Genomic DNA, 72,089 nt, shown 5'->3' with positions numbered 1-72,089 from the left:
TTACCAATACCAATCCAATCAGCATAACTATTCAAACAGTGAAACTACCAAAGTTTCAGTAATCTGCTTACAATAGAGAGAAACAGGAATATCAGGGTTTTCAGGAACATATGGGACAGGACCTCTGACCTTAGGGACGGTCAGTTTTGGCCAGTTTATTTCAGTACCAGTTTGTGTCTTTAAGTAGAAACTGAACAGCAGTAAGGACCTTATCTGGGTGGGTGCAAGGTACAGCGGGTGAGGAGGAAGAAAAGAGTATAAAGGCTGTCTCATATCTTCCTGTGGGGTGTCACTCTCTTGCACAGCGTAACTTCTGTGTACTAGACTGAACCTATTCTTGCAATAAATACTTCTATTTTTATTAATTTGACTCTGAGTGTCTCTTACGCAGTGTTTAACAGTATTTTTGCCACAACTATATATATATTCCATACAGGTGACTTAAGTAAAATAGCTTGTAGTTTTTCAGCATTCACCTTAAGCCTCAAGCTGGCGTCATCAATCACATATTGGCTCCCATTAAGTTACAGGATAACAGCACATCCAGCAGCTCAAACATGCCCAGCTGACCTGACGACACAAGAGTTGTACATGTACAAGTTGAGCTTAGTGTTATTTAAAAAAAGAAAAATAAATAAAAAAAGTTATTTGCATAGAGGACAATTATATCTCCAGGCATCAGGAATAAGCCAACCCCTGGCTTTACAGTTTTAGGTGTGGGGTCTGAAAGACAAAGTTAGGAAACTGGGTGTGTCCATGTGTCCAGAGGAGCGGAGAGGGGATTCACCTTTAGGACTGCAGAACTGACAGAGAGTTGTAAACACATATGTGGGAGAGGTCCAGAGAAAATTCTAATTAGTTTAACCTGTTCCTCTATTTAATGAGGGGTGTGGAAGTCATTGACCGTGTTGGTGTCCTCTGGTCAAATCCAGGTCAGTCAGTTCCAGATGAGCGGAGCACAGCTACAGCTGGAAGTCAACTTTGGAACTCTGGATTTACCAGTGAGCTGAAAAAGAGCAGTGGGTGATGTGAGGAATGGGAAAAGCCCTGCTTTTAAGTCATTGTGTAGAGATGTTTTACCTGCACAAGGACTGGTAAGGACAAAGTCTTCAACATCCACCAACAAGTCAAGTAGCCTCCCATCAAGAACGGAGAATTGGCACATCCAGCTCCACGTTTTCCAGTTTACCTGGAGAATAATAATGCAGCATTAATAATGCCATTAAGTAGTATTGCACAGAATTTTAGTTTCACATATTACTGAAAATGGAAGTTTAAAAGGTACACAATACATTGTAATGGGATGATTAGTTGGGCATGACATTTGAGATATTTTCACAAGTGATAGACTGTCATTGTCTTGCCAGAACTTCAAGAGACCACATCTAACCCCATTAGATCTCAGACCTATAGAGAAAAATGAAGGATAAATGTTTAACAACTTTTTAAACCATACAATTTCGAAAATCTGTGTGCAAGCAGCAAGAGAAAAGAAAAACTTTTAAAGAATGGTGATACCTTGGCAGAGCCCAGCTGCTAAAATACTGTAAAACACCCTCATTTATACTACTTGTGAAAAAAAAAGATTCAAGGAACTTAAATATATATTTCTAATGATATAATGCAGTAGCATAACGAGTGAAAAAAAAACAAAAAACATTAAAACATTTCTCTCAATTCCTACCTTCAAGAGGCTTTTTCTACAATTCACAGAGTGACAATACTGTGGATGTTAAGCTAGAGGGCATTTATACTCATGGACACAATGGGGACATTTAATTAACAATTTTATCACAACATTATTTTCGTGTTATCTCTGTAAAGCTGCTTTGAAACAATCTGCATTGTAAAAACTGCTATATAAATAAAGGTGACTTGACATCCATTGACAGGCATGCAGACACCATAAATTAAATTCACAAAATAAAAACTTGAATATCATGTGCTTTTTTGTAAGTTCTATAACAAAAAAAAAAGTATATTCTCTCGCTCTCTCTCATATATATATATATATATATATATATATATATATATATATATATATATATATATAACATTTCACCATTATGTAATGGTGAATTATTAGATTTATTAGCTTTTCAATTAAAAAAATTCCCCTTCAACCCCCAGTTTGTTTTCTCTCACCTCCCATGATGCACCACATCATAGATATAAAAGACCACTACAGAAACCGGTCTGGTTTTTCAACTGGCTCCAGCAAGTCAGGTAGGCTCTCAGACTGAGTTTGATTAGTGGTGGGCAGAGCGAGTCGTCGTGAAACACTGGAAGCTAATGTGTCTTAAGTAGAGGCTTCGAAACAATCCAGCACCCATCTCCACGGTGACACTTAGTGATCAGAACAGTAGAAAGCAACAAAAACTCAGGCCAAACATACATACAAACACTTTTTACAAACCCATGGCAAATGTTTTTATTGAAAGTAAAATATATCAAATGCAATTAATCTAATATGTGTTCTTTTATCAATTTTCATGACTTGTTTGGTTTGTTCCATGGATTGCTCAGATTACAGACCAATACGAGACTACTAACTACTACGATTCATTTTAATACTAATGTCTAATTTAAATGTGTACAAATGTTTAAAACTGATCAGAGATCAGGTAAAACTCCTAGAACCGCATGATTCATGGGTTCACACCGATCGCCCACCGGCGGTGAATCATTCAAATTTCAAAACGTTTAGAAACAGTTATGACGTAACGAAGCCTCGTTTATTTGGCGGTTTAATACGCACTCCGATCAACTAAATCAAAACAAAAGATTCATAAAGGTTTGTCAGGATGTACCAACGGCGTAAAAAAAAAAAAATAGCTGCGAGCAGCGATTACGGGCCCAAACCGGTGGCACCGCAACCCCGGGGGTGGCGGTGGCACCGGCTCGGGCCCTTCATCGCTGCTCGCAGCTATATATATATATATATATATATATATATATAACAATGGTTTATCTAAACCCCCTCCCCCCTCTCACACACACACACACACAAAGAGAGAGAAAATGACCACATTCAAACCAAAATATCTGACTTCCTGTTGGTCGGAGCTAATGACTGTAAATTAGAAAGTTGTCTGGCTTGATGAGAACAATATATGTACAGAGTTTTGTTACTGTGGGTAAAACTAACCCCCCACTTTTGTCAAAAGAATTTAGAAAGTGACACACTTCCTGCTGCCAGTTGGTGGCGCTATAACTTTGACTCACAATAGCCGCATCCATGTGATCGGCCTCTTACCACGAACACACTGCTGAAGTTTCATCAAGATCAGTTAATGTATGCAGAAGTTATAAGACTTTGTGTTTCTCTTTTCTCGCCATAAATTGGTTTCCTTGCCACGGCCAAACTGTTCGAGATATCAAAAATCCGTCCGCAATTTAGCATCCTCAATGTCTTGACTTCATGCACACCGAGTTTGCTGACGATCGGATGCAATCTCTAGGAGAAGTGTTTCAAATTCCAAAGCATGCGTTTTCCAAACAACCCATATTAGCCGACTTCCTGTTGGGCTGGCGTAAAATTTAGAGCACGAACATTGTTCGGCTCGATGAGATCTATACGTGTACCGAGTTTCATATTAATTCATGCAAGCGTGTTTGATATATGGACCAAGTTTTCAAAGCCCGTTCCAGGGGGCACTGTTGAGCCCCCCTGCCACGCCCGGGTACCAGCTTCAGCCCGGCCCTGATGGCCGCGGGTTCTGACCTGAGTGCAAAGTTTCAAGAGTTTTCAAGCAGGTTAAGGGCCCCAAAAGCCCCCGAAACCTTGAAAAACAAGAATAAAAGCAAATCTCACGCACACACAGAGATGCAGAGGCAGAGACAGAGAGAGAGAGAAAATGCTTGAAGAATCCACATTCAAACCAAAATATCTGACTTCCTGTTGGTCGGAGCTAATGACTTTAAATTAGAAAGTTGTCCGGCTTGAAGAGTACAATATACATACCGAGTTTTGTTACTGTAGATAAAACTAACCCCCCCACTTTCGTCAAAAGGGGGTGCTACTGAGCCCCTGTACCTCGCCCGTTTCTGAAACTTTGCACATGTCTACTAGGTCATAAATGAGATGTGTCTGTCGAGTTTCATGCAATTTGAAGAATCTTAAGAGTCTCAAAAGCATCCATAAAGAATATTAAAGTTTGATGCGTTGCCATGGCAACAGTATTTAAGATATCAATAATCCTTTCACAGGTCTACATCTGGCGTGCGTTTACATTATACACAAAGTTTGAAGCAAATCGGGTAAAAATAAGAGGGTGACTTAAAAGCATTTTGAAAGTGACACACTTCCTGCTGCCAGTTGGTGGCGCTATAACTTTGACTCACAATACTTACATACATGTGATCGGCTTCTTATAACAAACACACTGCTGAAGTTTCATCAAGATTAGTTAATGTATGCTGAAGTTATAACACACTTCCTGTTTCCATTATTCGCCATAAATTCGTTTCCTCGCCACGGCCAAATAGTTCGAGATATCAAAAATCCCCTGGCAATTTTTCATCCTCAATGTCTTGACTTCATGCACACCGAGTTTGGGGATGATTGGGTGAATTCCCTAGGAGAAATGTTTTAAATACCTGAGCATGCGTTTCCAAACAACCCTAAATAGCCAACTTCCTGTTGGGCTGGCGTAAAACTTAAAACACGAAAGTTGTTAGGTCCGATGAGATCTATATGTGTACCGAGTTTCAGATTATTACCTGCAAGCGTGTTTGATATATGGACAAGTGTTCAAACCCCGTTCCAGGGGGCGCTGTCGAGCCCCCCTGCCACGCCCTGATGGCCGCGGGTTCTGACCCATGTGCAAAGTTTCAAGAGTTTTCAAGCACGTTAAGGGCCCCAAAAGTGCCCAAAAAGTAGTAAAACAATAATAATAATAAAGTTTAAAAAAAAGTCTCCTAACCCTAAGAACAGAGTGGTTTGAATTTCCAAAGATACAAAAATCTCAATATACAAAAGCAAGTCAAATTATAATACAAAAGAAAATAAATGAAAGCCATTTACCATTCACAAATGTAAGTTGGCTATGTTGATGAACAGGCCTCTCAGGCTGCAGGTACTTATTTTAAAAAAAGTACTTCGCAAAAAAAACATGTTCTTTCCCTGCATCATGTTAACTTTGTCCCGTGACTTTTGCATCACAAGTCCAAAATTTAAAGAGGCCAAGCTAGATTCGAACAAACACCATCAATTACATGACAGCCATACCTGCTGATTTGATTCCAGTTTTCATTTTTTCATGCAGATCCAAACATCAGCACAAATGAGGCTGCTGCTTGAAGTGCACAACGTTTGGAGAATTTTGTTTTTGATTTCTAATTAGACACATCTGTCGCGATATAGAAGGAGAACACAGATAATATCCCAATTTAGTTTATTTAGAAACAAGATGCAAGATGGCAGGAGAGTAACTGGTTGGAAGATATATAGGGTGCTACTGGCAGAATGTTAACAGTTCTTATCTTGATTGTGCTTGCAGAGGATGGCTGGCAGGTGAACCGGAAGACAGGAGATGAGTAGCAGACAGGGGACAGAAGAAGACGACTGAAAATGTGGTAGTTCAGGACTGGAACATTCAGGTGAGTATCCAGCGATAGATAGTCAGGTTGGTGTTCAAGTCAGAATGACAAGACCAAACAAGGGTGAAATGAAGTGAGTGTGCTTATATGTTGCAGTGATGATTGGATGCAGGAGGTGCTGATCAGTAATCAGGTGATTGGGAGTGTGTGTAGGAATCTGATGCTGAGGGTGTGGCTGACTCTGTGACAACATCATGGCAAATTATTGTTGAATTGATAATACTTAACAATAGGCAACGTGAGTAAATGAACAAGTTAAATTAAATATTTTCAAGAAAGATGAATAAAAATGACTTTTGTTTTACTAGCAAAAACAGATTAAGAATAAAATGAAAGAAAAAAAAATATTCCAATGAATAAATACAGTTATACATGAATATTAATTGTACACAACATGAATCAAAACTTATACTGCACAAATGTACTGTTCTAACAAAATATGTTCATATCAACAGATGGTGACCCCCACATCATCTTATTGCTATCTGAACAGAGCTGTGCCAATCCTGAAGATTACCTGACCTCCGTACTGACCTCTTCTTTCTCGTCAGTCCATCATGCCACTCACTGCTGCAATTGACCCTTCGCTAAGCCACGCCCGAAAACTGCCACTGGCCAATCGTGTCTTAGCTACCGTAACTAGGTGTGGGAGGTCTGGAAAGCTTTCGAGCGAGGGAAACATGCCATTGTGCAAATCTGATACCCGGTACGGTATCCTAAAAGTTTGGACGGGGGAGTGGAAATTTTTTCCTTCCCAAAAATCTAAAAGCCAAGGGGAGAAATGATGGGTGTGGATCAAGCAGTGTGGGAGACCCCATTCACATCTAAATGTCGACAGGATTAACAAAAACACCTATTGCTTGGAAGTTGGAAATAATGACGGTTCTTTGTTCATAATGCATATATTTTAACGTAAAATAAGACGATTAAAGACAAGATGGAGGCTCACTGACATACTTTAAAATATATTTCAGCATTTTGTTAATCGACGGCCTACTACCCCTGTCTGAGTAACTTTAACCCAATCCGATCGCGGCTCTCTCGGTGTTAGTGTTATTCCACAAAATTTATGGATAAACTGTTTGATTTATAATTATTAGATTATTTTCACATTTCACTTACCCTGCTGTGCACGAACATAGCTGTTGCTGAATTTGTGTGTTTCCCATTTGAATGGTCAGCGTATGAGACGGCTGCTTCAATTTTTATGAAATTATTCGCTAATCGGTTGCATATTATGTCGTGGATATATCCCTCGAATGCAAACTGCAGTCCCTTTTGTCTTGCTCTCTCAGATATTTCACATGTTCGCCAAAAATTACTAATTATCTCATTGGAAATATCTGAAACCGGTGCATATACACTGTAATAGACATGCCAGGCGCGAAAGCTTGACAGGCGTAGCAACAGTAACTAGGGAGGGTGGGGCTTAGCGAAGGGTCAATTAGACTGGATTCTGACCATGAAAGGAACATTGAGGTGCTGCTGTTCCTCTTCTGGCTCGGTCATGTAAGCGTCCTCCAGGCTGGTGTCTCAGTCCTTTGATATCCCCAGGTCCTTTGTGCATGAAATTGTGCACAGAGTGAGCACTGCAATCATCAGGATTTTGTGGAGGGTGATTGCTTTCCCAACCGAAGATGACCTAATGGCCTAGACTAGAAGGTTTTACCATGTGCCTCATCACCCCATACAGAGAGCCTGTACAGAAACCCGGTCTGTTTTCTTAAAGGCCATGAAAGTGAGCCCTGGGTTCATGTTAGAGGTCATTGCAAGGGCGTAGGTTTGAATTTGACATGAGTGGGGACATAAAAGCAGCAAAAATTCCTTTATTCAGGAATTGACATTTAGGATTTTAGTCGATATTGACTTCAATTAATCAATTCTTTAATATTATAAGTTGAAGGTAATGATGACAAGGAGGCAGTTTGACAGTGATTTAACTTTGGGGTGGTGGTGGCGCAGTGGATAAGACACATGCCTTTGGTGTGAAAGACCCGGGTTCGAATCCACTGTGAGACACCAATGTGTCCCTGAGCAAGACACTTAACCCCTAGTTGCTCCAGAGGCGTGCGACCTCTGACATACATAGCAATTGTAAGTTGCTTTGGATAAAAGCGTCAGCTAAATGTATAAATGAAATGAAATAAATTAAACTTTAACTTTACTCTGTCCAGAGTGCAATAGTGAACATCTCATCTCAATAACATTAGAGTACATAGGCCTATACATAATGTCAGCACAGGCTCATTGGAAAAACATACCTGTGGTAAAATTTCTGCAAAATTATATTACGTTGCGTAGTGCATGTTTCGTGACAGTTTCAAAGTTTAATGTCCACCGAGTGGTGCTAAAAGCGAGTTCAGTTTTATCTGAAACAAATTAATGTGATTATGGCAACGTTTAATTATGTACGTATCACCCATTTTTGAATTGAAATGTCCGGTGAGTGGCGCCAAAAAGTTAATACTCCATTGTTTTAAAATAATTTACACCTACACTAAACCCTAAACCTATCCGTTAGTGTTAACAAAGGCAAATTTGACATACAAATGCCCTTAACAATGGCTTGGAGTATGGATGCTTGTTGCTTACAGAAATGTAAATATGTGATTGATTTGAGGATGGTTTCCATCAAAATAAATTTCATTAAATAATTATTATTTTTTGCAATAAACTCAAGGCAAATAAATCATTCATCCCTTTCCTTGGTCTCCCTGTCTCTGCTTTCCTCTCTCTAAACTGCTTCTTTATGTCTTCTTTCGTTTATTTGTCTGGCTTTTCGTTCCCGTCTGTACTCTTTCTCTACGTTCTTCCTTCTCCTCCATTTCCCGCCATCGTCTCTCCACCCTTTCTGTCGCTTTTTGCTCTCTCGAGCCTCCCTCTCCTGGATTTGGTTCTCAAACATTTTTCTTTTTTTCCCTGCTGGCTCTGGGCTCACTGAGGATGAAGAGACCACAGTAAGGGCAGGTGGAGTGATGGAGGGTCTCATCCATATCAGGATCCAGGATCCATGTCTGAGGACACTTCAGATCCTACAGAAATGTTACAGGATACAAAGTCACACATTTTAATTACACAATTTAAATAGTCATCAACTGTTGCATTAGTAGTAACAAAATCATTATATTTTATATTTCCGTTTAGGTTTATAAATGCTACTTTGCCTTGCAGGCCCTGCTCAACCACAAAAGCTCTGCAACAAGTGATCAGAAATCAAGAATCAAAAACTGCTGTAATAACTCTGGTTAAAATAACAACAAATATATGTTTTTTTTATAATTATTTTCTATAGTATAGTTTGATCGCAGCATTCCTCTTTCCAGCGAAGAGCGTTTCATTAGCCACTGGATCAGGCTGTGTGTGTGTTCAGCGGTCCCTGTAACCAGCTCTACTGCCGCCCCCACGCCCCACCTCACACTCACAAGGTCCATCTTTTTATTAATCTTTTTACAGTCTAATTACGTCCTCAATTTAAATATTTTCAGCAAGTTAGTGCTCAATTCATAGACTGATGATTGATGCCGCTCTAAGAGCCATGGGGTCAGGGCAGGGAGTTTTTATTCTAAATCAACGAACGATAACGGCCTGTTTATTCTAAGCTCGCAACTGCGGTTTCAAAATGTGTATAACGTCATTGAACATGTTTTTGCTGTTCTAGTTGCATTTACACGGCTTTAACCAGCAGATGTCCTCAGCATGTTGTGTTTTGAATGAAGCTAGTATAAACGTTCTAATAATCTAACAGTGAATTTAGATGATGTAGTCAATTTAGTGGAATAAAAACAACACCTAGTCTTTTACAACCTCAAAGGAAGCAAGACAATGTTGTCGAAGCGAGCGCTGGATACCTGAGGTAATACTTCTCACCATTTATTCAGAGGGTATGAGCGATTGTATTCCATATCCATTTCAAACAGTGGTGAATTGTTCTGCACCTCGGCAGTTAACTTATCCACAATGCCGTCTGCCATTTTAAATGCGCAAGCCCTTTAAATTCGAGTGGATTCTGATTGGCCGTCAGTGTTTTATTGTTCGACAGCTGGGAAAAAAAATCGGTCAAAGTGATCCCAATGATATTGTTCCTCATATCTTTATCATTATAGTTGTGGTGTGAACTCTGCTATACTTTTAAAATGGAGAACGATTTTTAGAGCTATCTTTATCATATCTTTATAGTTATAGTCCTTGGTGTGAAAGACCCTTAACGCTCCTCCAGCATCTGCACTGATTCTGTTCAAGCATCAGAGTTACTAATCTACTTATACAAATTAAGTTTACTTGATGTTGTGAGTTCCATTTTCAAGCTCCTGTCCGTCTTGTTTGTTTGAAACTTGTTCATCCTACCCTGTGAATTCCACAATTAAAGTAATAAAGAATATTTTGATTGTATTGAACTGTGTCGCTCCCCATATTTTGCAGACATGTTTGACTGCAAATTGTGTTTTTGATTGCCTTTGAAGTTGGTTTGTAAATCTTCTGCCCGTCTTTGCATTGAAGTATCTCTGGTTGACCTCAAAAACACTAACTTACAATCTATAAGCTCTTTATCAGTCGCACTTACCTTAATTACATGAAAGCTGTAAGTCAGTGTAATTGAAATGAGTGTTCCTTAAATGCTTCGCATCTTAATTCCGAGCAGGATTAGAGCGCAGATCTCTTTCTGCTTTCTTTAATCTAAGATAAGCTAAAGTGTATATAACAGCCAGCCATCGCTTCTGCTTTCAGAGCTCATGACAAACACACATCGCTCTTCTGTGGTCTTCATGTTCTCGTCATGACGCAGACTTGCATATATTTCACTGCCCAGTCATTCTCAGTTCTCAGTGTCGTTGTTTTCTCCCTCCAGCCGGTTTCCCTCTGAGGTGTGTGTCCCGCAGTGTAAGCGACCGCTTCTCATCATGAGCGAGAAACACACGTCCTCCGGGCCGCCGCTGTGTGTGCAGCTCTTCTCCGCGCTGGCGCTGGTGTGTTTCGGCATCTACTGCATCGGTAAAGGAGTTTCTTTCGGCCTCTTCAACTGGTGGTACATCTTGGGCGCCGCGTGTCTGCTGGCCACCGCCTTCGCTGCCTTCCGAGTGTACGAGGTGTGTGTGATCCTGGCGCGGAGAGAGACGGCGGGAGACGCATGTGTTACGCTGCCGTGAGGCCTGAAGCTGACGACTGGACACATCTGGGAGGAGAACTGATAACTGAAAACATCTGGGAGGAGAAATGACGACCTTTGTGTATTTTACAATAAAGCAAGTGACAGTTCTGTGTCATATTGAACAGCGCTCATAATCGTTATTAAATCACAAAAAATCTAGGAAATATCAGGGACCAAAAAGTGTAAGAAAAAATGTTTTGTACAAAACTATGACATGAAAAAATAAATTAAGTTGTTTGTTGATGTACCTTGGAACCTATTTCATGGTTTGTGTTCTCGTGCACCAGTCACTGTTGTGTGAATGAGCGGCCAGATCGCATTAAGGGTTTTCTGTTAGAACGGTGTCGTGTTAGTGGCCGCTAAGTTAATAACTAATGATTGTTGCAACGGAAGTGAATCAATCAAAACTAACTTTATCTGGACAATAACTTTATTCTAGAGCTGCTGTAAAGCCTAAACAATCTCTGTTACTGTAATATCCTATTATCACTGTAAAGCTGCTTTGAGGCAATCTGTATTGTTATGGGCGCTGTATAAATGAAGGTAACTTGACTTGTTCGCCTATTTTAGGTGTTGAAATGGAAAAAAAAGACAAATGTTCCATTTTAGACGATTTACCAAAACTAGTGCAAAAACGTAGTGTTGTTTTTATCATTAATTCAGGAAAAAGCAAACCTTACATGTGAATGATATTTGTTCTAGCTGGCAGATTTATTGGATGGTAGTTGTCAGATTGAAACACTTCACTGGGATTAAAGAGACAGTTGAAAAGAAACTTGAAAAGAGAAGTTTCATGATTTAATGTAACATTCTCTGTTCATTAGGCCCAGATGACATTGTATCATTAAATCAAGTGAAGTCACCTTCATTTATATAGTGCTTTTAACAATATAGTCAAGTCAAGTCAAGTCACCTTCATTTATATAGCGCTTTTAACAATATAGATTATTTCAAAACAGCTTTACAGTGATAATAGGAAATTAAAGTAACAGAGATTGTTTGGCTTTACAGCAGCTCTAGAATAAAGTTATTGTCCAGCTAAAGTTAGTTTTGAATGATTTACTTTCGTTGCAACGATCATTAGTTATTAACTTAGCAGCCGCTAACACGACACTGTTCTAACAGAAAACCCTTAATGCACTCCGGCCATTCATTCGCACAACAACAGTGCCTGGTGGCTCGAGAAAGCAAACTTTGAAATAGGTTCCAAGGTGCACGTCTTGAAAGATTTTGGAAAAAAAGGTTATCTCTGTGCAAACTTCAAAAATTCCAACCTGTGAGAACGCTGACGGCTTGCACAAGCGTATTACGGGTTTAGTCTATAGGTATGAGCGTTTGAATATACAGGTGCTGGTCATATAATTAGAATATCTTCAAAAAGTTGATTTATTTCAGTAATTCCATTTAAAAAGTGAAATTTGGATATAATATTCATTCATTACACACAGACTGATATATTTAAAATGTTTATTTCATAATTGTGATGATTAAAACTGACAACTAATGAAAATCCCAAATTCAGTATCTCCGAAAATTAGAATATTACTTATAGAATATTACTATAAAGAGAAACCCTAACCCTACTGAAAAGAATGAACATGAAAAGTATGAGCATGTACAGCACTCAATACTTAGCTGGGGCTCCTTTTGCCTGAATTACTGCAACAATGCGGCGTGGCATGAAGTCGATCAGTCTGTGGCACTGCTCAGGTGTTATGAGAGCCCAGGTTGCTCTGATAGTGGCCTTCAGCTCTTCTGCATTGTTGGGTCTGGCGTATCGCATCTTCCTCTTCACAATACCCCATAGATTTTCTATAGGGTTGAGGTCAGGCGAGTTTGCTGGCCAATTAAGAACAGGGATACCATGGTCCTTAAACCAGGTACTGGTAGCTTTGCCACTGTCTGCAGGTGCCAAGTCCTGTTGGAAAATGAAATCTGCATCTCCATAAAGTTGGTCAGCAGCAGGAAGCATGAAGTTCTCTAAAACTTCCTGGTAGACGGCTGCGTTGACCTTGGACCTCAGAAAACACAGTGGATCAACACCAGCAGATGACATGGCACCCCAAACCATCACTGACTGTGGAAACTTTACACTGGACTTCAAGCAACATGGATTCTGTGCCTCTCCTCTCTTCCTCCAGACTCTGGGACCTTGATTTCCAAAGGAAATGCAAAATTTACTTTCATCAGAGAACATAACTTTGGACCACTCAGCAGCAGTCCAGTCCTTTTTGTCTTTAGCCCAGGCGAGATGCTTCTGACGCTGTCTTGTTCAAGAGTGGCTTCACACAAGGAATGCGACAGCTGAAACCCATGTCTTGCATACATCTGTGCGTGGTGGTTCTTGAAGCACTGACTCCAGCTGCAGTCCACTCTTTGTGAATATCCCCCACATTTTTGAATGAGTTTTGTTTTACAATCCTCTCCGGGGTGCGTTTATCCCTATTGCATGTACACTTTTTTTCTACCACATATTTTCCTTCCCTTCGCCTCTCTATTAATGTGCTTGGACACAGAGCTCTGTGAACAGCCAGCCTCTTTAGCAATGACCTTCTGTGTCTTGCCCTTCTTGTGCAAGATGTCAATGGTCATCTTTTGGACAGCTGTCAAGTCAGCAGTCTTCCCCATGAGTGTATAGCCTGCAGAACTAAACTTAGAGACCATTTAAAGGCCTTTGCAGGTGTTTTGAGTTAATTAGCTGATTTAGAGTGTGGCATCAGGTGTCTTCAATATTGAACCTTTTCACAATATTCTAATTTTCAGAGAAAACGATTTTGGCGTTTTCATTAGTTGTTAGTTATAATCATCAAAATTAAAAGGAATGAACACTTGAAATATATCAGTCTGTGTGTAATGAATGAATGTAATATTCAAATTTCACTTTTTGAATGGAATTACTGAAATAAATCAACTTTTTGATGATATTCTAATTATATGACCAGCACCATATGTGCGCAGACGTGTAGTCTTTCTTTACAAATTGACCTCAACAAATTACTTTGCATACATTGCGAAGACACTAACTAACACCATCCCTGTGTGTGTTGAGGGTCTGAATGCTTTTGTCTGGAAAACATTAGTGAAGTGCCACGTATTCTGAAAACATGGGTGTGTGCTTAATTTCCGTGCTGTAGACCAGTCTGTCCTTAAAAATGTATAATACAGAATTATTTATTGTTTCCGCTTAGCCATGTGAATTGGAATTATGTTGACATTTTATCTGTGCAGAGGTCAAGTCAAGTCAAGTCACCTTCATTTATACAGCGCTTTTTACAATATGGATTGTTTCAAAGCAGCTTTACAGTGATAATAGAAATGACCATAACGGATTGTTTAGGCTTTACCACAGCTCTAGGACAAAGTTATTGTCCAGCTAAAGATAGTCTTGATTGATTCACTTCCGTTGCGAAGATCATTGGTTATTAACTTAGGGGCCGCTAACACGAAAAACCCCTAACGCGCTCCAGTTGCCCATCCGCACAAAAGAGTGCCTGGTGTTTTGAGAACGCACTCCCTGAAATAGGTTCGAAGGTGAAAACGATTATCCGGTTTCTCTGCGCAAACCTCAAAAATGCAAACCCGCGAAAACGCAGTCCGCACATGCGTATCACGTTTTCACTCGATAGGTGTGCACGTTTGAATATATATGTGCGCAGGTGTGTAGTCCGTCTTCACAAATCAACCCTCAATAAACTACTTGTCTGGCCTTAAAAATGTATAATACATACATTTTTGTCATGTCTGCATAGCCACGCGAACCGGAATTATCCCGACACAGTTTTATCAGTACAGAGGTAAAGGGAAGGAGGCCTTCACAGGAGAGACACTAGTGACACTTCAGGACTGCGTTGTCGTCGTGTCCTTCATGAGATCCAGATACGGCCTGCGGTAAACCTCGGGATAAACAGAGAGACTAATATTAGCGTAGACGCCATCCTTCTTATGATGTACCAAGTACATCAGGATTTATGGGAAGTTTTCCTGGTTCCGGCTGATCTAAATTATGCAGCCTAACATTGTATTATACAAGTCTATAATGTGTTATGTGTATGCTAGGTCAAAGAGATGTGTTTTTAGTCTAGATTTGAACTGACAGAGTGTGTCTGCTTCCCAGACAATGTTAGGAAGACTGTTCCAAAGTTTTGGTGCTAAATAGGAAAAGGATCTACCGCCAGCAGTCGATTTAGATATTCTAGGTATTATCAACTGGCCAGAATTTTGAGAGCGCAATAGACGTGAAGGACTATAATGCGTTAAGAGCTCGCTCAAGTACTGGAGAGCTAAACCATTTAGTGCTTTGTAAGTAATCAGCAATATTTTAAAAAGTATACGATGTTTAATAGGGATTAAATACAGTGTTGATAGCTGTAGTTTATTTATTAAGCGTGCAGGGCAACCACCAATAGAGCATTAAAATAATCTAGCCTTGAGCTTATGAATGCATGAACTAATTGTTCCGCATTTGTCATTGAGAGCATATGAAGTAATTTATTAAGTGATTTATTATCATTAAGACGTCTTTTCTCCAGAGCTGGTTCGACTACAGAAACTATCTGTATTGTGTAACGCACTTTACAAATAAATGTGAGCTGACACTGATTTGTACTCTATGTATGGTATGTCTTCAGTCAGAAAATGCACACAAAGTGGCTTTGGTAAAAAAAAAAAAAAAAAAAAAAAAAATATATATATATATATATATATATATATATATATATATATTCAATATAAATATATATTATTATTGTGATGTGGGATGTAAATAAAATCAAATAGATGAATTAAAGAGATTTGTGACCATGAAATTTTACCATGACAACTTTAGCCAGACAAAAGTTACTCCGTCATGGAGACTAACGATGATGGACGTTTAAAACAGTGGCGTGGCCAATTAATTTCCTCATTTATACACACAGCTAATGTTTGTCTGCCCTTTAAAATGATATCCAACCACTTTCTGCAGCCGTACACATAATTACACACTGAAATTCTTTTTGATTGTTCTGAAACTGTAATCCTGGATTGTATTTTGTGTGCTAAAAAGTGGTTAAATATAACTTATTTTGGTCACAAAAAATAAGCTTTTCTAGAGGTTTATAGGGCTTAAAGCTGCCGGATTGAAGTCTTTAGAATGTATGTTCAAAAACAGAAGGGCTCGCAGTATCAAACAACAGGGGTTTTATTAAAAACAATGAAATATACAAAAGTTACACATCTGTCAGCATCTGCACTCAACATCTCACACACCAATAAACACTTCACAACAAACAGAAATATGATACACACAGTGTGTGTAAACCTCTAGTCTGTGGATCAGAGGATGATATTAAGGGTAATGAAGCCCTGAGATCAGCCAGCTTCCTCCGCAGAACAGTCAATGCCGGCGTAGGTAAACTTCTCATACAGCGTTGTGTTGACGTACGTCTGGACAGAATGAGAGGAGAAGGTCAGCAGCAAAACCACAGAACAGCTTTTCATCAGAACTGGAAGATTATTAATGCCCATGATACCTTCCTCTCCTCCAGCATACGATTGAGTGACATCAGGATCTGAGCGAATGACGGTCTCTCGTATGGCTTCTCCTTCCAGCACTGTTTCATCAGCTCATACCTGTAGAGCGAGACAGAGAAAGTGTTCATTCCTTTTGCTCTCGCACATGTGTTGCTGACCGGTGCTTCACACTTACACCTCGTCAACACAGTTGAGGGGCTTCTCCAGCCGGAAGCCCAGCGGAAGTTTCTCGTAGAGCTCAGCGCACGTCAGACCGCAGTACGGTGTTCCTCCTGCCAACCAAGAGCCAACCAATCACATGTCAGCAGGAACACCTCAGACACGCAACCGCCCTCCAATACTGTAGGTGTGGCCCAAATGATGCACTAAATGTTCTCTATACCATCTAGTGTACAAGTTTTATAGGGTTATTTAGTCATTCAGTATCAGAGTCTGATAGCATGTCTTCATACACTAGGTTTAATTAAGTAAACCTGCGATCAGTGAGTGCATGAAGTGTTCAATTAACTTGATGATTCATCATCCAGGTTTTTGAAGTGCTTTTTAGAATTTTCTCATTACTCGCACTATTTATGCTAACCAGTGCATAAGTACATGAATTGGGACGCACCTACAGTAATATTGAGAATATTGAGTAATATGCAGTGAACACAGACCTAAGCTGACCACCTCCCAGAGCAGCACACCGTACGACCACCTGCGCAGACACAACACTCGTTACTCTCACGCAGACACACACAGCGCAGACACAACACACGTTACTCTCAGCACAGACACAACACACGTTACTCTCAGCACAGACACAACACACGTTACTCTCAGCGTAGACACACACACATTACTCTCAGCGCAGACACACGCCGCACAACACTACAGACTGGAAGACTCTTACACGTCACTGTTGGTGGTGTAAACACTGTAGTTGAGAGATTCGATGGCCATCCACCTCACCGGCAGACGGCCCTGTGGAGAAACACACGTTAAATCACACGTTCATTTATGCATGACAAGAGCAGCGGCTTTCAGATCTTTACCATCGTCTTCTTGACGTAAACCTCCTGACCTCTGGACAGGCCGAAATCAGCGATCTTTGCCATAAAGTTTTCTCCTACCAGGATGTTTCTGGCTGCTAGATCTCTGTGAATAAACTGCAAAAGAAAAATATTCAGAAATGTTAATTAAATGTGCAGAGGTGCCAAATTGAAACCAGCAAGGTAATGTAACTAACCACATAAATGCACATAGTCAAGTCTCCTACATAAATATAGCGCTTTTTACAATACAGATTGTTTCAAAGCAGCTTTACAGTGATAATAGAAAATCGATCCAACAATGATCGTTTTGGCTGTACAGCAGATCTACAAGAAAGTCATTGTCCAGTTTAAGTAAGTTTTAATATATTTATTTCCATTGTAAAAGTCATTATATATTAACTTAGGGGCCACTTACACGACACCATCTTACACGACCAATGTTGAAGATTTTATTATTTAGAAAACAAGTAATTTTGCTATATATTTGGACACAATTATTTCTTCTGTCTGTGACTTTGGATTTCCTCTGTGTATGTGAAAGACCTTGAATGGAATGTTGTTTGCTGCAAGAATTCTATTCTGAGAAGTCACATGGTAAAAGACCTTTACCCAAAACTATCTATAGGGTGTGTTACCTTCTTTGGAAGAAGATGTATGTATATAACTCTGAACCAAAATATACTCGGGAGTGCGCTGGAAGGCCAGAGGGCCAGTGGGCCGGAGGGCCAGAGCGTTACAGCGCCGTTCTATGGAACGGGACGGCGTTCGAAAATAAAGTCTAATTATTTCTGGCATCAAAGATCTCTGAGAAGTTATTTTTGGAAAAGATTGAAAACCACAACACCAACAGAAATAAGAAAACTTTTAATGCATTCTGGCTGTTCATTTAATGACAACAGTGTTGTGATGGCTCGAGAACGCAAACTTTGAAGTAGGTTTCAAAGTAAAAAAAAAAACATTCCAGGATTTTTGTAATCCCAGGACTTTAGTAATTTGTCATTTTGATTATTGTAATGCTCTCATGGGTGGTTGCCCTGCATGCATAATAAAAAAAACTTACAGCTGGTCCAAAACGCAGCCGCTAGAGGAGTTCTTACCAGAACCAGGAAGTATGACCATATTATCCCGGTTCTGTCAACACTGCATTGGCTCCTATTAAACATTGTATACATTTTAAAATATTGATAATTACTTACAAAGCACTAAATGGTTTAGCTCCTCAGCACTTGAGCGAGCTCTTAACGCATTATAGTCCTTCATGTCTATTGTGATCTCAAAACTCTGGTCAGTTGATAATACCAATATCAAAATCGACTGCTGGCGGTAGATCCTTTTCCTATTATTAGGCTGCATAAATTAGGTCAACCAGAACTGGGATCACTTCCTATAAAACCCGATGTACTCGTTACATCATAAGAAGAATGGCATCTACACTAATGTTAGTCTTTCTACTTATTCCGAGGTTTACTGTAATCAGCCGGATCCAGGCTGTATCCAGACCAGATCGAGGACCAGCACCTAGACACGACCACAACGCATGATGTAGTCAGCTGGATCCGGGCCGTATCCAGACCAGATGGAGGACCTGCACCTAGACACGACCACAACGCATCCCTGAAGTGTCAGCAGAGATTGTGTAAACTAGACTCTCATTGAAGGCCTCATCGACATAACAGCCATCAGCACTGATCCTCAACAAACCCACCTCAATCCTGGTGTGAACACTCTGATCTTAAACCAAATGGAACTGGATAATATTTTGATTGTTCCAAACCAATCTGAATTATTACCTGTAATGCTGTCTGAATCATATTTATACACTGTTCATTCATTGACCAGAAGAAAACTGCCCCCACCCCGCTGAGCCTGGGTTCTCCCAAGTTTTTTTTTCTACATTCTGTCGCTGATGGAGTTTTGGTTCTTGCCACTTTCGCCTTTTTCCACCTTTGTTGCTCCTGGCTTGGCTTGCTTAGTTGGGAAATTAAATATAACAATTAATTTAATATTCAACAATAATATTGATCTGCCTGCATTGACACTATTGAACTGAGCTGGACGATGAGCGGCTAAATATATAAATTAGCTTTTTTTTAAACAAAAATTAAACATCACTGAACTTACTTAAAGGGTTAGTTCACCCAAAAATGAAAATTATGTCATTAATGACTCACCCTCATGTCGTTCCAAGCCCGTAAGACCTCCGTTCATCTTCGGATCACAGTTTAAGATATTTTAAATTTAGTCCGAGAGTTTTCTGTCCCTCCATTGAAAATATATGTAAGGTATACTATCCTTGTCCAGAAAGGCAATAAAGACATCATCAAAGTAGTCCACGTGACCTCAGGGGGTTAGTTAGAATTTTTTGAAGCATTGAAAATACATTTTGTTCCAAAAATAACAAAAACGATGACTTTATTCAGCATTGTATTCTTTTCCGGTTCTGTTGTCAATCCGCGTTCACAAGGCCAGTGACGCTGCTGACGTAAGACGCTGCTGAAGTGTTATCTGGTGCGTCCGTGTATTCGGGTTCAAATAAATATGTCTGGTTAAAAAAAAATGCAAGTCTTCCCCTGTGTCGAAAATCCTTAGGCATGTTTGCAAAAATTGTTTTGTTTACAGCGTGCGTCTCCCTCAGACTGTAAACGAAGGTCAGGCGCACCAGATAACGCGTCAGCTCGTCTTACGTCAGCGGACTCATGAACGCGGATTGACAACAGAACCGGAAGAGAATACAATGCTGAATAAAGTCGTCGTTTTTGTTATTTTTGGAACAAAATGTATTTTCGATGCTTCAAAAAATTCTAAGTAACCCACTGAGGTCACATGGACTACTTTGATGATGTCTTTATTGCCTTTCTGGACAAGGACAGTATACCGTACATAGATTTTCAATGGAGGGACAAAAAGCTCTCGGACTGAATCTAAAATATCTTAAACTGTGTTCCGAAGATGAACGGAGGTCTTACGGGCTTGGAACGACACGAGGGTGAGTCATTAATGACATAATTTTCATTTTTGGGTGAACTAACCCTTTAAGCTGGACAGTGATGCTATTTTCTTCTGGAAACAAACTTTTTTGCATTATTTTCCTGTTATTTCTGTAAAGCTGCTTTAAAACAAATTGTATTGTAAAAACCGCTATATAAATAAATGTGACTTGACTTGACTTGAGGAATAAGGCAGTTGCACTAGCTCTGTGAGGAGCCACATAACCAAGTTGGAAAGGTCAAGAGTGACATAGGCGGAAAATACAGGGTACGGTGAAAAACTCCTCCAACTCATTTTCTCCTCCAACTTCAAAATCTTCCTAAGTCGTTCTTTTACCTTTTATTTATTTATTTATTTATAAAAGAAATTGTAAAAGGCGTTTGATTTAGTCTTTGCACATTCGCTTTGTAAACACTAGGTCTGTACTTCCGCCTATGTCACGCGCAACCTTTCAAGGTGATTACGTAATGGGTGAAGTTGTGGGGGTGCAAGATGAGCATTTGTGGTTAAAAAGTATATACATGTTTATTTTGTAATAAAATGGCTGATGGTTTGTCTAGATAAGACTCTTATTCCTCGGCTGGGATCGTGTCGAGCTTTTGAAGCTGCACAGAAACTGCAATTTGGACCTTCAACCCATTGGACCCCATTGAAGTCCACTAAATGGAAAAAAATCCTGGAATGTTTCTAGGGAACTAATCCTGGAAATAATCCTATTGCAAAGAAACTATTAGGACAGCGTGTTTCCTGCACTCACCTGTTTCTGGCTCAGGTAGTCCATGCCTCGCGCCACGTCTGCAGCGAAGTGCAGGAGCTGCTGTGAGGAGAGCGTAGACGCGGTGCTGTTAGCGATGGCGAAGGCCGGGTCCGTTTCTAACACGCGGCTCTTACGCAGGAAGTCCAACAGGTTTCCGTGAGGAGCGTATTCAATGGCCAGATACAGGTAACCTGCAGCAAAAGCAAACAGTGCAAATGAGCTCTGCTATGCAGTAGTGCTCTAACGAGAAGATCATGCGTTAGAGCCGCACACCTCTGTGTTCACACGCTCCCAGGAGGTTGATGATGTTCGGATGGTGACCCAGCTTACACAAGACCTCCAGTTCGCCCGCAAAGTCTCTGTGGTCATCCTTAGATGCATATTCTATTGAGCAGACAGAGAATAAGACATCATGAGAAAAACTGTGCAATTGCTAGCACACATAATGACTCTAATGACAAATTCCTCTCGCCTTTCATTCTCTTGATGGCCGCATCCATCCTCAGCCCATCTTTCTTGATGCGAGCTTTCAACACCTGTCCAAAGTTTCCCTCTCCGATCACGTCCTGGAACTTTATGTCGCTCCAATCCAGGGCCGGATAGGCCACAGACTGGCTGGAGTTGGGAACTTTCTTCTGCATTTTTAGAGGCACGGGGCTAAACTGGACCACGGGCTCCTCTCTCTGTGTGCACGGGAAAGACAGATGTTTACAGACTCTGTAAACAGACTCTGGTCCAGCAGACCTGAAGCAGCTAATGAAGGTCTTCACTGGAAACCCGGCTGTAAGGAGCAGGATTGAACAGCCCTGCTATACAGAGTAAGCTGTGACTGAATTCAGATGAATTCAGTTGTTTTCTATTGTGATCTCACCACTATGTTGTGAAAGGCCTGCACCATGCGTCTCTGGAAGGTGGCTCTCTTCAGCTGCAATACAATGCAGAAGGCTAGCAGGATGGTAATGCACGTCATGCCAGCGGAGCCCAGTATGGCGTAGAAGAGCATGTTTCCATGAGCTGTGAGTCCATGGAACTCTGAAACACAACAGACAGGATTACAGTCTAGAATACGGTTGTAAATCACATTCGATATTGTAGAACGTTACCTGTCAAGTGTTAAATAATGTAACGTTAAATAAATGTTAATAATTTAACATTAAGTAACATAATGTGAATTAAACAGTATTAGCATATTTTATTATTTTTCCTGACATTTGTACCCATTTTGCTCAATAATATACATTTACTTTCATTATATTTTGTTTTTTGTTTGAATTTATTTATTGTTAAAGGCCGTGTTGCAGGGTTAATTTTTCAACGAATTTGTGCAATTTGCTTGTTGGTAATAAACATTTAAACTGTTATCCATTGTATTTTATGTTGTTGGGTATCACAAAACGGAAAATAATACAATAAAGTAGGTACTATCTTACAGCGGTTTGCAACGATTCTCCTTTACCCCCCAATGCACAATAGTAGACGAGATTATTCAGATAGCAGATTATAGATAAATAGATAAATACATGGATATAGATAGATAGATATATAGATAGACAGACAGATATATATATAGGTATAGATAGATAGGCCGGTATATGCGGCAACTGCACATCCAATGGCGCGGGCGCCTGTGACGTGCGACCAACTCTACGTTGTCAATCTACCTACTATATATTTGTATCTATTTATCTATCTAGCTGCTAGCTATCTATGCTAACGTTATGCTATCTGGCTGTCTGCCTATCTCTCTCTATACCGCCCACACAAGCACCTGCCAAACACAGCGACACACACGCTGCGGCTACGTTTGCAACAACATTTTCACCGGAGGAAGAGATAATCGGTTATGGTGTGTTCACCATTCGCTTATCGCTTATAGAGTGTCAAATACGCGTCTATTGCGTCTAGTTAGACACTTGAACATTCGCTCGAGTTCAAATTTTTCATCTTGCGCGGAAGACGTTCGCGGCAAACGCGTCGCCCAATTCGCGTCATTCGCGATGCCCGGCGCGAATGATGCGTCTATTCGCGTCTTTGCATTGACTTTGTATGTAATCTACTCGCGCAAATAATTAAATTCGCTTTCGGTTTGAACACACCACGCCCATATAGCTAGCATGATGCCTTCTATTTCTAGATGACAAAGACAAAGTTTACCAGTACTACGACACTATGACAAAGGTTACCGGTACTTATCTGAACTAACGTCATGATCACTGCCACTAGATAAAAAGACAGATTTTTCACTCGGTGCTATTCAATGACAGTAAAAAAAAAATATGTGTCGTTATTGTGCACTGCTGCTCGTAGACTAGCTCCATTGCTCATTGCTGCGTTGCTAAATGATAGCAACTTACCAGGACACTTCACCAACTCTCCACTCATTCTCCTCGGACCATGCATTTAATTGGCTTTGACAGCCATCAGTTCTTGGCAATTCCTCATTTGCCCTCTCACGTCTGGCAGGTTCGAAAGTATACGGCTGCGGGCCATCATACATGTTGGCTCTTGCCACCTCTTCCTAATCACAGTCAGTCGCCATAGTTCTAATACTAGGCTGAGGCAACCTTTCCTCCACTTCTCCCCAATGTGACGTCATCACCGAATTGCATAAAAAAACCTGTTGCTACCAAAAACGTAAAAAACTGGTCTTTAAGACCATTTTTGAGACATTTTAAAAATTATATACATATCTTGAGTGATTTACGTACCCATTAATCGACAGTGGTGGTTAACCTGCAACATGGCTTTTAAAATGGTCAAAATGTATAATTTGTGCCTGGATCACATGGCATTAAAGTATTTGTCTGGTACAACAAACGCTGTATTTCATAGTTTTTTTTGTGTCATGCAGAAGAGAAATGACCACAGTTTTGAGGCTTATGCTTCATCATAGCTTTATGGCTGCATCATGTGGAGCTCCCCAGTTCTTTTGCTGTTTTTTTTTTGTTTGTTCTGTGTTAAGTCATTATTTTCCTATCAATTTCACAAGAGACAAACTACTGGACATAGGGCAACACACACCAGACAACATTTTTCCAGTCTTTGATTATTCAGTTGTTTTGTTGATCGTTTTAATCTGAGGGGCAGTGGTTCTGTTCAAACACGCGGTCAGACGGAAACGGCGCACTTATTAAGGTTTGTGTCACGGGGTGGCCGGAGCCGGAACCTTGTGCACGGAAGTTGTTGTTACGGGGGAGCACTTCCGGTGCAACACCAGGCCGGTTCCGGTTTTCCCCGTGTGTTATGGCCGATCGGTGCAATTGATGAGTGGAATTGCTGACGGGTGTGAGAGGAGGAGAGATTGGGGTGGCCATTGAGACGCGGTTTCCATAATGGATTATAAAAGGGAGACGCGGCAGCCATGAAGGAGAGAGGGTGCACGCAGAAGGTGAGAGGCTGAGGGGCCGAGGCCGAGGCCGAAGCAGCGGAGGGAGGCGGCGAGGAAGAGAGGGCGAGAGAGAGAGCGAGAGAGAACGAGAGAGAGGAGATTTCGGCTGGATTGCGGGTGTAAGCCTTGATTTCACAGTGAGTCTGTTGAATTGCATTTCTATTGTGGGAATGAGCACGAGTGAAATCTTGCAGTGTATTGGTGAATATGCGAGTGTGGGAATGGTGTTGCTGCTGATCACTCACAGTCCCAGCTGTTCATATCTCTCTCTGTCTGAGCCCCGAAGAAGAGAATGCTGAAGAAGAGAATGCGGAAGCTGTGAATTATGTTCATTCCTCTCTCTGTCTGAAACTGCTGAGTTACATTCATTTATGTTCATATCTCTCTCTGTCTGAGCCCCGAAGAAGAGAACGCCGAAGAAGAGAACGCGGAAGCTGTGAATTAAGTTCATCCTTCTCTCTGTCTGAAACTGCTGAGTTATGTTCAGATCTCTTTCTGTCTGAGCCCCGAAGAAGAGTGTCTCGAAAGAGAGAATGTTCAAGAGACTATTGATATTGTTTTTATTATTTAATAAAGAACATATATTTATTTTAAATTCCGTGTCTGCCTCCCTCGTGTCCACGGTCAGCTCCTTAGGGGCGGTACTCAAGTTAGGGGTGGGCGGCCCGCTGGCGCACGCCCCGGCCTGTGACATTTGTGAACGTAGCTTTCTAACTATAAGTATCCATCCAGCAAATCTCTGATGCCTTCCTAACAAAACGGGTGAACTTCTCTTAACCCGCACAAACAAAGACTTTTCAAACTCTGAAGCCATACCTGTCAATGCGCGCCAAATCTGTCGGGCTTTCAGCTGTTCCACAAAAGACTGTAATTTCCTGGATCGAAAAATGCGTATTACTCTGTCCCACGTTCAGATTTGGGGCTCTCTGATCACTGTCTAGTTCATCTTATATCGACTTACAGTCAGAAAATGAAATCAGCTAACCTAACCAGGCCAGAAACAGACCAACAAAGAAGATCAGAGTGGCTAAAAGAAGCTACTCTGAGAAGCTGAAAATCCAGTTCTCAGCTTATGACCCAGCATCAGTCTAGAAGAGTATGATGAACATCACCAATTACAAGACAGGAGAATCAACTACTGGTTGAGGATCTGAATGTGTTTTACAGCAGGTTTGAGAATCCTAGACTCACACCCGCTCTGATCTTCACTTCACACTCTCATCAGCACCTCCTGCAAGCCTCCTCCTCCTCCTGCCAACCTGCGCTTCAGGTGTGTGTGGAGGATGTTAGCTGGGTCTTCAGAAAAAAGAAGACTAGGAAAGCTTCAGGCCCAGATGGCGTCTCAGCTGCGTGTTTAAAAGCATGTGCTGACCAACTCACCCCAATCTTCACACAGATCTTCAACAGATCACTGGAGCTGTGTGAAGTTCCCTGCTGCATCAAACGCTTCACTATCATCCCAAATCACTTGACTTTATAACAGACCTGTCGCTCTCATGTCTGTGTTCCTTAAGTCGTTTGAATGACTGGTGTTGGGCCACCAGAAGAACATCTCTGGACCTTTGCTGGATCCTCTTCAGTTGTCTACAGAGTAAGCAGGTCTCTATATAATGCAGTCAACATTATATCTTGCAACATCTAGACAGACCTGAGACTTACGCAAGGATCCTATTTATGGACTTCAGTTTGTCTTTCAACCAGCATCTTCTATCATCAAATTGATCCAGTTTTTCCTGCACACCCCAGTCTGTCAGTGGCTCACCAGCTTCCTGACAGAGAGGCAGCAGCTACTGGGGAATCTCACACACAGGGCCCTCGATATCGGCACTGGTGCTCCTCAGGTGTGTGTTCTCTCTCCAATGCTCTTCTCACTCTACACACATAACTGCACCAGTCTGCATATAGACAAGAGTTTGAACAACTGGCTGTCTGGTGCAGTCACAACAACCTGGATCTGAACAAGCTCAGAACAGTGGAGATGATAGTGGAGCCCCTGCTCTCCTCCTCTCAGCATCATGAACAGCACTGTGGAGCAGTGGAGCCTTTCAGGTTCCTGCGCACCACCATCTCTCCGGACATGAAGTGGAACATTCACATGGACTTGGCCCAGCAGAGGTTGTACTTCCTTCGCCAGCGGACACCGCTCTATTCAGCCGTCACTGACTCTGTCCTGTGCACTTCTATAACTGGTGTGGTTCAGCCACCAAATCAGACATCAGGAGACTACAAAGCCGTAAAGTGGCTTTGAAACAACCTGTATTGTAAAAAGTACTATATAAATAAAGGTGACTTGACAAAGGACAGGACTGCGGAGAGGATTATTGGTATCTGCTCACCCTCCAGGACCTGTGCTCTTCCTGAGTGAGGAAGAGAGCAGGTAAAATCTTCACAGACTCGTTCATCCTGACCACAGCCTGTGTGAACCTCAGATCACTGCGCACTAGAACATCTCGGCACAGAAACAGCTTCTTACCACAGGCTATTTCCCTCTTGAACAGTTAAATGCCTTCCAAATGCAATACTCCACTGTTTAGTGCAATATCTTTCTAAATTAATTTAGTCCTATCTATTAATATTATTATTTAAAATTGTCACCTTTATTTATATAGCACTTTTTACAATACAGATTGTTTCAAAGCAGCTTTACAGAGATAACAGGAAAATAATGCAAAGCAAATAGCGTCACAGTCCTACTGTAATAAATATTAATAACAAATACTGTAAATATGTTCATTATCTGTAAATGTTTATCCTGACTAAACCTATATATGTCTTATTCGTAAATGTTATTATGTGTCTTGTTATATTTGTATGTGTAGACTGGAAGCTACAATACCAAGGTAAATTCGTTGTGGGCGCAATAAAGCTCTTTCTGATTCTGATTTATAAACAGTAAGTGATCCGTGCCTGTAGAGGGCAGTGTTACTCTCTCAGTGTGTTCAGCCAGTCACATCTGCCATTCTGTGGTTCAGAAGGCTGCTCACTTTAGTCAACCTACAGACTTAAAGGAACAGACTTAAATTTTTCACAGTCAAATAAAAGTAAGGTTTAAAAGACATGAGGACGAGTGAATCCAGTCAGAGTGATCGATCACTTATCGACCTAAGTTCAGAACGTAGTGCTGTTAACCACGATGCAAACCACGCTAATGCAGACTTGGATGACCCCTGCTGGCCAAAAGCAGTTAACTCAATCCATGACTCCTTTTGACATGATTTATTACCGAGCGGCCCTGATTAGTAGAAAGAAACAATAATTAAGCACATATATCCACGCAGTACTCAAAAAAGAAAGGAAACAAAAGACAAGAATTCCAGTACTCAAAGTTTGCCCAAGCTTACAATTTCTTTTGCTGACAAATCGAAAATGACACATCTGATGAGGTGGAAGATCCGGCATGATCGCACACTGAATAAGCTGCGCTGGACAACTGGTTTGTGAATCAGAAATTGATTACAACTCTGGAATCAGATACTTAAGGTCAGGAATCAGATACTTGTTCAGAAATATGGTTAGGGTTAGGGTTATGCCTATATTGATTCATATAGGCCTAGTGCGCAAATATGAATTCAATTAAGTTGAATGGACAAATAAACAAAATTATGTTAAAATATCCTCGTATAGATATTGATCTTGACTGAATAACTTTTGTAAAATTAATTAGGATTAATCTAGGCTATATTTTATTTATAAAAAGAAAACTGGTATTATTTTACATTTGATTTCTTTAACTGTTCAGTTGTATTTATTTGTGGTTTTTCTAATTTCTTTATTGGTTCTTATTTTATTTCTGTCTGTTTACTTGTCTTTATCAATGTTTAAAATGTATATTAAGTCATTTTTGCTGATATTTTTGTCAAAAACATGGGCAAGTTCCTTGTGTAACTGGTCTTTAGGCTGCTGATTTTTGTTCATTTAGCTGAAATGTTTTGTAGACAGTATGTTTGATATCTAAATGTTTGACTTTTTTAAGAAGACTTTTGCTCAAGCTAAAAACAATAGTGTTAATTGATTATTGCTAAAATTATGATTTCTGATAAATCCAAAACTGTTCCTTTGAGCAGAACATAACTTCCTAACTTTGCTTAGGGTCCCCAAAATGGTAAACCCGCCCCTGTGTACAGCGTAACATCAGAGACGGTTGGGGGTTCCCAGAATATTTTCACGCATAAATACACTGCTTCACTTGAATACCAGATTCTGACTCCAGTAGTGGAAGCTTTTTAAGATGCACTGGATGAAGACACATAGGAAGGTTGGATCTGAGACTCACGTTTGCTCTCCTGCGGAGTCAGCGTCTGGAGGATGACCTTTGGCCGCTCCACACTCTCTCCCATGTTGTTGAGGGTCCAGAGCTCCAGCTGGTAGGTGCTGTCGGCCCTCAGGCCCCGGAGCTGGAAGCTCATGCTGGTCTGGTCCGGCTGCACGCCGAGCTCCACCTGCTGGCTGTAGTCCTTCTGCTCCGTCCGCTGGTAGCGGATTATGGCTCTGGAGACAGAGTGACCCTCGGACACACACCAGGTGATGAAGGCTGAGCTGTCACTGATGTTACAGGTGGAGATGTTGGCAGGAGGAGGAGGAAGCTCTGAAGGATCAATGCATAACCAATTAATTACTCCCACCAACTCGCCACTAGTACAAGTGCTACTTATGCACATACATACAGTGCTATATATGCTTCATTGTCTGATCGCCTGTAAGTGTAAACTATCCTGTCGCACAACTCTAAACTGCTCATTGTGCACAATGAGGCATCAACTTCATGAGTTTCTGTGAATTCTCTATCAAACCTTCGAGATGGATGAGGGAGCTTTCAGAGGAGATATAGATATGCAAGTTTAGGAAATATCCAGGTAATCTTCTGTAACAGTAACAACAGGAATCCATATACATGAGGAGATATAACATCACGCTTACGGTCGCTGAGCGTCCAGGCGCTGGCGGTGGGACAGGGCAGATCTGTGGCGCTGCTGGTAGTCGTCACCCTGCACTGGTATTTGTGTCTGGGTTTCAGCTTGCTCAAATGGAGACTGGAGGATTTTGACGCGAACTGGTATCTCCTGAGGGTTCCTGAAGCTCCGACCTGCTGACACGTGACCTCGTAACCCCAGGTGTCATCGGCAGGAGCCGCGTCCCATGACAGGACTAGCGAGGTCTGACTGACAGGTGTCAGTTTCACACCCACGAGTGGCTCTGAGGACAGAACACACACACTTTAGTATCTCATCATTTGGTGAATGTTAGATGTGGTTGAGCGTTAGTAGGTTTAGGGTTAGTTCTTAGGGTTAGAGTTAAGGAAGAGTTCTTACCGAGCATCTGTGTGGAGAAAGTGGCTTCGGGCCCGGGCTGGCCGTCTCCTCCTGGTCCGCGGCGACTGAGCTGCACCAGTGTAGTGTAGTCCATCATGGGAGAAAGATTATCCAGCTTTACCAGAGAGCCATTCGCTGTTCAACAAACAGCCAAATATGTCTCTTTTTAATGCATATCTGGTATCGACTCAAATATCCAGCAACAGATTCACAGACTTTCCACATATTGGGTATCAATTTCACGCAGAAAGATTAATGAGCCAAAGACAAAAATGTGTTCATGACAGCGACATTTAGATTGTTTTCTTATTCAGAACTAAACAACACTCTTTCCAATGATCTTTGGTGTGTTTTGTTTTTTTCTTTTGGAAGTATCACTCTCACACACACACACTCTATCTCATACACACTCTCAGTCTCTCTGTCTGTCTCTGTCTCTCTCTCTCTCTCACTCTCTCTCTCTCTCACTCTCTCTCACTCTCTCTCACACACACACACACACACACACACACACACACACACACACACACACACACACACACACACACACACACACACACACACACACACACTTTGTATACTGTATTTATATTATCAATACATATCTGCAAAGATTATTTTCGAGTCCCATCTATTTGCATTCTTTTCACCTTTGGAAATGACAAACTTATGAAACAGTAGTTGCACTGTCCTTCTGTTTGTGCCAGCACCAAGAAACACATTTAGCTAATAAGGGAAAATCCTCCTATATGTAGTGAAACACAAACATCAGATGCGGTCAGTGATTCTGCCCTTTTCCTCCAGTCTGAAATGAAAGGGTCTTTCCGGAGCAATGACTTCACCCTCATTCTTCTGAGTAGTCATAATAAGTTCTGTATATGACAACCATCAGAAATATGTTCAGCTCATCAGATAGTGTAATGGAAATATTTATTACACTAGACAGTTTGCCAAGAGCAACACAGTGACCTATAACCTCAGATATGAAATGTTCCAACTGTTTTACGCAGAAACAGACCACACAAAACCACACACATTGAGAAACTCTGAGCACATTAAGCTCCGTTACCCTCAACGCTTCTCCATGTGGATGTGCTGGCCCGTCGGTAGACAACCTTGACCGAGGTGACCGGTCCATCTCCCGTGAAGGGATCTTTATCGACCAGCAGAATCAGGTGATGTGGACCGCTGCCATTCAGGACGGGCCGATTCTGAGCTTGCGGTGGAACTGGCACAAGACAAGACTTATGATTTACATATGAAACAGCCTGTTAGTTGGCTTGTACAGGAAATTAATGCATGAACTATTGCAAAAGTAAAATAAATATATTTTCCTCTCTCTTGATATTGCTTGTTTTATGTCAGTGATCTCCTGCTTTTAGTTCTGCAAACACGTTCTACATTAGAGGTCACTAATTATCAGACCACAGATCCAGTCCCAAGATCCGGGCTGTAATTAATTTATTTATAAATTCACAGAATTACAAACATAGGGCACTGATAGCTAAGGCATCTTAACATAATGAAAGACTCAGAAGTCAAATTTACCATAACAAAGTGTGTTTACAAAGACTTTATATTGTGGGACAGAGACGGCAAACATTATTTTAATCACAATCAGTCTAAATGCCATGAAAATATTGTATTTGCACAACTAGAGTTTTTTTCGCATGGCATGGAAGGAGAGCACGATTGCCTACAGAGACGCTTAAAAACTGCTGGATCTGCTTATTTTTCAACCCTATTAGAAGAAAATAAACAAAACCGTTGGTATTTATTTCAAACAGTGGCTAAATTAACGAAAAATAAAGCTTCAACCCCAGAAGTTTCCAAGCAGCACAGCAATAATGACTTTATGAACTTCTTTACTTACAAGATTGATAATATCAGGGAGAAAATTATAACTGTGCAACCGTCTACTACAGTATCGCATCAGGGAGTGCAGTGTAGTCTCACTGACGGAAAATTTGATTCATCATTGCTATAGGAGAGGAAGAATTTTATAAACTTGTTAAATCCTCTTAATTGACAACATGTATGTTAGACCCTATACCGACTAAGCTACTGAAAGAGATGCTTCCAGAGGTTATAGATCCTCTTCTCAATATCATCAATTCATCTTTGTCATTAGGATACGTACCAAAAACTTTTAAGCTGGCTATGAATAAACCGCTTGTTAAAAAAACGCAACTTGATCCTACAGAATTAGTCAATTACAGGCTGGTCTCGAATCTACCTTTTCTGTTGTAGGGTATGGACCAATCAGACACATACTAATTATTCATTATATACTAAGGTTTATGAAACTCCTCACACAGCCCAAATGAACAAACACAAGGGCAGAAACAGTGTCATGTTACAGGGCATGATAAGGAGATTTTACGAGGATCTTTTCCAGGCCTTATTAGAGACAGTCCACATGTGACCTCCCTCTCTTAGTTCTTTCATCCAGCCGCAACACTGTTCTGGTGTTTCTGGGGAACCTGCCCCCCCCCCCCCCCCTCCACGGGGGCCCCAGGGCCCAGCAGGCCTCGATTCCAACCAGATATGGGCTCAGGCAGGAGAGAGATGACTCTCTCACAAAGAACCAAGGACAATCTCAAGAGTTTTGGAACAAAGACTCCAACCAACAACGACTCCAATCACCCATCCTTCCGACTTCCTCACTTCTCCTGGGTGCTCGGAGTGGCCTCAACAGAGTCCCAGGCCTTGACCAAACCAGCGATGCGTTCCTGGAGAAAGAGAACGCTCAACCAACTTCCACTTGACACTGCCGGAACCATCAACGACTTCAATTTTCAACAACTTCAAGAATTGTTCCCATTACAAATGCAAGTATTCAATTCAATGAAATGTGAAAATGAAATTCTGATGGTTCTTCTCATAGACCCTCTTCCGGTTTCCAATTTCATCCTATCACTAACCTATTTATGTATTCATTTGTGTATGTTGTTTAGTTTATTTATATTCATATAAATATCTATATTTAGTTAATAAAACTTGTACATAATATGTATTTGGTTCTGTTTTGTTTGCAATACAAGTCACTTTACGATCACGGTTTTTGCTACTGGCTCAAAGTATTTTTTTTTTACCACCTTTATTTGATACCATTGACAACAACATTCTTTTAAATAGACTTGAAAATTATGTTGGCATTAGTGGAATTGCATTAGCATGGTTTAAATCATACTTATCTGACCATTATCAGTTTGTAGCAGTAAATTAAGACATGTCTTATTGGTCAAAAGTTCAGTATGGTGTACCACAAGGCTCAGTACTAGGACAGTTGCTGTTCACTCTGTACATGCTACCTTTAGGAGATATCATTAGGAAACATGGCATTAGTTTTCACTGTTATGCTGATGATACTCAGCTCTGTATTTCTTCAAGCCCTGACGAAACTTACCAATCCACAAAATTAACAGAATGCATAGCCGATATAAAAGATTGGATGACTAGTAATTTCCTACTACTTAATTCTGAAAAAACAGAGATTCTAATTATTGGACAAAAAGCTTCCTCACGTAATAACCTAGAATATTGTCTAACACTTGATGGCTGCTCTGGTTAGGAACCTGAGTGTGCTCATTGATACCAATATTTAATTTGAAAGTTATGTGTCTAGTATCTGTCGCCTTTTTCGCCTTTCTTCTCCTTTGTTGCCATTGGCTTTTGGCTTGCTTAGTTGGGGACATTTCATTTCATGAACGTAAGAGCATTTGTGTTTTACAGTATTAGCATGAAGAGAAGCCTTAGGAAAACACTGATTTCTGTCCATCCAATCGCTCAGGTTCTAAGCCAGTCAGAGCCATTTTTAACACCAGTGTTAAAGCGCACATACTCATTATCATAACCTAATTCCTTCTGTTTTAGTATTTTTTTATGTTCTACATGTAAAAGAAAACCCAGCAATCTTGGGGAGACTGTTTGACTACTTATAATTATTTACTTTTATAAGGTATTAAGGCTGCCTGCCACATTAAATAGTAACTATTAATATTTCCACAATGGATATTGCTAATTTCAAATCCATGCAAAATTTTGGTTTTTGGAACACTCTTATGATTGTTTGGAGCTTTGCTGGGAAAGAAATGGAGAAGGTTAAAGAATCTCACCTTTGACATTAACCATAAATTCCTTCTCCTCCTGAAAGTTTTTGGTTTTCACCTGACACAACCAGCGGCCTGCAGCAGATAAACTGGTTTTCTCCACCCTGAATGTGGACGTTGTTTGATCATTTTCTGTCTGTGTGTCCACTGCCTGAGAAAAACAAAAGAGACTATCAGATTTCTCAGAGATTAGAGGAGATAAAATTGTGCTGAAACAGTGTAAAGATGATGTCACTGCGATCCAACTCACATAGAGCATGGATTTGTCGGGTTTTACCAGGGTTATTTCCCCGTGTAAAGGAGTTGGCTGGCCTGACGCAGAGCAGTTGATCGTGAGTGTGGCGCCTGAGTTGAGCTCGATTTCTCTCAGACTGCTCACGATCACAAGTCTCGTGTCTTTCGAAGAAACCATATGCAGACAAGGATTGAGCCCGGAAATCTCCCAGAAATACAAGACAGTTTCACTCGCTTTGAATTAAAATGATTTTCACCTTGTCTCTCACAACGAGCTCCGTGCCTGCCTGGACACACACATCCTCTGAAGCGATTGCATTCGCCCCGTTCACACACACATTTCTGTTTACAGTCGGCGCCGTAATAACCAGACGGACAGGCTGAAATCAGAAGACGTGTCCTCAAAATATCTGACATATATTTCAAGTCATCATAATAATAAGGAAATATCACTTCTTAACAGATTAGGGTTGTAATAAAATACAATTAACATTTTATTTCATTAAAATGAAAAAAGAAAAAATATATATTTGAACTGTTTATTTTCATTTCACATAGCATTTCACTTCAGAACATCTTCAACAAAAGCAGTTCACAGTACTACCATTATTAACACATTTACTAACACATTTTATTAACACATTTAGCCAGTAAAATGCGGGATATTAAACCAAACCTACATAATGAATGTAGAACACACCTAGTGTGTGTTAAACTCACCCTCGCTGCAGTTCAGGCCCTTCCATCCAGATGCACAGGAGCAGCCGTACGGGTCCCTGAGACAGAAGACCAGCGATCGGCAGAGACCGTCTACACAACGCTCCTTACAGCTGGGGCCAAAGCGGCCCTCGCCACACACTGACACGAGAGAACACACACACACACACACACATGAGATAACACACACACATGAGAGAACACACAACGCTCCTTACAGCTGGGCCCAAAGCGGCCCTCGCCACACACTGACACGAGAGAACACACACACACACACACACATGAGATAACACACACACATGAGAGAACACACAACGCTCCTTACAGCTGGGGCCAAAGCGGCCCTCGCCACACACTGACACGAGAGAACACACACACACACACACACATGAGATAACACACACACATGAGAGAACACACAACGCTCCTTACAGCTGGGCCCAAAGCGGCCCTCGCCACACACTGACACGAGAGAACACACACACACACACACACATGAGATAACACACACACATGAGAGAACACACAACGCTCCTTACAGCTGGGCCCAAAGCAGCCCTCGCCACACACTGACACGAGAGAACACACACACACACACACATGAGATAACACGCACACATGAGAGAACACACACACACACACACACACACACATGAGAAAACACACACACATGAGAGAACACACAACGCTCCTTACAGCTGGGGCCAAAGCAGCCCTCACCACACACTGACACGAGAGAACACCCCCACACACACACACACACATGAGATAACACACACACATGAGAGAACACACACACATGAGAGAACACACAACGCTCCTTACAGCTGGGGCCAAAGCGGCCCTCACCACACACTGACACGAGAGAACACACACACACACACACACACACACACACACACACACATGAGATAACACACACACATGAGAGAACACACACACATGAGAGAACACACAACGCTCCTTCCAGCTGGGGCCAAAGCGGCCCTCACCACACACTGACACGAGAGAACACACACACACACACACACACACACACACATGAAATAACACACACACATGAGAAAACACACACACATAAGAGAACACACAACGTTCCTTACAGCTGGGGCCAAAGCAGCCCTCACCACACACTGACACGAGAGAACACACACACACACACACACACACACACACACACACACACACACATGAGAGAACACACAACGCTCCTTCCAGCTGGGGCCAAAGCGGCCCTCACCACACACTGATACGAGAGAACACACACACACACACACACATGAGAGAACACACACACATGAGAGAACACACAACGCTCCTTACAGCTGGGGCCAAAGCGGCCCTCACCACACACTGACACGAGAGAACACACACACACACATGAGATAACACACACTAATACGAGAGAACACACACACACACATACACACATGAGAGAACACACACACATGGGAGAACACACGACGCTCCTTACAGCTGGGGCCAAAGCGGCCCTCGCCACACACTGACACGAGAGAACACACACACACACACACACACACACACATGAGAGAACACACACACACACACATGAGATAACACACACTAATACGAGAGAACACACACACACACACACACACATACACACATGAGAGAACACACACACATGAGAGAACACACAACGCTCCTTACAGCTGGGGCCAAAGCAGCCCTCACCACACACTGACACGAGAGAACACACACACACACACACACACACACATGAGATAACACACACACATGAGAGAACACACACACATGAGAGAACACACAACGCTCCTTACAGCTGGGGCCAAAGCGGCCCTCACCACACACTGACACGAGAGAACACACACACACACACACACACACACACACACACACACACACACACACACATGAGAGAACACACAACGCTCCTTCCAGCTGGGGCCAAAGCGGCCCTCACCACACACTGATACGAGAGAACACACACACACACACACACATGAGAGAACACACACACATGAGAGAACACACAACGCTCCTTACAGCTGGGGCCAAAGCGGCCCTCACCACACACTGACACGAGAGAACACACACACACACATGAGATAACACACACTAATACGAGAGAACACACACACACACATACACACATGAGAGAACACACACACATGGGAGAACACACGACGCTCCTTACAGCTGGGGCCAAAGCGGCCCTCGCCACACACTGACACGAGAGAACACACACACACACACACACACACACACATGAGAGAACACACACACACACACATGAGATAACACACACTAATACGAGAGAACACACACACACACACACACACATACACACATGAGAGAACACACACACATGAGAGAACACACGACGCTCCTTACAGCTGGGGCCAAAGCAGCCCTCACCACACACTGACACGAGAGAACACACACACACACGAGAGAACAGACACACACACACACACATGAGAGAACACACACCGCTCCTTACAGCTGGGGCCAAAGCAGCCCTCACCACACACTGACACGAGAGAACACACACACACACGAGAGAACAGACACACACACACACACACACATGAGAGAACACACAACGCTCCTTACAGCTGGGGCCAAAGCAGCCCTCACCACACACTGACACGAGAGAACACACACACACACGAGAGAACAGACACACACACATGAGAGAACACACACACACACACACACATGAGAGAACACACAACGCTCCTTACAGCTGGGGCCAAAGCAGCCCTCACCACACACTGACACGAGAGAACACACACACACACGAGAGAACAGACACACACACACATGAGAGAACACACAACGCTCCTTGCAGCTGGGGCCAAAGCGGCCCTCGCCACACACTGACACGAGAGAACACACACACACACGAGAGAACAGACACACACACACATGAGAGAACACACAACGCTCCTTGCAGCTGGGGCCAAAGCGGCCATCATCACACACTGACACGAGCGGCCCTCGCCACACACAATGCACATGAGAGAACACACAACCACATGCTTCATCCTCATGCTCTCGACACACACTCCACAGAAGAGAACACAACACCTGTCAAAATAGGGTCTGATTCATTGACCAATCATGTAAACATTAGAGCTAAATATGTCCCTTGTAATAAACGGGCCCTCTCTGAGTATATTGGCAAAGAATATGAGTGTTACCGGTTTGACAGGCGGGTCCTTTAAAGCCTGGAGGGCAGATGCATTCTCCCGTCCCGTCGTGACACACGCCTCCGTTAGCGCAGGGCACACATGGTTTCGTACAATTCACGCCCCATAAACCAGCCTTACAACCTGTTAGCATAACAACTGACCATTACACAACATAAGCTTACATTCAGCTGGGATGTACAGGAACTTCAATGGACAGGGGAAGATAATATGAACATATACTTTTCTGCACATTCAGCAAACGGTTTATACTTTAAAGCAACCTAATTGTGCTGGAGTGTAAAGAATAATGTATTAGGGCTCCTCCCACAAACTCCTAAAGAAATACTTAACCAAATTGTATGGCCAATAAAGACATTTTATTGCGCAACTTACAGTGAGGAGCAGTATTATGAATCTTTATGATCATGACATATTCAATCTCAAATATTTCACAGTCATCGCTTGTAATTTAAATGTCAAGTAGGCCTATGTACTTTTTGTACCATTACTAGAGAGTGCATTCAATTATTGTGGCGTTTAGTAAGAAAGCATGAACTGAAAGACTTACTCCTGACAATCAGTCGGGTTATTGCTGCGCTGAACGGAGCTTTAGAAATGTAACGGATGGAATATAATCCAGCATGACTTTCAGCTTTTGCATTGGTTATTGGGAAATTAATTATGTCCATAATGTCTTCTTTGGGTGACGAGTGTTCAAAATGTCCTGAAAAACAAACAAAAAAACAACAGCTAGAACCACAAAAACATGCTTTTCAAAACCTTCTCTCATCCTTATCCTCCTCCTCCATCAACAATAACAGCTGACGACTGCTGCCACATACTTCATAAAACAACCATCATCTGCAAATGTTTCAGACCACAACCTGACACACACATCCGAACAGCTAACACACACACTCTCCCCTACTTCTCTCCTCTCTCAGAGGCAGAAGTCTTCAAACTCATCCTTTCCAATCACCTGCAACCGTCTGCTTGATGCTCTCCCCTCTCGTCTCATTCAAACTCTTTCTTCTTCAGTTGTTCCTGCACTCACTCACTCAAATCAACACCTCTCATCACACTGGTATCTTTCCCACAGCATTTAAGAGGCTCTGATAACCCACTGCTTAAGAAACCCACTCTAAATCCAGCACTTAGAAAACTACAGACCGGTGTCCCTTCTTCCATTCATTGCTAAAACACAAGAACAAGTCGTTTTCAACCAAATCTCTGCCTTTCTTACTCCTAGAAAACAACCAGTCTGGTTTCAGAAGCGTCACTCAGCTGAGACGACCCTGCTCTCGGTTACTGAAGCGTGTGTGTGTGTGTGTGTGTGTGTGTGTGTGTGTGTGTGTGTGAGTGTGAGTGTGAGTGTGAGTGTGAGTGCGTGTGCGTGTGCGTGTGCGTGTGCGTGTGCGAGTGCGTGTGCGTGTGCGTGTGCGTGTGCGTGTGCGTGTGTGTGAGTGTGAGTGTGTGTGTGTGTGTGTGTGTGTGTGTGAGTGTGAGTGTGAGTGTGAGTGCGTGTGCGTGTGCGTGTGCGTGTGCGAGTGCGAGTGCGTGTGCGTGTGCGTGTGCGTGTGCGTGTGTGTGTGTGTGTGTGTGTGTGTGAGTGTGAGTGCGTGTGTGTGTGTGTGTGTGTGTGTGTGTGTGTGTGTGTGTGTGTGTGTGACCAGCCCTGCTCTGGGTACTGAAGCTCTAAGACTCAACCCTTCCTAATACTCATCCTGCTGGATCTGCAGCGTTTGACACAGCCAGGAACCTTGTAAATCTCAAAGAGGCACAAAATCACTCTAATGGACCTTCACCTGGACTGTTCCCTGCTGGAGGAATGACCAGCTCAACCAGAGCTTCTGAAGATTTAGCATTTTCAAGAAACGACTAAAGACGCATCTTCTTGTCAACATTTGACCTATTAAGAATAACACTTACTATTCAATATATCTACTAAAACATTTTTTAAAACTTGCTACGTGTCCTGTGCTGTCCTGTTTCCTATTATCACTGTAAAGCTGCTTTGAAACAATCTGTAGTGTAAAAAGCGCTATAGAAATAAAGGTTACTGGACTAACTGGGACTCGTCACAAAACTTGCATATTGATGCCCTATTGTTGGTTTGATTGCTTTTATTGCTCTCCTCATTTGTAAGTAACTTTGGATAAAAACATCTGCTAAATGATTAAATGTAAATGTATTTTCTCAAGGCACGTCACAATAAAACAATGCACAGATGTTTGTTCATGCGTTTTTTGAGTGTTCAGAGCTCCTACCGTTTTTATGGATGACTATGTCCTCTTGTAAATATTTCTTTGTCGTGAAAGAGAGTTTAACGTCTTCACCTTTGTTAACAGTGATTGTCAGAGATTCAGGGTAAAAGTCAGCTGAAGAAAAAGGAAACAGTTAAAAACGACATATGATCAGTTTACAAGTGTAGTGTAAGTCTTTATTCTGGCCTGTGCCATTACAAACAAGTATTTCCTCTCAAAGAAGATTTACTACCTTCATGGAGCATCTTGTAGGTGTAGATTTTACTCCCGTTAGAGTTTTTGACTTGGCAGTAAAAAGCTCCAAAGGTGTGATTGCGGGAAATCCACGTGACTTTTGCGGCGGAGTGGCGGCTTCGGTCCGGTTCAGTGCTCAACACATGAGCGTCCACATCAGGATACTCGTGGCCCAAACTCAGCGAACTGCTGCCAGAACCGGTCCAGTCACTGCTCACACACAGGAGTGATGGCAGGTTCGCCGAAGACACAACCGGGTCTGGATTTATCAGAGACACGTCTGAGATGTCAAGAGCGGTGCCTGCAGAAACAGGACAGGAATGATTATTATTTGATCTGAAAGGAATTAGGTCTGCTGACTGCTATAGTTTATGTACATTCAAATATATGTGACATCTACAAACTCCTTGATGTTACGTTTCAGTTTGTTTTATGTTTTTATTGTCTGCATATCTCTGCATATTAACTAATCTCTGTAATAATAATAATAATAATAATAAGTTTTATTTATATAGCACCTTTCCAGGGCTCAAGGACGCTTTACAATAAACAAGCAACAATAGAGGCAATGGACAAAGACAGCAGACCAAACAACAGTAGATGAACGTATTAGTAAGAGAATCCAATCAGAGAAAAAAATAAAATAAAAAAATAAAAACAACTTAAGAATTATGACACACACACACACATGAGATAACACACACATGAGAGAACATACAACGCTGTGTGTGTGTGTGTGTTTCAGAATGTGTGTGTGTGTGTTTCAGAAAATAAGTGAGTTTTGAGCATGGATTTGAATTCAGAAATAGTGTTAACAGAACAGAGTGATCGGGGAGAGAGTTCCACATTTTAGGTGCAACAACACTGAATGATCTGCCCCTCAGTGAAGCAAGGCGATGCCGAGGGACGACGAGAGTCAGAGGATCGTAGAGAGCGAGTCGGGGTGTAGGCGTGGAGCAGGTTACAGAGATAGGGGGAGCCAAGCCGTGCAGAGATTTAAAAGTGAGAAGGAGAATTTTGAATTTAATACGGTAAGCCACAGGAAGCCAGTGAAAATCATGCAAAATTGGGGTGATATGCGCAGAACGCTTGTTATAGGTGAGTATTCTAGCAGCAGAGTTTTGAATGTATTGCAATTTGGAAATGGAGCTAGCAGAAAGGTCAATGAAAACTGCATTACAGTAATCAAGACGTGATGTGACCAATGCATGGATGACAGTTTCAGCGTCTGAGGTACTGATGAGGGACGGAGCTGAGCGATGCGACGTTGATGAAAGAATGCTGATTTAGTGATAGAATTAATGTGAGAGTGAAAAGACAGAGAGGAGTCAAAGATTACACCAAGATTTTTAACAGTACTATATGGTTTGATATGAGAGCCAGCGAACTCACAGGTGAAGTTGGAAGGGATTTTGGTAGTGAGCGACGGAGGTCCGGTAAAAATAATCTTGGTTTTGTCCATGTTAAGTTTTAGAAAATTTGAATGAAGCCAATCTTTTATTTCATGTACACAGGCAGAGATTTTGTCAGTTGTGATAGATAAATTCGATGTACCGTTAGTATATAATTGAATGTGGTCAGCTTAGAAATGATAATTGAAACCATGATGGTGGAGGATCTGACCAAGAGGTATTACATAAATTATGAATAGTAATGTACATTTACTCCTCATATTGTATTGGTTTTATTCTGTAAATGTGATCTTTGCTGTAATTCTTTGTCTAGATAGATTGATAAATAAGGCCAATAAAACTATTTTTTATTTATAATTATGTTTATTTAATTTTTCATTATAATAAAAATATAACAAGACATCGCAAAAAAACAACAACATTTTTTTTACAATAAAATAAAGGAACACCAATAGATTCATATATAAAACAGGACTACACCATAATAAAACAGGTTAGAGAATAGAAACAAAACAATAAAATATTTCAAAAAGATGTAGAAGAGAACAAATGTTCAATGTCCAGAGAGTTATGCAATTACAAAATTCCTTGTAATATAATAGGGCGAAAATGAGTTTCCAAATAGTCCAGATATGGGGTCCAGACTTTATAAAACTGGCATTTTTTTAATGTAATGCATCAATAAGACACTCCAAGGGAATCAATTAAAAAATAACCTTCTGCCAACCTTTAAAGGATGGAAATTTATCACTAATCCAATTAAGTTAAATATTTTTTCTGGCAGCAAAGGATAGAATATTGTACAATTTCTTATTAGCAGATGAAACAATGCGTCCATTAGGTAAACCCAACACCAGTGACACTAGGTCAAAATCACACTGAATATTAAAGATCTTTTCCATTTCCCCCAGAACCAAACACCAATACCATTGCAGTGTGTTACATGACCACAGACAATGTGTTAAAATATCTATTTCAGTTTTACATTTTAAACACATAGTCGATAAAGAGGAGTTGAAAAAAGGTCTGCGGTTAAGGGAAATATGGAGTCTATGTTTGATTTTAAATTGTATTTCTCTTATTCGTGTACAAACAGATATTTTCTTAGCATAAGACCAAATGTCATACCATGTTTCATCATCAATGTCAGTAGCTAAATCTTGTTCCCATTTAGTTTTAATACTCTGTGTATCAGCAGAAGAGATTGAACACAAAGAACCATAAAACTTTCCCATAGACATTTTTCCTGATGATGAAAAATAACCTCTAAATTGAAGATATTTCACAATTCCTAACAAGTGTTGTGTTATTAGTAATATAATGTCTCAATTGGAGGAAACTAGAAAAATCTTGTTTGAACAACTGATACTAATGAGTATTGGGGTAAAGAAAGAAGTCAATTTAGATTTACGATTAAGCCTACAGACCGATCTCCATGCTTTCAGTGCGTTAGTTATAATTGGATTATCATAAATTCCTTTTAGTTTTTGAAAACTCTTAACAAAAAGAAGAGCTCTTAAAGGAAATTGTGAAAAGGAGGATTCAATATCTAAACAAGTAGAGGAAAAATCATTACTAACCCACTTTGCAATGTATCTGTCACGGATACACCAGCATCAGCGCCAGACCTCTACACTCCGCCCACTCGTTCAGCCTCACCAGAATACTAATCACCAGCACCTGTCATCTTCACCTGTCAGCAATCAGCACTCACTTCACTCACACCTTAAAAACCACACCAGTTCACTCACTCAGTTGTCTGGTCTCGTCGACACTCCATCGACTTCCTGACTCTCTCAACCTGAACCTGCTACTTACCTGACGAATCCTACCTGCTTGCTGCTATCCCGTTCAGCGATCCCAGTCTTCCATTCTCCAACCTGTCTGCTCTCTTCGGCCTTCCCGTCATCTTCATTCTACATCAGATAAGAGACACTTCAATTACCAAACCATCCACGTTCACTGTTTCTACCCTCCACCATCATCCACTACTGCCGCAACTGTCCCTGAGTGCTTTCAATAAAGACCACTGCTACTTTACCTGTTTGTGTCCTTCCGTTTCATGACAGAAGACCAGACAACCATGCACGAACCGACAGCTCACGGCGAAGAGGATCCTTCACCCCCGGTCACAGTTTCCGATGTTTTGCGGGACATCCAACGCGCCATGCCACCAGTCCTTCTCCATCTGCCTCTGTATGTCCCATGGCCCGACCAGCGCCCTTCTCAGGCGAGGAGGGGGAGTGCAGCGGCTTTCTTCTGCAGTGTGAGCTGTTCATGGAGATAAATCCTTCCCAGTTCCCCTCGGAAAAGGCAAAAGTTGCATTCACAATCTCACTCCTCACCGGTCGAGCCCTTCGCTGGGCGCAAGCGCTGTGGAACGATCATGGCCCGGTCACTCAATCATTCTCCGCTTTCACCGGACATTTCCATGATGTATTTTCTCAAGCCACCAACTTCCCTGTGCAGGATCAATTATTTCGCTTAAGACAAGGTAATTCATCTGTATCATCTTATGCATTGCAGTTTCGTACCCTGGCGGCCTCCAGCAGATGGAACGAGGCGGCGCTCATTACGGCTTACCGTCATGGTTTAAATCCAGACATTAGTTTACAGCTGGCCATTTATGACGACGTCATTGGGCTAGAAAGCCTCATACAGCGTTCCATTCGTGTGGATCAACGCCGCACTGCTTGTCAGCTCGACAGCCCTGCGCTGCCTCCTCCTCGTCCGGCATCCTCGGCCAACCCTTCAGCACCAGAACCCATGGATGTCAGTTCCACACATCTGCCGGCCGCAAAACGTCAACGTCGCATCTTCAACAAACTGTGTTTATACTGCGGATCCTCAGGTCATCACCTCATCACCTGTCCTGTTCGTCCCCCACGACCGGCGGTGAGTGCAGTCAGTCTCCATTTTCCATCTCACGAATGAAGTATACTCCTGTTCAACTCACTTACCAACACCAATCTCTTCAGCGCAAGCGTTAATCGACTCCGGCTCTGCTGGTAATTTTGTCTCACTATCTACTCTACAAAAACTTCAGATCCGTCAAAGACCCATACCTCAGACTCTGCAATCTATCTTGGGTAAACCGCTCGATCGTGGGCGGATCGGCCACAGTAGTCCCAACATCTCCCTGAAGATAGGCTGCCTACATGAAGAGGAGCTCCCGTTTCTGGTGCTGGAGGGTTCCACCGCAGACATCATCCTGGGACGCCCGTGGCTGGAACTCCATTCTCCCAACATCGACTGGTCCTCAGATGAGATACTTCAATGGGGAGATGCCTGCTTCAGCCATTGCCTGTATTCCATCAAGAAGATTCCTCACTCATCACCCACTCCGGTTTCTGAGGTATCCATTGCTTCCACTTCCATCGAAAGTCCTCCTACCGACCAACTCCCTGAGATACCAGTCCCTTATCGGGCGTTCCAGGATGTTTTCGACAAAAAACTGGCGACCAAACTCCCACCTCACCGGCCATGGGACTGTGGGATCGACCTGCTGCCTGGGGCTGTGTTGCCGCGTGGCAAAATCTACCCTTTGTTCATCCCGGAGCAGAAGGCCATGGAGGAGTACATCGAGGAGGCCCTTCATCAAGGTTACATCCGCCCTTCTACGTCCCCTGCCGCATCCAGCTTCTTTTTTGTTGGCAAGAAGGACGGAGGCTTGCGCCCCTGTATCGATTACCGGACACTCAACAACTCCACTATCAAATTCCGGTATCCCCTTCCTCTGGTCCTTGGAACAACTCCGCGATGCACGCATCTTCACTAAACTCGACCTACGCAGTGCTTACAATCTGGTTCGGATCAGAAAAGGAGATGAGTGGAAGACAGCGTTCATCACACCTGCTGGCCACTATGAATATAGGGTCATGCCCTTCGGACTGTCCAACGCTCCCGCTGTCTTCCAAGGATTTATGAATGAGATATTCAGAGACTTCCTTCATCAGTTTGTCATCATCTACATCGACGATATCCTCATATACTCATCCAACCTGTCTGAACGTCACTTACCGCCCTGGAAATAAGAACATCAAAGCCGACTCACTTTCCCGTCTATACCAACCTGACACCATCACATCCAACCCGGAATCCATACTCCCTCCAGCCGTGATTGTCAGTCCCATCCAGTGGAGTATAGATGATCTCATCGCCGACGCCACCCGGTCAGAACCTGCTCCGCCGGGGGTTCCTGAGGGATGGACCTATGTTCCAACTCGTTTGCGTCTGTCCCTCATGGACTCAGCCCATACATCTCCGGGCTCTGGACACCCAGGCAGCCAACAAACCCTCTCGCTCATACAACAACGCTACTGGTGGCCAGATATGTCCCAGGATGTCTCCCGATACGTGAAGGGATGCTCAATCTGTGCCATGGCCAAAGTTCCTCGTCGCCTTCCGGAGGGAAAACTAGTGCCACTCCCAGTTCCCACCAGACCCTGGTCTCATCTCGGTGTAGACTTCATTACAGATTTACCATCCTCTGACTCTCATACATGCATCCTGGTTGTCGTAGATCGTTTCTCAAAAGCCTGTAAGCTCATCCCTCTGCCTGGTTTACCCACTGCCTTCGAGACCGCTCGACCCCATGTTAAGTTATGTTATGGTATTTGTTAGACCCTATACCGACTAAACTACTGAAAGAGATGCTTCCAGAAGTCATAGATCCTCTTCTTAACATCATTAATTCATCTTTGTCTCTAGGATACGTACCAAAAACCTTTAAGCTGGCTATGATTAAACCGCTTGTTAAAAAAACGCAACTTGATCCTACAGAATTAGACAATTACAGGCCGATCTCGAATCTACCTTTTCTGTCAAAGATACTAGAAAAGGCAGTATCCTCACAACTGTGTTCCTTTCTTAAAAGAAATGGTATCTGCGAGGATTTCCAGTCAGGATTTAGACCGCACCATAGCACTGAGACAGCTCTCATTAGAGTCACAAATGATTTGCTCTTATCATCCGATCGTGGTTGTATCTCTCTATTAGTGTTACTTGATCTTAGTGCTGCATTTGACACCATTGACCACAACATTCTCTTAAATAGAATAGAAAACTATTTTGGCATTACTGGAATTGCATTAGCATGGTTTAAATCATAATTATCTGACCGCTATCAGTTTGTAGCAGTAAATGAAGAGATGTCTTATCGATCACAAGTTCAGTATGGCGTACCACAAGGCTCAGTACTAGGACCGCTGCTGTTCACTCTGTACATGCTACCTTTAGGAGATATCATTAGGAAACATGGAATTAGCTTTCACTGTTATGCTGATGATACTCAGCTCTATATTTCTTCCAAAACTAACGAAACTCACCAATTCACAAAATTATCGGAATGCATAGTTGATATCAAAAATTGGATGACTAGTAATTTCCTACTACTAAATTCTGAAAAAACAGATATTCTAATTATTGGACAAAAAACTTCCACACGTAATAACCTAGAATACCGTCTAACACTTGATGGCTGCTCTGTTAAGTCTTCGTCGTCAGTTAGGAACCTGGGTGTGCTCTTTGATACCAATCTTTCATTTGAAAGTCACGTGTCTAGTGTCTGTAAAACCGCATTTTTCCATCTTAAAAATATATATAAATTACGTCATATGCTCTCATTGACAAATGCGGAACAACTAGTTCATGTGTTCATGACATCAAGGCTAGATTATTGTAATGCTCTACTGGGTGGTTGCCCTGCACGCTTAATAAACAAACTACAGCTAGTTCAAAACGCAGCCGCTAGAGTTCAGACCAGAACCAGGAAGTACGACCATATTAGCCCGGTTCTGTCAACACTGCATTGGCTCCCTATTAAACATTGTATAAATTTTAAAATATTGCTGATTACTTACAAAGCACTAAATGGTTTAGCTCCCCAGTACTTGAGCGAGCTCTTAACGCATTATAGTCCTTCACGTCTATTGCGATCTCAAAACTCCGGCCAGTTGATAATACCCAGAATATATAAATAGACTGCTGGCGGTAGATCCTTTTCCTATTTAGCACCAAAACCCAAAGTGATAAGATAAAATAAAAATTCTGCATCAAAATTTATAGACAAGTAGTTTGTTTAGGCATGGTTTGTAAGGAATTACAAACCTGCGCACATATATTCAAACGCACATAACTATAGAATCAATTCTTAATGCGCATGTGAACGCCATCAGCGTCTAACACAGGTTCACGTTTAAAGTCTGTTTAGAGAGAACGGTGTCGTCTTAGCGGCCCCTAATTTAATAACAATTGATCATTTAGACGGAAGTGAATCAATCAAAACTAACTTTAGCTGGAAAAAACATTTTTCAAGAGCCACTATAAAACCAAACCAATCTCTGTTACCTTAAATTATATGTTTATCTCTGTAAAGCTGCTTTGAAACAATCTACATTGTTAAAAGCGCTATATAAATGAGGATGACTTGACTTGACTTGACCGCTGAAACCTTGTTCACCCACATCTTCCGTCATTTCGGCATACCTGAAGACATCGTCTCCGATCGAGGACCACAATTCATATCCCGGGTCTGGAAAGCTTTCTTCAACCTCTTGGGTGTTACAGTCAGTTTAACCTCCAGATACCACCCACAGTCCAATGGCCAGACTGAGCGAAAGATACAGGAGATCGGGAGATACCTGCGGTCATACTGCCACAACCATCAGGATTGCTGGAACCGTTACCTTCCCTGGGCCGAGTATGCACAGAACTCCCTTCGCCAAGCCACCACAGGTCTCACGCCCTTCCAGTGCATACTCGGCTTCCAGCCGCCCCTGTTTCCCTGGTCAGGTGAACCTTCCGACGTTCCAGCAGTCCATCACTGGTTCCAGGAGAGCGAGAGGATCTGGGACTCAGCACACGTCCATCTGCAAAGGGCTGTCCGGAGACACAAGAGACAGGCCGACGCAAGAAGATCCGCTACCCCACTATACCAACCTGGGCAAATGGTCTGGCTCTCCACCAGGAACATCCGTTTCAGATAGCCCTGTCGCAAGCTGAGTCCCAGGTACATCGGTCCGTTCGCCATAAAGAGGCAGATCAACGAGGTCACCTACCGGTTGTCACTCCCTGCTCACTACCGCATCTCACCTTCATTTCATGTCTCTCTACTCAAACCCTACACTAACCCTCTCACTCCTTCCCCAGGGTTTGGTGCTGCAGACGTACCTCCTCCTCCTCCCGTGGATCCTACGGACGAGAATATCTACCAGGTCCACGACATTCTCGACTCCCGACGACGGGGCGACCACCTGGAATACCTCGTGGATTGGGAGGGATTCGGCCCGGAAGAAAGGTGTTGGGTTCACCGGGATGACATCCTAGATCCCACTCTTCTACAGGAGTTCCACTCTGCTCATCCCAATCGCTCAGCGCCAGGAGGTCGTGGTCGTCCCCGTCGTTGGTCTCTTCGGCCATCAGGAGCTGGCCGCGGGGGGGGGGGGGGTACTGTCACGGATACACCAGCATCAGCGCCAGACCTCTACACTCCGCCCACTCGTTCAGCCTCACCAGAATACTAATCACCAGCACCTGTCATCTTCACCTGTCAGCAATCAGCACTCACTTCACTCACACCTTAAAAACCACACCAGTTCACTCACTCAGTTGTCTGGTCTCGTCGACACTCCATCGACTTCCTGACTCTCTCAACCTGAACCTGCTACTTACCTGACGAATCCTACCTGCTTGCTGCTATCCCGTCCCAGTCTTCCAGTCTCCAACCTGTCTGCTCTCTTCGGCCTTCCCGTCATCTTCATTCTACATCAGATAAGAGACACTTCAATTACCAAACCATCCACGTTCACTGTTTCTACTCTCCAACATCATCCACTACTGCCGCAACTGTCCCTGAGTGCTTTCAATAAAGACCACTGCTACTTTACCTGTTTGTATCCTTCCGTTTCATGACAGTATCTTAGGTGAAAATCTAATTGTTAGATATTAATATTTGGAAAATCCAATCCCCCCCCCCCCCTTTTTTTTTTGATTGCTTCAGCCCGATGCTCTATAGCCATACCAAATAAAAGCGCTGACGGGGCGCTCCTGCCTGATGCCTCTATTCAACATAATCAGATCTAAAGCCATTCAACACTATTCAACATAATCAGATCTAAAGCCATTCAACAATACAGAAGAGCACGGGTCTGCATACAGCACTCTGATCCATTGCACAACATTTTCACCTAAACCAAATTTTTCCAAAACAAAGAAAAGACAGGACCATTACACACGGTCAGGCGCCTTCTCCGCATCCAAAGACAGCACTAGCCCATTCATGGATTTCCCTTTAAAGGCGTACATAACATTCAAAAGGCGTCTAATATTATAAGAGGAATTCTTACCTTGTATAAATGTTTGATCAATCCCACTTATCGTAGGCAGAATTTTCTCAAGGTGCATTGCTAAAAGTTTAGAAAGCAATTTCCGGTCTACATTCAGTAATGCAATTGGCCTGTAAGAAGAACATTAATAAGGGCTTTTATCTTTCTTTCAAATAAGAGAGATATTAGCTTCTCTAAGGGTCTTAACCACAAATGAATAGTTAAACATATTAAGTTGCACAAGTAGACACAAGCAACTTTTGAAACTCCTTAAAGAACTCTCTGCAAACCCATCTGATGATTTATTGTTCTTTAGAGCATTAATAGCATTAATATCCTGTCTATTAAAAGGGCCATTGAGATTCTTTTTGTGTAACTGAATTTTTTTAAAGATTAATCCCAGAAAAAAAGTCAACCATTTGTTTGAGATGGACAATTGTTTTTTCAGAAGAATATACACTTACATAAAAATCTCTAAAACAGTTATTAATATTCTTATTATCATAGAAAATATTATCATCTGAGTCAACAATAGTTGCAATAAACTGAGAGGCTGGACGTTGTTTTGCAATATATGTTAGAAATTTCCCAGGTTTATCTCCATGCTCATAAAATGTTAGTTTGAGTATCTTATTTTCTTCTCTGCATCCACAGTAAGGAGACAGTCTACAGCCGATCGAATTGCTTGTAACTCTTTTAATAAATCTGCAGAAGGAGATCTATTATACAGTTTTCCCTAACCAATAACTGAGCCTCCAAGGCTCTTTGATTCAACAGATGAAGTAAATTGGATAATTAGCCCCTTGCATTCGCTTTACAGGTTTCCCATAATAAAGATGGATTATCTTTGGATAAAGAGTTAATAGATAGAAAGGATTTAAATTCCAAAGAAAAGTAAACTGAAAATGCACTTTAAAGGGTAACTAAACCCTAAAACAACTTTTTTAAATTAATGATCTGTAAGACTGGGGCTTTATTATTGCAGTTCATTGATTCAAGTAAATGTTTTGACATTTGGGTATAAAGTGTTTTAATTCTACAATACATGGTGTAAAAACGTCTGAGGGCTGCCCTCTTCAGGTTGAAAAAAGAGGTGGCTACTGCAGTTGAATTTTCCTATTGATGTTGTGGTACTGCGTGACGTAAGCAGACTTCAGTTCACCACGCCCTTGCCTACAAAGAGATGCCCCCCCCCCTCCCCGGGCTCTCAGGTACACGCCCCCCCCCCTCCCTACGCTGGGCTCTCAGGTACACGCCCCCCTCCCTCCCTCCGCTGGGCTCTCAGGTACACGCCCCCAACCCCCCCCCCCCCCCTCCGCTGGGCTCTCAGGTACACGCCCCCCCCCCCCCCCCCCTCCGCTGGGCTCTCAGGTACACGCCCCCCCTCCATCCGCTGGGCTCTCAGGTACACGACCCCCTCCCTCCCTCCGCTGGGCTCTCAGGTATACGCCCCCCCCCCCACACCCTCCGCTGGGCTCTCAGGTACACGCCCCCCCCTCCATCCGCTGGGCTCTCAGGTACACGCCCCCCTCCCTCCCTCCGCCGGGCTCTCAGGTACACGCCCCCCCCCCTCCATCCGCTGGCCTCTCAGGTACACGCCCCCCCCTCCATCCGCTGGGCTCTCAGGTACACGCCCCCCCCACACCCTCCGCTGGGCTCTCAGGTACACGCCCCCCCCTCCATCCGCTGGGCTCTCAGGTACACGCCCCCCTCCCTCCCTCCGCTGGGCTCTCAGGTACACGCCCCCCTCCCTCCCTCCGCTGGGCTCTCAGGTACACGCCCCCCCCCTCCATCCGCTGGGCTCGCAGGTACACGCCCCCCCCCCTCCATCCGCTGGGCTCTCAGGTACACGCCCCCCCCCCCCTCCCTCCGCTGGGCTCTCAGGTACACGCCCCCCCCTCTCTCCGCTGGGCTCTCAGGTACACGCCCCCCCCCCTCCCTCCGTTGGGCTCTCATGTACACGCCCCCCCCTCCCCTCCCTCCGCTGGGCTCTCAGGTACACGCCCCCCCAGTGCATTGTGACAATTCCCTTTCTCAACTATTACCTTTGTAATGTTATCAGTTAGGTTGTCTAAAGCTTGAGCAAAGTTGGAATTGGATCTTTCCTCCTCGCGACTCTTCACAATCATGTCGTCCGTAACATCGCGCGCGTTGCCTCTGACTGTAGAACTTTTCGGCACAATCTTCTTTGCTTTGGGAATTCTGCCAGATCCTTTTAAAAATATTGATCTAAAGACATGGCAGAATAACCTTCTAACCAAGTAGAATGATTTCACTGAGTGAAAATATAAATTGACCGAATATTCAATGTTACGGGAGCTTGTCAAAAGACCTGTATACTCCACGACGCCATCTTCCTTCGTCAATAAAACTCTTTCTAATTTAGTAACACAGCTGTTGCGATTCTGAATCAAACAAATCAACGTCAACAACAGTTCTCAATATTTTTTTTAGGTAATGTGCAAACATTCATTATACCATTAAAACGAGAAGATCATGTTTTATGTGGCATGAACATTATGAGACTCAAACCGACTCAAACTTCCTGTTGCATAAACCCTCTGTGTGTTATAATGCCCTATGAAACACTCCAGGACTCAAACACTCTGACCGCATAAAACACTTTATGTTACAACACTCTGAAATACAGACATAAAACTACTGGTCCATGACAGAGACACAAATACAGCCTACTTAAGGCTCAGAAACAGAAACACACAGAAGGTGTGTTTTAATCACTAGCTGCGATTCCACTTTCTCGTCCGGGCCTCACTGGAGCTTCTTCCGGGCTCTCATCAGTTTCCCGAGAAACCTTTTCACTTCTCTCACACTCATCTTCACAGTTGAAAACATTACAGACATACAGAAGATAAGGTCAGCTAATCTCACTGGTGACGGTGTTACTCATGGTGTTGGAAATCGATTTCTGTTTGAGCAGGGTTTTAAAACTTCACCCTGTGATTGTTACTGTACACATAAAATCACTGTGTGTGCAGTTGAGATATTGTATCTGGATTGATGAGCTATAAATAAGACTGAAACTAATTAGGGCGGGAAAAGAATCTGTGTGTGTGTGTGTGAGTGTAAAGGGTGTCGGGCTTTTAAACCAACTCTTTAAACAGAGAGCCAAACAAGGCTGTCAAGATGAATAATGACTTCTTTCTTATCTTTGAGTGTAGTAGTACAACACTAGCTCGATATTATTGTTCTGCTTTACTGATTAGTGAGGGAACATGAACATGAGTCTCTCTTCACGTCTGATAACACAGACCCGGTGGCCAGCTTCGACTCCCCCACCACACGCTTGCGTACTGTATCCCAATCTTCACGCAGAAAGAACTGGATAAAATATTCTGAATGACATCAATCGACAATTTGACTAGTGATACAGCCAGGGATTAAACCACATCATGTTGTATCATCAGGCCAGAGGAGAACTGAGACTGAGTCTGGTTTCTCACGAGGGTTTCCTCCATTCTATCTCTGATGTTTGTGTTCGCGCCGCTGTCGCCTCTGGCTTCATTAGTTCTGGACATTTAATACTCAACAGTGTTATGGATCTGCCTGCACTGACGCTGTTGTACGAGAACTGAACTGAGCTGATGATGACATCACTGTTTCTCCAGAACTTTAATTTAACTCTAATTTAATAACTGATGATCTTTACAACGGAACTGAATCAACACTAAACCGACTTCAGCTGAACAACAGATGAAATCCATAATTTCCCTGTTTATCACTGTAAAGCTGCTTTGAAACAATCTGTATTGTATAAAGAGCTAAATAAATAAAGATGACGACTTTATTCTACATATATATGCCTTGCACTGTGTAATATTTAAGGATTGAGCATCGATGGCGTGTAGCTCAAATTCTATTAGATCATTTTCGTATTACTTCTTTCTCTGCCACAATCAGCTGAAACAATCTGCATTGATCTGGCAATTTTCAGCTCTTTTCATGTTCATTTTCAAAGCATGTTCATCATAAATGTCTCATGTGTCTGTCAGGCAATATTTCTGACCAAAGGGCAGTGAAGATTTGTTAGTGTAAAAGTGGGTTGTGGAGAAAGGAAGTAGATCTGGTGTCTGAGTCTCAGAATGAACCGGTCAACGGCTAAGGGGATTACTGAATTAAACTTACATTATCCTTATTTATTTATTTAAGCTGGAGCCAGCAGAGTATTAATCATTGTACTGTCCCCTTTCCACCTCTGTAGTATCATGATACAGAAACTCAACACAAAAGACTTTATTATAATTGGACATGGGTCATGTGTAGTGCAAGAAACAGCCAAAGAGTTATTGTAGGTGTTTAACACACACACACACACACACACACACACACACACACACACACACACACACACACACACACACACACACACACACACACACACACACACACACACACACACACACACACACACACACACACACACACACACACACACACACACACACACACACACAATGAAATTAAAATGTTAACCATTGTTTAGTTAACCCTAAACAATGAAATGAAATTCAACAATGAAATATTAATAGACTAAATTTTTCAATCTACTATTTTGGCAAAATCTGCAAAATAAAAATGTCAGTGTTTCAACTATCTCACTAACCAAATCAATACATCAATAATCTAAATGTAAACATAATATTACCTCTCTGACTTTCTGCTATTTACACGTTTCATTACGACAAAGTGTACTGTAATATTTTTGCAAAATTATTTTTCATATATGGAAAACATGATATTAGAAGTTTGGGCTATAGTTACATGGGATCTATGTTTCATGTTAATGATCAGAGCCACCAATACAACAAATACAACAAACCACAAACCCCTGGCGTCCCATAGAGCAGAAACCAGAGAGACAGAGTGAATGAAGCCCAGCGTTACCTGTGAGCAAGCAGCCAATCAGACACAGCGTGACGGAGGACATGTGACTCATGGTTCCCGCGAGACACAGCTGACCAGTTCGTGCACATCCACAGAGAAGAGCGTTCAGTCCCAGAGACAGAGTGTCTGTCAGAAACTCGCGTCCGCACACATCCCTCGATCCTGACTCAAATGAACTCTCCCTTTCTTTTCCTCCAGCGTCTCCACCCCTCTCTCTGTTCAGGCACAGGGAGTTGGAGTTCCTTTTCCTGTTTCCTCTCTGTGTGCTGAGGATGGGAAAGGCCACAGCTTAAACAATCACATGTCATTAATTGCGGCTCCTGAAGGGAGGCTCCCACTTTGAGACAAGAGAGATATTCCGCCAGCAGCCCTTCCTGAGAGAATAAATCAAACCTCCTAATCTGGCATTTCATGCACTTTTCATTGTGCTGATTTTGTTCACAACCAACTAAAAGTCCAAGTTTCGCTGTTGAGCACATGTGTGTTTTACTTTGTGATTTATTTAAATGTTTGATGAAATTTACTTCCATTGAAAGAGCTTCTATTCTCCTCCACGATCGGCATCTCGATGGCTGACATCAAAATAGCAGCAATGCCTTATTTTTAGATTATATATGAACTGCATGAATTGTTTCGATGTTGTTCTTGGGTTTCCACTCGTATGCTGTAGAAGAAAATAAGAAAAACTAATGGACTGTATGCAACCAAATCTCACTTCATATATACATTTTGCTGGTGAGAAGTAGTTATCACGAGTGCACTAGTCCTCACTCACATTAAGCAAAGATAATCATGTGCATTTGATCTGATATAACTGAGTATAAATTAATAAGATTAATTATATGAATGCTTGAGATGCGTCTGTAATCTAGATTTAAACTGGGAGCGAGTCTGAGCCCCGGACATTATCAGGAAGGCTATTCCAGAGTTTAGGAGCCAAATGTGAAAACACTCTCCCTCTTTTAGAGGACTTAGATATTCTAGGTACTATCAAATGCCCAGAGTTTTGTGAGCTTAAAAAGTTTGATGGATTGTAAGGCGATAGAATATCAGTTAAATACACATGAGTTAAACCATTTAGGGCATTATAGGTCAGTAGCAATACTTTTGTAACTGATACGGAACTTAATAGGTATCCAGTGTAGAGATGATAAAATTGGTGTTATTTGATCTTATTACACAGCTCTGTGGAATACTTGATTCTGATTGGTCAATTGCGCCCTCCAGCATTATGTTTTTCCCAGATAACAACCACTCAAAGCAGATAACGCAGGCTCATCCGAGTCACACTATATACATTGCTAGGAACGTTTACTCTTAGTGGAAGTTTTGCATTTGGTGAGCTAATAAATTAAATTAAATTAAATTAAATTAAATTAAATTAAATTAAATTAAATTAAATTAAATTAAATTAAATTAAATTAAATTAAATTAAATTAAATTAAATTAAATTAAAATTAAAACTCAGTCAAATATATATTTTTTGTACAATTATTGAATTATGCCATCCAGTATCGTGGACTCGTTCTCTCTCTTGTTTCATACAATCGCAGATGCTGCCATTTTGTGACTTGTTTGGTTTACTGTTGGATTATAGGATACAAACAGGAACGATTTTAAAACAGTTTAATCGGAAATCAACATCTCTTATCTCCATAATTATTTATTTGGCAAAATGCTGTGTAATAAGTGGTATGATTATATATTCTTTTTTAAGCCAAGTCATCTTCATTTATATAGTGCTTTTAACAATGTAGATTGTTCCAAAGCTGCTTTACAGTGATAATAGGAAATGAAAGTAACCAAGATTGTTTTGGCTTTATGATAGTTCTAGAATAAAGTTATTTTCCAGCTAAAGTTATTTTTAATTGATTCACTTCCGTCGCAACAATCATTAGTTATTAACTTAGCGGCCGCTAACACGACACCGTTTTAAGTAAGTTGTCTCTACGCAAACTTTAAAAACGCAAACCGCGAGAACGCTGATGGCGTGCACATTTGTATTAAGAGTTTATTCTATAGGTATGTGCGTTTTAATTATATGTGCGCAGGCATGTAGTCCTTCCCTACAAAACCAACCCTCAACAAACTACTTGTCTGGCCTTAAAATTTATAATACAGAATTTTATCGCTGCGCTAGCAACTGCTCTATCCACAAAAGCTTTGCATTTAAACACTTAATACAAATTTTAAACACAGATCAATATTTCATGTCGAAATATTTACTTATGTGGCAAGAAGTCGTGTAATAAGTGAATATGTAAGGAATAATGTACATCCATCTCTCAAAATAACCCCCGACAGGGTGATAATGAGTCTTTATAAGCCAGACGGGGGTTATTTTGAGAGAACAATTGGCTGGATGTACATTTTTCCTTACATATTTTCTTGACCTGGTAAGAACTCTAGTGGCTGCATTTTGGACTTATTGTAGCTTGTTTATTGAGGATGAAGGGCAACAGTTAGTAATGGTCCAATAAGTAATACCTCATGTGGCGAACAGGACGGCCGAGGGACGTGAGAGAATGGCGCGAGGCCGGTGGTGCGATTGATAATGAGCAACACCTGTGAGCACACCGGTCTCGCATCTCTCACGGAGGAGCGGAAGCATAAAGGAGGAGCGACGACGTTGATGATCGAGAGAGGAACAGGCCTGATTTTAGTTGTGTTTTTGTATTTGTGTTTTATTTTAGCCAGCAGTCGTCCGCGAGGGGCTGCTGGCCGTTATGTTTATTTTGAGTAAGCCAGCAGTCGTCCGCGAGGGGCTGCTGGCGGTATTTTAGTTTGTTTATTTTATTTTAAATAAAGTTTGTTAAATGTTCGCCGGTTCCCGCCTCCTTCTTCCCTGAACATTGCTACACTGGTGCCGAAACCCGGGAAGAGGGAGGAACGCGCTGTCAGAGAGTCCTCGCCGCTGTGGGGAATCCGCGGTGTCATCGAGCATGGTGCGCGAGTCGCCGCCGCTCGCCGTGGGCCGGAGCCTGCTGCCATCCGCCAGAAGGGGAGGAGCAGGGAGCGGGGGACTCGCGGCCATGGACGCTCGAGGCGGTGCGCTGGAGAGAGTTGCCGGTTGGACGGTCGAGCTCGCTGCCGGCCGCCTGTGTATTGGAGGGGCGGCTGCCATCCGGGAGGGAGAGGAGGAGTCGCCGCCGCTCGCCGTGGGCCGGAGCCTGCTGCCGTCCACCAGAGAAGGGGAGGTGCAGGGAGCGGGGGACTCCTACCGTCTGCCCAAGGCACCCGAGGAGCCGTCGCCGTCCACCGGGCGGCGGAGGAGCGTCGAACCGTCCACCGAGGGCCATCCAGCGTCACCGCCAGGCACCGCGGAGGAGATCGCCCAGCTGGTGGGGGACCAGATGGCAGCGCGTTGTGGGAACCGGACCATTTTTTTTTTTCCTCTCTCCCCTCTCTCGATCTGTCGCTCCTCATGCTTCCGTCTCCATTTCCCTCGGCTTGTCGGTCCATACCCCCCAGGGATCGCCGCCGCCGGGGGGGGAGTAGGCACAGGCTCGTGGGTACCCCCCGGCCTGTGAGGGGCGATGGGGGTATGTGGCGAACAGGACGGCCGAGGGACGTGAGAGAATGGCGCGAGGCCGGTGGTGCGATTGATAATGAGCAACACCTGTGAGCACACCGGTCTCGCATCTCTCACGGAGGAGCGGAAGCATAAAGGAGGAGCGACGACGTTGATGATCGAGAGAGGAACAGGCCTGATTTTAGTTGTGTTTTTGTATTTGTGTTTTATTTTAGCCAGCAGTCGTCCGCGAGGGGCTGCTGGCCGTTATGTTTATTTTGAGTAAGCCAGCAGTCGTCCGCGAGGGGCTGCTGGCGGTATTTTAGTTTGTTTATTTTATTTTAAATAAAGTTTGTTAAATGTTCGCCGGTTCCCGCCTCCTTCTTCCCTGAACATTGCTACACCTCAGTCTTAGCTGAATTTAATAGAAGAAAATTACAGGTCATCTGATATTTTATATCCTAAACACCCTGTAAACTTGGATAATTTAGGCAAGGCAAGGCAAGGCAAGTTTATTTATATAGCACATTTCATACACAATGGTAATTCAAAGTGCTTTACATAGAAGAAATTTAAATAATCAAAAGAAATCAGAATAATTAAAACAGTTTAGAATAAAAGATAAAATACAGAAATAATCAAATGAAATCAGAGTAATTAAAACATAAAATAAAATACAGTGCAAACAGTCGGACGAACAGTGGCACAGTGCTCATTCAGTAAATGCACAGTTAAACAGATGTGTTTTGAGTCTGGATTTGAATGTGACTACTGTAGGAGCACATCTGATCTCTTCTGGAAGCTGGTTCCAGCTGCGGCTGGCATAGTAGCTAAAAGCAGACTCGCCATGCTTAGAGTGAACCCTTGGCATTTCTAGCCGATGTGATCCTAATGATCTGAGTGATCTGTTGGGATTATATTCACTGAGCATATCTGCAATGTATTGAGGTCCTAGGCCATTGAGTGATTTATATACCAGTAATAATACTTTAAAATCAATGTAACTGGCAGCCAATGTAAAGAGCTGAGGACTGGTGTGATGTGTTCATATGTTCTGGTTCTGCTCAGCGTTCTGTATGAGCTGCAACTGTCTTATGGTCTTTTTGGGAAGGCCAGTGAGAAGTCTATTACAATAATCCACCCTACTGGTGATGAGAGCATGCACAAGTTTCTCTAAGTCTTGACTGGAAACAAAGCATCTAATTCTTGCAATATTTTTCAGGTGATAGTATGCTGATTTAGTTATTGCTTTGACATGACTACTGAAACTAAGGTCTGACTCCAGAGACACACCCAGATTCCTGACTTGATTTTTAGTTGTTTGACCCCTAGACTGAAGGTATGCATTCACCTTGAGAACTTCATCTTTGTTTCCAAACGCAATGACTTCAGTTTTGTCTTTGTTTAACTGAAGAAAGTTTTGGCACATCCAATTGTTTACTTCATCAATGCATTGGCAAAGGGAGTCAATGGGGCTGTAATCGTTAGGCGATAGGGATAAGTAGAACTGTGTGTCGTCTGCATAGCTGTGGTAAGTGATTTGGTTATTTCTCATTATTTGGCTCATTGGGAGCATGTACAGGTTGAATAGGAGTGGCGCAAGAATTGAGCCTTGAGGGACTCCGCATGTCATGGATGTCCACTCAGACTTATGGTCTCCTATACTCACATAATAACCTCTGCCTCCTAAGTATGACCTGAACCATTTTAGGACTATCCCAGAAAGCCCGACCCAGTTTTCCAGCCTGTCAAGAAGTATTTTGTGATCGACAGTGTCAAATGCAGCACTGAGGTCGAGTAGTACCAGCACTGATAATTTGCCTGTATCAGTATTTAAGCGAATATCATTTATTATCTTTATGAGCGCGGTCTCTGTACTGTGGTGCGGTCAGAAACCAGATTGAAAATTGTCAAAGTATCCATTCGAGCTTAAGAATTTGTTCAGCTGATTGAAGACAACTTTTTCAATGATCTTGCATATAAAAGGAAGATTTGAGATCGGTCTATAGTTGTTTAATATGGTCTTATTCAGATTGCTCTTTTTCAGGAGGGGCTGAGTTTGGAAAACTCCCAGAGAGAAGTGAGGCATTAACCACTTCTAGGAGATCTGCTTCTAAGCTGTGTAACACATTTTTGAAAAAAGATGTGGGAAGTGCGTCAAGGGCGCAGGTTGATGTTTTAAGGTGCTGTACGGTTTCTTCCAAAATTTTGGCATCAATTTCTTCGAAATCAGACATAGTGGCTACTTTCTCAGGCTGTTGTCTGATCTGCCTGACCCCAGCGCAACTCAAGGATGAGCTGATCACCTTTCTGATATTATTGATTTTCTCAGAGAAGAAAGAAGCAAACTCACTGCACTTTCTCACTGAGATAATTTCACTGGGAATCTGGCTTGGGGGGTTTGTCAGTCTCTCTACAGTAGCAAAAAGAGTGTGCGTGTTGTTTATATTGCTGTTTATAATATTCGAGAAGAAAGTCTGTCTAGCTTTGCCTAGTTCCTTATTGAAAGCATGGATGCTGTCCTTGTAGATGTTATAATGGACTACAAGTTTTGTCTTCCGCCACATGCGCTCTGCTTTTCTGCATTGTCTTTTCATATTTTGCACTGCTGTTGAGTTTCTCCTGTTGAGTTTCTCAAGGTGCTTTTTGTCTGCCATTCTTCTTCCTGACTTTCACAGGAGCAATATCCTCAATTACACTCTTAACTTTTGAGTTGAAAGAATCAAGGAGAAAATCAACAGAGTCAGCAGATATGCTTGGTGTTAAAGATATAGCCTTCATAAATAGTACACTAGTGTTCTCATTTAAGCATCTCTTCTTGACAGACACAGATCTAGCTTCAATGGCAGGAGAGATTAATATGTCAAAGAAAATAAAAAAATGATCACACAGTGCTACATCCTTAATAACAATCGATGAAATGTTATTTAGAGATTTCATCTGGTACTGATGAAATATACAATTAAGTATAAAATAATAAGAGTATCATCGGCATAACAGTGGAAAGTAGTTCCATGTTTTCTAATAATATTACCAAGTGGCAGCATATAAATTGAGAATAGCAGAAGGCCGAACACAGATCCTTGCGGCACTCCATAATTTACTGACATTATCTTAGATTTTCCCCCATTTAGACAAAATGGTAACGGTCAGACAGGTACGATCTAAACCACCTTAATGCCTGTTCCTGAATACCAGTATAATTTTGCAGTCGATCTAAAAGTATTTTATGATCTATAGTGTTTAATGCAGCATTTAAAACTACTATTGAGTTTTTTTTACTATGATTTCTTAATGAGAGGCTTAATAACCTGCCAACTTGAACGATCTTGGAACATGACCTAGAGATAAAGATGAGTTAATAATATTGAGAAGAGGCTCTTCTGCTACAGGTAACAACTCTTTCAGTAGTTTAGTGGGTATTGGATCAAATAAACATGTTTAAATGCAAAGATAAGTTTATTTAGCTTGTCCTGTCCTATAGTTTTAAGCACTGGAATTGTTCTTGAGGGGCGATAATTGAGGCTGAATCATAAGTCACTGACAAAGGCAGTACATTTACAATTGTATTTCTGATGCTTTTGTTTTTCTCAGTGAAGAAATTCATAAAGTCATTACTACTAAATTGGAATGGAATAACTTGTTCAGGTGATGTTTATTTATTAATCTAGCCAGATGAGTTTGTTTCCATTTATGCTCTAGATTACGAATTGATAGCGTGGGAAATACTGTTGTACCATGGTGCAATACTTTTCTCTCTAACCCTTTTTAAATCGGTGCAACAGTGGCAACAGTTTCTTATGTATTAGAGAAAATGGTGAAAATACTGCAAGTCATTTCCTCTAGTTAATTTGTGTGCTTGGGAGAATTGTTATACCTGGTCGTTAACGCGGCGCGACATGTCACATTTCAGCAGTACGCAGTATGTGCACGTTTCACGGTAGTGATCAGTGATATCATCACTTTGCGGTTGAATATCTATATCAGTAGGACTGGTTCTAAGCAATATATTTAAATCTAGTGTATGATTAAAACGATGATAGGGTCTAGTGACATTTTGCTTGACCACAAAGAAGTTTAGTAAATCTGTAAACATAGCCCCTAACACATCATTTGAGTTATCTAAGTGAATGTTAAAATCTCCACCAATGAATGCTTTATAGACATTAACCAATAGGTCTGAGAGAAAATCCGCAAACTCTTTTAGGAAATCAGCAATCAGGCCCTAGAGGTCTGTATACAGTAGCCAAAGCAAGAGATAGCAGGGATTTTTTCTTATATCTGAGTGTGTAACATTTAGCACAACCAAATCAAATTAATTAAACCTGTGTCCTGTTTTCTGAGAAATATTAAGAATATCTCTATAGAAAGTTGCAACACCGCCGCCACGACCGATCAGATGGGACTTGTGCTTATAACGGTAGCCTGGAGAAGTAGACTCATAGACAGATACTTATTCTTTAAATGTAGCTACTTAACTCCATGATTCATGAAACAACCAACCTGAAACTCAAGTACTGCGAAAGGTTGTAGCCACATTAACTTGAATCAATCACAGTTCTTGTCACAGTTCTTTGGTGGATTTAGGCTTTTGTCTGAACTGTTTCTGTAATCCCAGACTGACTCCATGATGGTGAGTTCAGATTTCTGTTGATCATACTATCTAGTGCAGGGATTGGCAACTCTGATTATGACGAGGACCAGCATTTTTTCTCCTTTATGCCAAGGGGGCAGATTACTAAACCACACTAACACATTTTACATTACTTTACTCAATTTCCTCTTTATTGAGGGAGATTTTATTGAGATCTTTTTATTGAGATTTGATTTTAAAGAGGTTATTAAGTGTAAAACTTATGCAGTTTTGCAAATTCAAGTGGGCAAATTCATTGTTAATTGACAAGCAAATCAATTTGAAACAAACAAATGTACAAAGGTCCTATTTTTTATTAGTAGCCTAAAGAACATTGAACTGTTTAAAGTGCTTATTCAAAAAAACAGTTATTAAAAAAAAGTTATTAAAAATAGTAATACAAATATTGAATATAAGAACAATTCAGGACATAAATTTCCATACCAGACCACCCAAACACATTATTTTATTAGTTTATTAGTTTAGACAACAGTCTCAATGAGAAACGTGTGGTCTCTCCTGCTGGTGCCAATTCAATTAAAATGTCAAGCTGAAAGTTTGTACGGCCAACTTGCAGTAGCTGAAAGAGTGTCATCTGTTAAGCCTGTTTCTCTCTCTCTCAATTTGATGTGCTTCATTATACATGCTGCAAAACATGCTGAGCATCAAGAGTGCAAAATCTCTGAGAAAGGGAAAACGGGACTCAGGGAGCAGTTTCCACACTTCAAGCCCCCTCTCATTGTGCCTTGGCAGAAAGAAGGGGTCGGATTGAAGTTGGCAGAGATCTGGCTGAAAGAAGGGGTCGGACTGAAGTTGGCGGAGATCTGGTTGAAAGACGGGGTCGGACTAAAGTTGGCAGAGATCTGTCTGAAAGAAGGGGTCGGACTGAAGTTGGCAGAGATCTGTCTGAAAGTGGGCAGAGATCTGTCTGAAAGAAGGGGTCGGACTAAAGTTGGCAGAGATCTGGCTGAAAGAAGGGATCGGACTGAAGTTGGCAGAGATCTGGCTGAAAGAAGGGGTCGGACTGAAGTTGGCAGAGATCTGTCTGAAAGTGGGCAGAGATCTGTCTAAAAGAAGGGGTCGGACTAAAGTTGGCAGAGATCTGGTTGAAAGAAGGGGTCAGACTGAAGTTGGCAGAGATCTGCCTGAAAGAAGGGGTCGGACTGAAGTTGGCAGAGATCTGGCTGAAAGAAGGGGTCAGACTGAAGTTGGCAGAGATCTGGCTGAAAGTGGGCAGAGATCTGTCTGAAAGAAGGGGTCGGACTAAAGTTGGCAGAGATATGTCTGAAAGAAGGGGTCAGACTGAAGTTGGCAGAGATCTGGCTGAAAGAAGGGGTCGGACTGAAGTTGGCAGAGATCTGGTTGAAAGAAGGGGTTGGACTGAAGGTGGCCGAGATCTGGCTGAAAGAAGGGGTTGGACTGAAGGTGGCCGAGATCTGGCTGAAAGAAGGGGTTGGACTGAAGGTCGCAGAGATCTGGCTGAAAGAAGGGGTCAGACTGAAGTTGGCAGAGATCTGGTTGAAAGAAGGGGTCAGACTGAAGTTGGTAGAGATCTGTCTGAAAGAAGGCAGAGATCTGGCTGAAAGAAGGGGTCAGACTAAAGTTGGCAGAGATCTGGAGGAACATTATGGTTCCCTCTTATCAATCACATTGTATGATGAAGACATACTATGTATATACACTCACCTAAAGGATTATTAGGAACACCTGTTCAATTTCTCATTAATGCAATTATCTAATCAACCAATCACATGGCAGTTGCTTCAATGCATTAAGGGGTGTGGTCCTGGTCAAGACAATCTCCTGAACTCCAAACTGAACGTCAGAATGGGAGAGAACGGTGATTTAAGCAATTTTGAGCGTGGCATGGTTGTTGGTGCCAGAGGGGCCGGTCTGAGTATTTCACAATCTGCTCAGTTACTGGGATTTTCACGCACAACTATTTCTAGGGTTTACAAAGAATGGTGTGAAAAGGGAAAAACATCCAGTATGGGGCAGTCCTGTGGCCGAAAATGCCTTGTTGATGCTAGAGGTCAGAGGAGAATGGGCCGACTGATTCAAGCTGATAGAAGAACAACTTTGACTGAAATAACCACTCCTTACAACCGAGGTATGCAGCAAAGCATTTGTGAAGCCTCAACACGCACAACCTTGAGGCGTATGGGCTACAACGGCAGAAGACCCCACCGGGTACCACTCATCTCCACTACAAATAGGAAAAAGAGGCTACAATTTGCAAGAGCTCACCAAAATTGGACAGGTGAAGACTGGAAAAATCTTGCCTGGTCTGATGAGTCTTGATTTCTGTTGAGACATTCAGATAGTAGAGTCAGAATTTGGAGTACACAGAATGAAAACATCCATCATGCCTTGTTACCACTGTGCAGGCTGGTGTTGGTGGTGTAATGGTGTGGGGGATGTTTTCTTGGCACACTTTACGCCACTTAGTGCCAATTGGGCATCGTTTAAATGTCACGGCCTACCTGAGCATTGTTTCTGACCATGTCCATCCCTTTATGGCCACCATGTACCCATCCTCTGATGGCTACTTCCAGCTGGATAATGCACATGTCACAAAGCTCGAATCATTTCAAATTGGTTTCTTGAACATGACAATGAGTTCACTGTACTAAAATGGCCCCCACAGTCACCAGATCTCAACCCAATAGAGCATCTTTGGGATGTGGTGGAACGGGAGCTTCGTGCCCTGGATGTGCATCCCACAAATCTCCATCAACTGCAAGATGTTATCCTATCAATATGGGCCAACATTTCTAAAGAATGCTTTCAGCACCTTGTTGAATCAATGCCACGTAGAATTAAGGCAGTTCTGAAGGCGAAACACAGTTTTAGTATGGTGTTTCTAATAATCCTTTAGGTCCGGGCTATTCAATTGGCGGCCCGCGGGCCAGGTCCGGCCCGCCAATCATCTCCATATGGCCCGAGGGCACCCCAACCTCCCTCCTCTTCTTTTCCTGGCTGTGCGGCTAAATTTGGTTAGATATGCGCGTGACCGCAGTGGCGCCTCCAGCTGTACGGCTATACGCACTGTGTGTGTACCATGAGTGCTCCGACTGACCTGAGAAACGTTTTCAGTCCGAATATTTCAGCAGTTATTATGTGTGTGTCCCGTATTTCTGTCGACTGAACCAGCGATATCAATCATTCCTGATTAAATCATTCCTGATTTAATTCTTTGGTTCGATTATTTCCTTTCCATGAATTGGCCAAACGCGCTTGCATAACGGTCTGAAATGATTCGGATTCGTTCGGACCGTTCTGTCACTGAATCATCTGAAGCTATTTCTCGGTCAGTAAGAACAAATAGAGAACAAATAGCGCCGTTTTCAGTTGTTTCACTAGTTTACTTTGAACTACGCAGCACGGCCCAGTGGATAACTGAACGGAAGCTTAAAGGAGATGCGTTTACTCCCGGTCCCGGACACTATTATTAAACAGCGTTGCAACATCCAGTGAGAAGTGTTTCAACCTGACACATCTCTCTGTTACAAACCACAAATCACTCAATGATTTTAACTAGTTTTAAATCGGATGAAACCGCCTCAACATTCCCAACACGACTGATGAGGTAAATAGTGAGTGGGGTTACCCTAACCCTAACCCTAACCCAAATAGTGAATAATGAACGAAGTTAGAAGACTAAATCCCTAATCACCAGCCTTACAAACATTTACCATGAATGTACTGTAGTAATTTACCATGGTTTGGGCAGAAATGTGGAATATTTATATTGAATACTATGTTATAGTCATTTATATTGCATTAGATTTATTAGGGGGCTGGAGAAATATATAATTAATTGTGTGTATATTTTTTATATGTTGAGGCATTTTTTATACAGTGGGAGTGAGTGAGTAGCCATGCATGGTTTTACCTATGGTTACGAAGTCTCACTGTCAGAATATTTTAATTTAAGCCTATAATAATTATTAATAAAATAATTCTTACCAATAGCTATGATCTTGTATAATTCATATATTTGTACATAGCTGTAAATAAGTTATTTATTATGGTCTGATAAATCTGCATACTGTTGGGTTCCACATTTCCAAGTAAAAACAATACTTTTATGTTTACTTTAGCTAACTTATTGATACTGTTATGTTTCAATAAATAAGCTAAACCCATCGGCCCACCTCAACTTTTCGATTTAATAATCCGGCCCTCGAATGAAGCTAATTGAATAGCCCTGCTTTAGGTGAATGTATATATATATATATATATATATATATATATATATATATATTTGACTGTACTTGTATAAGAACACACAGGGACTTTCAATAATACAACCCCCCAGTTCTTCCATGTTTTTCTTTCACAAATATTCACACTGTTCCAACATCTCTCAACTATTAACTCTTTCCCCACCAGTAAAAAAAAAAGTTGCCAGCCACCGCCAGCATTTTTGATCAATTTCTCTAAAATCGTATTTTTGTCAAAGATGTCTTGATAGGATTCAGAACGATAGATTCAGTAGAGTTGGGTTGACCACCTACCCCGCATTTTGTGGGACAGTCCCGAAATTTGAAGCTCTGTCCCGCAAGTCATAAGCAGTGTCCCACATTTTAATTTTGTCTACATCATTTTATTTCAATTAATTAATTTAGAATTTAATTACAATTCTACAATAAAAAATGGTAATAAGAAAACACTGAACATGCGCAGCGCAGCCGTTATTATTGGTTCTACCCAGAGCGGGAAAACAAACACTGAGAAAAAAACCCCCACACATGCAGAAAAAAAACTGCAACAGAAAAATAGATCTAAAAGGGAACACACTCAAATTCAAATGCACACTCACATGCACTCTCTCTCTCTCTCACACACACACACACTCGCAGACACACACAGAGTTGGTGCAGTGATGCTCACAATGAACAACGAGACGATTAAAAGCAGTTTTTTACTATAGAAAAACAATCAAATGAATTACACAATACAGTCAAACAGTAATCTTCAGAATGCTGAGCGCAGGGTCATCTTCAACATGAAGTCAGTTTCTCGTCCCCTGTAGGGTATCAACCAGAATCTTATTGTACTCCTGCAGATGTTTGTTGACAGTCTTCACCACTGGCCGGTAATCGCTCTCGACAGCTTTCGAGGCGATGACTGTATAATAGAGTTAGGGATCATGAGACGTTACACATCACCTGTATCTACATTTCTGATGAGAACTTCTAGAAAAACACATTATAAAAGGATACATTCTTTCATTACAAAGTTGTTCTGCTCAAGATGTTGCCATTTCCTTTCCATATTGGTGAGCTGGAAAGTGAACAGTCACATTAGAGAACAATACATCAAATCCAAAAACACAAAACCAGAAAGCATGGTTCCCCGTTTACACGCATATGTGAGTGTTGTGCTCTTAACCCGTCAGTGAGCATTTCTTTCTGCTCCGGACCCTAACTCAACTCAACTCAAGTTATTTATCTTTATAGCGCTTAATATTCAACACTATTATTGATCTGACTGCACTGACGCTGCTGTATGAGAAATTGTGGTGAGCAGGACGAGGCCGAGGGACGTGAGAGAACGGCGCGAGGCCGGTGGCGTGAGTGATAATGAACGTCACCTGTGAGACGGACCGGTCTTGCATCTCTTGCATCTATTATGCAGAAGCATAAAAGGAGGAGCGACGACGCTGATGATCGAGAGAGGAACAGGCCTAATTTAATGTTATGTTTTATTTCTGTTTTGTGTAGCCAGCAGTCGTCCGTGAGGAGCTGCTGGTGGTTCCTTTTGTTTTTGTATTTGTTTTATTTTGAAAATTAAAATGTTGATTGTTCGCCGGTTCCCGCCTCCTTCCGTAACAACTGAACCTCGTTACAATGGTGCCGAAACCCGGGAAGAAGGAGGGACACACTGTTGGAGAGCCTCGCTGCTGAGGGGACCGAGGTGCTGAGGAGTTCGGGCAGCACGAAGGATCGATGGCCGCCGATTGCTGCCCGAGGCGATGGTGCTGGAGCGATTGAACAGCAGGTGGGACGGAGAGTTCGCTGCCGTGCTCCTGGGTCGAGGAGGGGTGGCTGCCGTCCAAGAGGGAGCAGAGGAGTCGCTCCCGTTCGCCGTGGGCCGGAGCCTGTTGCCGTCGGCCATGATGGGGGCGGAGCAAGGAACGGGGGACTCGCTGCCGGCTGCCCTCGACCGGAGGAGCCATCGCTGTCCGCCAGGAGGCGGAGGAGCGTCGAGCCGCCCCCCCTACGGATGTCCAGTACCATCACATGTGCCTTGACACATAGTTTCAAAGCAGCTTTACAGAAAGTCATACTGTTATGTATATATTGTCTTATAAAGCCTATTGTGAAGCTGCTCTGAAATAATGTGCATTGTGAAAAGTGCTATAAAAAATGCACTTGACTTATAAAGCTGGGAGATATGATGATACATATAACAATGGTATTAATCATACTATGAAATTGGATCAACCAATATTTTGTATTTATTTTGTGTAGAAGATTTATCAGAGCCACAGAGTCTCGGGTAAAAGCATGAGCGTTTGAATGTAATTAAAGCTGCAATGAACAGAAGTTCTCCATACTTGAGAAACAAACCAAACCGTTCTGATTCATGACAGGGATCCTATAAATAATGGGAAGATCCCATATTTAATGATTGAAAATTGCATTTACATGACATTTCACAATGCTGCTCCAAATTAATTCTCCAAAAACTCTGGGATAAGCCGTTTTCTTGACAGCATGTAAACATGGTTACTGTTAGAGGAATAGGAATGACTTTGATCTCGATGTTTACCCATGACCTGCACTAAAACAATCTGTGTTGTATAAAGCGCTATATAAATAAATAAAGGTGACTTGACTTAAGAATTCAAAATGAGGAAACTCTTGCTATTAAAATCATGGGCATTATGGGAGAAGGTGAAGAGAGGGCATTCTCTGTGTTTATGATGTCTGGTTATAACCATCTCCTCTGTTAGCCAGAACCCTCATGAGATCCAGGCCTTCCGAGAGGCGCAGAAGAAGCTGAAGAAACTGTGTTTGCCATGAGGGTTTCTCACCTCCACATGCGTCTCGTTCTCCTGTAACTGTTTTTTAAGAGACTCGTAATCCTCGTTCATGTTGCGTATCGTCTTCCTGAACATATCCTTCCTCTGAGTGAGCGTCACTCGATCCTCCTGCAGTCTCTGATGGGACAAAATGGCCCCACATTCACTATAAGACTAATAATATTAATATAGGCAGCATAAACTGCCTAATGTGATATAACCACCGTATATTTATTAACTATATCCACCTTTACACTGACAAACAAATGTTGCATATTTTCGCAAAGAGGTTCATTTATTTTGTGAAGTTTGTGTCTGTGCTGATATTTAAGTGTAGATGAAGGTGTCAGACAAGAGAGCTGAGAGTAGAGGATCTCACAAACAACAAAGCATTCATACATTTCTTACAAGACCAACGATTTTACAGCTCAACACAAAAACATTCAGTGCACAGTAGATTAGCAGTTCATCATATTTCCCGAAGAGTTGTGAACCGGGCCGGTACCTTCTTGCGGTCCTCTCCGGCCACTGTGAGAGCCTCCAGGTCTCGGTACGTGTGCAGCTCTTGCTTCATGAGCTCCAGCTGTTCTCTCAGAGTCTGCAGTTCTGAGCTGACCTTACTCTCCAACTGCTCCACTTTCAGCAGGTCCTGCTGTAGTCGCTCACTTTCTAATGCATAAACACAACATATAATCATACATGAACAAATACAACATCAGCATTTCAATTATAAACAAGCCGTCCGAAGCTTAATTTAATTGGACTATGCAGAGCCACTGTTTATCCTACAGGTGTCACTAAAACACATATTAAATCACAGCAAACATCTTTTAGCTTCACCCATCAGGTGTTCTTTTAACCTGAAGATTTTTGTGATGCACATTGACTCTGCCACATGTACGTGTGTAACTACTGTCTGTTGCTTGTGACCCCACAGCCTGTGAGCAGGAAGGGTTAGGGTTCAGAGGTCATGATCTCTGATCTTTGGTAACAATCACAGGCAGATCTGGCCAATCCGTGACAGAGATTCATGACACATTTAAATCTACTCTGCTGGTCAGCAATCCTGCAATGTGGGTGAAGAAACACTGAAACTGATCTGTTGAAACGCCGTACCCGGGGACACTGAGCCCTGATGTGTGTGTGTGTGTGTGTGTGTGTGTGTGTGTGTGTGTGGTACCATGGGAGCGTCAGAGGGGGGCATGTACAGGAAGGAAGTGGAAGAGGGACGCTTCCCTCTGATAGGCAGACGTGTTTGGAGAGAGACTCTGTGTGTGTGTGTGTGTGTGTGTGTGTGGAGCAGTCAAAAAAACGCTGTCAGCACTTCTGAGCATTCTGGACTGCTTCCTACTCTGGGGGTCTTTCAGCAGCACTCCACACTGACCATCAACACACACACACACACACACACACACACACACACACACACACACACACACACACACACACACACACACACACACACACACACACACACAACACACACACATAACACACACACATAACACACACACCTTCAAAACCTCAGAGTGTTTCTGCAGGACCGTGAAAGTGAAATAGCAAAAGATCAACAAACAGGGGAGAGACAAACAATGTCCGACTGGTATGAAAAGAGACACTCAGAGGAAGTTGAGTGCCACATTTCTCAATGGCTCTGAGGAGATAAGACAATGTTTGGGAATTAGAGGAGAACACCAAGGAGTTTCATACAAAAGAAGGAAAGACCCTTCACTGGGCAGCAGATACACATTAGAAGAGGGAAGAGAGAGAGAGAGAGAGAGAGAGAGAGAGAGAGAGAGA

General features: G+C 42.2%; 2 protein-coding genes across 3 annotated transcripts in view; both read right to left on the bottom strand.

Annotated features, from left to right (window-relative positions):
* Nucleotides 1-15,910: 15,910 nt before the first annotated feature.
* Nucleotides 15,911-55,372, bottom strand: tek (TEK tyrosine kinase, endothelial). The gene is made up of 23 exons (XM_077235503.1): nt 55,113-55,372; nt 40,473-40,775; nt 40,244-40,354; nt 38,545-38,700; nt 37,986-38,117; nt 34,801-34,938; nt 34,338-34,460; nt 34,097-34,242; nt 33,853-33,997; nt 30,804-30,962; nt 29,735-29,869; nt 29,343-29,618; nt 28,699-29,010; nt 21,909-22,069; nt 21,510-21,720; nt 21,311-21,421; nt 21,038-21,228; nt 17,293-17,406; nt 17,151-17,221; nt 16,915-16,955; nt 16,434-16,530; nt 16,258-16,357; nt 15,911-16,171 (listed from the first exon to the last, which is right to left on the bottom strand). The coding sequence occupies exons 1-23, from the start codon at nt 55,162-55,164 to the stop codon at nt 16,097-16,099; spliced, it is 3,360 nt and encodes a 1,119-aa protein (XP_077091618.1). The 5' UTR covers nt 55,165-55,372; the 3' UTR covers nt 15,911-16,096.
* Nucleotides 55,373-68,169: 12,797 nt separating this feature from the next.
* The window catches only part of ift74 (intraflagellar transport 74), a 134,003-nt gene continuing 130,083 nt past the window's right edge, over nt 68,170-72,089 (bottom strand). For both annotated transcript variants that reach the window (XM_077235488.1, XM_077235489.1), the window contains 4 exons: nt 70,795-70,958; nt 70,302-70,427; nt 68,485-68,545; nt 68,170-68,389 (listed from right to left, as the gene is read on the bottom strand). In XM_077235488.1, coding sequence (XP_077091603.1) covers nt 68,274-68,389; nt 68,485-68,545; nt 70,302-70,427; nt 70,795-70,958 — 467 coding nt within the window. In that variant the 3' untranslated portion in view covers nt 68,170-68,273. The remainder of the gene's footprint in view (nt 68,390-68,484; nt 68,546-70,301; nt 70,428-70,794; nt 70,959-72,089) is intronic.

This window comes from Siphateles boraxobius, unplaced genomic scaffold, assembly GCF_051911475.1.
Source record: "Siphateles boraxobius isolate OS27281-9 unplaced genomic scaffold, OSU_SipBor_1 195, whole genome shotgun sequence".
NCBI classification, from domain to species: domain Eukaryota; kingdom Metazoa; phylum Chordata; class Actinopteri; order Cypriniformes; family Leuciscidae; genus Siphateles; species Siphateles boraxobius.
Note: the sequence above shows the minus strand (reverse complement) of the source record. Positions and strands in the feature narration are given on the sequence as shown.

Bases quoted from the DNA above. Each gene is read 5' to 3' on its own strand.
- tek (XM_077235503.1), bottom strand. From the start codon at position 55,164: ATGAGTCACATGTCCTCCGTCACGCTGTGTCTGATTGGCTGCTTGCTC. The intron at 29,011-29,342 runs GTAAGCGTGATG...TTGATCCTTCAG, and splicing joins CGCCTGGACGCTCAGCGACC to AGCTTCCTCCTCCTCCTGCC. The intron at 16,956-17,150 runs GTAAGAGTCTTC...GTGTCTGCGCAG, and splicing joins TACACCACCAACAGTGACGT to GTGGTCGTACGGTGTGCTGC.